Source organism: Lactuca sativa, chromosome 2 (assembly GCF_002870075.4).
Source record: "Lactuca sativa cultivar Salinas chromosome 2, Lsat_Salinas_v11, whole genome shotgun sequence".
Lineage (NCBI taxonomy): Eukaryota > Viridiplantae > Streptophyta > Magnoliopsida > Asterales > Asteraceae > Lactuca > Lactuca sativa.
Window position 1 is genome coordinate 188,019,012 of NC_056624.2, and position 72,089 is coordinate 188,091,100.

The window sequence follows — 72,089 nt, forward strand, 5'->3', positions numbered from 1 at the left end:
AAGTTATGAACCGGATCTCTGAAATGGAGACAATGTTTGAGAGTTGCGAGTGTGGCAACCGAAAGAAGACCGCTCTTGCAATTCCTCTGTTAAAATCTGGAGTACTGAGCTGGTGGAAGCTACTAGCTGATACAATGCCCAAAGGAGAAGCTAGCAAAATGTCTTGGGAAGACTTTTTGGTGCAACTAAAAATGAAGTACTGCTCTGAGCAGGATCTTCTGGAGATCAACAATGAGTTCCAGAACTTGAAGAAGGGAATGATGAGTGTCACTGAGTATGCTGCGAGTTTCACAGAGAAAATGAAGCTTGTTCCTTATTTGGTTCCAACTGAACTCTCCAAGGTCAACAAGTTGGCTAATGGATTGTCAGCAGACTTTGGTCCGATGGACAAGCAAGCGACCACTTTGAAATCTGCCATCTGGGCAGCAAGGAATGTTGAGACCCAGATAAGGGAAAAGGGTTTAGAGAGAGCCGAAGTTGGCGAAAAGAGGAAGCTTGAAGGATCCTCGAGATTTGATAAGATAGGGAAATTCTCAAAGCCCAACCTGGATAACCAAAAGTATGGAGCCAAGTGGTGCGAAAAGTGCAAGAAGAAGCACTTCAGAAGATGCGATGGAGACGTGACCTGCTATAAGTTTGGTAAGACCAGTCTCTATTCCAGAGATTGTACATTCAACAATAGGAAGTGTTACAAATGTGGAGATGGTGGGCATATTTTGAAGAATTGCCCAAAAAAGAACGAAGTTGCAAGGCAAAATGTGCCGCCAAAGCCAAAGGCAAGAGCATTCCAAATGATCCTTGACGAAGCAGATAACAACGCAAGGAATCAGGAGTGAAGACTTGATATATGAAGATCAAGATAGGACGTAGCCATAACGTCATGTAGTGTAGCCTGATAGAGGCATAGTATAGGTTGAACTTGAACGTCTATGTAATCATTTCAAGAAATAATATAAAGCTTTGTTATATTATCTAATGTGTGAAATGATTATGTGAAATTCTTGTATGGTAACTTGGGAAAACTGCGAGATAATACTTGGGACAAGTATGAGTAGGTGTGAATGGTAGTAGAGGCCTATACTACCGGAAGCACAAGACTCGCACTTGGATCAGGGAAAGTCACAAGGTTACCAAGAAGCTAGTAATTGATTCCGTTTTGTTCAAGTATGTCGTTACCATCGCTTTGGTAATGACTAAGAAGATGATTGTTTTTCCAACCCTAGTGGTTATATCAGCCGAGTACGACTAAGACGAGTATGTTACGTGGTTCAGGGAACCAGGATAGATGTAACATCCGACTTAAGCCAGAAGATTGAAGTGAAAGATAATCGAAGCGATCAATAGACGTATCGCGATCACTGTTAATGTAAGAAGTTTGTAGCTAGAAATGCTACATGCTAAAATGTGATTATATCACATTAGAACATGAAAGAAGGTATATTCCATTTTGGAATTTGACTCTAAAAGACTTGAGTCTAAGAGTTGCATCATACGATGAGAGGTCGTTAGAACGTGACCCATCGGTTTGTTATGATAAATGAAGGAAAGAACTTATTGTAAGTATTTTAAGAAGAATAAGGAATCTTCAATAAGGATTGATTTTGTAATTTGAAGGTTACGATTGAAAGTCCAACGCGAGATGGAGAGAGGGTGCAAGATTGAGCGCCACCTGCAGTCAAGAAGTTGAAGAGTTAGATACTCATTCAAAGGAACATAGAAGTTACGGTTATTAATGTCACACCCCAAATCCAAAAATGGTGGAATACGTTCTGGGGTGGAGGACGTCTTGTGCAGTATCATAACAATTGCATAATAGTAAAAACAAGTGACAACAACCACTGCATATATATAGTAATTTAATTACAAACGTGTTCTGTAAAGTTTATAGACACCAACAGTATAACAAAATAAAAGATGGGTCATGTATGTGCTCCATCTTCTCCAAAAGCTGCACCTGTACCTGTCTATCTTTGACCTGAGGATACAAGTTATTTTGAAAACGAGTATCAGCATAAAGCTGGTGGGTTCATAAGAATTTAGTGTTGTTGTTGTATAAAAAGTGTTTACAACCTTATAGTATAAAATCTGAAATTTATGTTTATAAGTAGTAGAAATCCCTAGAAAATCCTATATTTTCCAGAAAAGTACAATGTAAGTTATATCCTTTGAGTTGTGTGTAGGTATTATCATTGAAAACCTTCAGTTGTAAAAGTATGGTAATAAATCCCATGTGATTAACATAGATGAAGATAAGTTATGCCTATTGGCAATAGTAGTGGTGCAAACTTCCATTAGTAATAGATACTTACTTACTTCGGGATGTTAGCTTAGACTTTAGTCTTAGTGTATTAATTTAAATAAAGGTGTAAACCTCATGTAACCAGGCTGGATGATAATAGAGACCCCAACGACCTTCCTGGTCATGCGTAGTGTAGTGATGTAGTGCCACCCCTGGGCCTAGTCGGCTCGGACTGTAGTTAACAGTCGGGATGTAATAGTGTCTGCCCCATATAGATCTATACGTGTAGTGTTGCCTTCCTTCCGGAAAGTCGTGGTCACATGGTGTAAGCGCGGTAAAGTGTCTCATAGAGGGATAGTGTGTTATACTCTGAATTAGTGTATTCTCTTGTATTATAGTATAGTAGTCTTTTTGTATTGTTCATGGAGTGTTCTCTTATACGTGTATTAACTTGTAATAATAGCAGTTATAGTGAGTTTAGTAGTAGTAGAGGTAACGAGCAATAGTCTTAACTATACCTATTATAGTTAACTAGAGTGTAAGATTTCATGTCTTTGAATAGCAAAGATAGCGGGTAAGATGAAGACTTTCATATCTATCACAAATATATATGATATATAACTAAGAAATCAACCAGAGTCGGACGGACAACAAATACGCTAAGACCACATCAAACAAGAACAGGAAATAAGGCGAGCTATCGGTCCTAAGTCCTTCAAGTCTTACTTATATAAATATATTAATGTAGATATATTTTAAAAGAAAAGAAAAGTAGTTTAAACATAGTTTTGAAAATAGTTTAACAATAGTTTAAATCTTAAAAATGTATTTGCTCGTCAACTAAAACAATTTTATTGGTAAGCAGTTAAAAGTGTAGAAAATCCATTTTTGATGATAATTGGTAAATCACTTATGATTTGATAATAAAAACTTGTAGAATTTTACTTGTATCTCCCCCCCCCCTAAAACATGTAAAAACATTTAAAAAGGTTTATTAAGGGGTATGAACTCACAGTTTATTGTAGGGTTCGAGTATGCGATTCGTATGAGTGTCGAGTGTCAACGGATGCACTGAACGTACGTAGCCCCGATTAATTATATGGTGACACACATATAAGTTAGAGCTAAGGTGTTTCATGACTAAACATGATGGGAAATCTCTCCTAAGGGCTTGGGATCACTAAGACTAAGTGTCCCATGTTCTATACCCAAATGGTCTATGCAAGTTTAAGGCCAAATATGAGTATTAGGGTGTGTGTATGGCCATAAAGGTGAGTTTGCGGCTGGGTATGCGGCCAGACTTGTGAGTGAGGTTGCACACTAGAGTGTGCGGCCGTACAGGGTGTGTGTGCGACCATACACAGGGGTGTGCGGTCGTACACTCCTTGCTTGAAACCCATGTGACGATTTTGTGGCCTTACTCTCACTTTGGAGGGCATTATGAGTGTGTGCGGCCACCTGATGAAGGTGTGCGGCCGCACTCCTTCATAGGATGAAGATCATGAAGAACATTATGAGTTTGAGGCTTGGATTCAAGTGTTTTACCTATATGACAAGCTAAATGATGGTGTTCTTCACGTTTTGGGAGCCTTGTACGTGTTCTTGGGTGGTTTTCTAGAGAGAGAAAGTATAGAGAGAGAAAGGATGCAGCCAAAAGTGAATGGAAGGGGGTCCTCCACTTTATATAGGGTTGAGTGTCAGGCTGGAGGGGTTTGCGGCCAGGTGTGCAGCTGGCTTGGCCGCAAACACTAGTGTGCGGCCGCACACACCTCTGTGTGTGTGTGTGTGGATTTTGTGATGAAACACCCTTCCTAATCCTTCCTAAGGTCCATATCTATGATATATTAAGCCTAAAACACTAGTGCGGGCTCCATATACTATTAAAAGATGCTAAATTCAAGTGAATTATAGATATATGGATCGATTTCTCAATGCAAAAGTGCCAGTTGTCACAATTAACTAGAATGAGAAGATAATGAATGGAGTCATTATACAAGTCTTGTTTTGTAGATGATTCTGGGACGTAATCATCCTAAGGGGGAGATAATTGTAACGCCCGCAGATTCGGGCTAGTCAATTTAGAGACAATAAGCGTCAAAAATGACTTTTTGATAGAGGATTATTTAGAATAAATAATCTTAACTAGGTTTCACATGGTTTCTGTACATATAAAGAACGTCAAAATCCGAGTTATAACGAATAAGTTATGACCTGTCGAAGTTTCGTGACAAAACCGGCACGACATCGAGAATCATAAAAAGTGAGTTTATGATAAAGTACTTTTTAGCCTTAGTGACCTACAAGAAAGTTGTAGAATACTTCTCCACCCACGCGTGGATATAAATAACGTCGAAAACGGAGCCCGTATGCAAAAGTTATGGCCTTCCGAAGATTCAGCTGTCTGAGAGCATGACACGTGGCAGAAACCCTAGTCGCCTTAAGTCACGACGTGAACATAAATTTCACGATGTGAAATGTGTCAGGGACACTAATTGAGGCTAGAAAACATGTGCTAAGCCTACGGGAGTGATATGTTAAGATTCCACGACGTGGACATCAATTTCACGACGTGAAATGTCATCCGGACACCTTTCGAAGCTAGAACGCAGATGGCAAGCCTACGAAGTGATTCAACACTAGATTCATGATGTGAACATTAATTACACGACGTGAAATGGCCCATAACAGCCTATAAATAGATATTTCAGCCCTTTCATTCCTTACACCATTTCTTTTCTCTATCTCTCTCTCGTTTCCGAAGGCCGTTTCCGCATCCCGAGCCCGGTGATCACGAACCGCCGACCGTTTCTAGTTAGATTCTGTCAACTCACGCTATTAAGGTGAGTGCATATTATTTTCATCTTACACATAGATATGAAGTATTTTATATAAATTACGCGCTATGTGTGCATATTATGTGTATACTTGCTAGCTACGATGGATGAACCATTTTATACATGTTTTAATTGATTTAAACTATATATGTATTTTATATGTACAAATATGTTGGGTAAAACATGGGTAGATGAATTAGATGATGTGTGATGATAATTAGGTGATGATAAATAGGCGATGAGAGATAGGTGATGATAATTAGGTGATGATAATTAGCTGATGATAGATAGGTGATGATAAATAAGTGATGTGAGATGAGAGGAGATACCATAACCTTGACCGGCGATGTAGTCATCTACCAGAGTATAGATGGAAACCACTGACTATTCTAAACAGTCATGTGGAAACACTAGCAGGCTCATAACCTGTAGGTGATGAATATGAGTTCAGGCGATGTTGTAACTACGTATTCATGCGATGATACTCTAACCCCTTACTATGAATTACGAGTTCAGGCAATGTTGTAACTACGTATTCATGCGATGATACTCTAACCCCTTACTATGAATTACGATTTCATGCGATGTTGTAACTACGTATTCATGTGATGATACCATAACCCTTGTTGGGCATGTATTGAGGGAGTAATCCCTGAATCAATATTGTCTATGCGATGTAGGCGATGATCCTTAGGAAAATTCCGAAGGAACAAACATATAAGGAAATGCGATGTAAGGAGATGAGAGGTAAATACGATGTAGGAGATGAACCTTAGGATAAATCCTTGGGAAAGGTACTTAGGAATAAAGAAGATAATGGGGATGGGTAATTGAGTTAATTGTTTGATGATTAAACATAATAATTATTTTATTGTGGGTTAAAAACCCTATGTACTCACCAGGTTTCCCAACCTGACCCACTCAAGCTTATTTGTATCACAGGTGTCGATACGAAGCTACTTTACACTATGAGAATTAAAGAAGATGTAGATCACTAGTGTAAATAAATGTAAGGTCTGTTTATGCTTATGTTTCAGTATTGACGATGACATCCCAAGGTTTTAAAATGAATAAAAATACATTTCTTCATAAATGATTGGCTAATATATTTATCATGTTTTTCTAGGAACAAATTCCGCAATATATTTCTTTAAAAATATACTCGGATGTTTATAAAGCATAAACAAAATAGGTCTTTTATGGCCGTGAAAAGAGACAAGTCTTGAACGAGCTCCATCTTCTCAAAACCTGGCATCGGTACCTGTCTACTGATGACCTGAGAATACAAGTTATTTTGAAAGAGTTGATCAACTTTAAAGCTGGTGAGTTCATAAGCATTTAGTGTCAATGTTTGTATAAGTTTGATGAAAACGTTTGTCAATGTTCAATGTAAATGTTTGTAGTAAATGTTTGTAACTCCTAGAAAATCCTATATTTTCTACTAAACGGAGTCTTTTACCAAGGCATCAAATGTTCTGTATGTTTGTTTCTTGTAAGTTGTAAGAGTGTGTATTTTCCCAAGTGTGACTATCATTAACCAAAAATATAGTTTTACATTACCTTTTATGTGAGAAGATCACAAAGTGAATGCAATGGGGAAATGATAAAGTATTGTAGTGTTGTATTATAGTAACTACTGTTGTACCAACTACCTTAAACTAATTGTTATTTAAGGTATAATGTGATATGATTTCACCATACTATCAACTATTAACACGACGATGAAAGACGTCGGAAGAAATGACATTTGGCACCCGTAGACTTGCTAGTCCCACTGTAGCGAATAGCAAGGTGTAGGATAGTCAATCCAGTATAGATCTATACACAAATTCACGCTCTCCCTCCAGGAGAGTCTTGATACAAAACGAGCCATGGTAGGTGATGCCATGCCCCGAAACAATGGTTCACATTTATGTTATAGTATACTTGTATATGCATTGTATGTACTAGTGTAATACATGTTCTCTCTGTCTAGTATGTAGTGTGTTCTCTTTGTTTCTCATCATAGTATGTTCTCTTAGTTTCTCATAATAGTATGTTCTCTTAGTTTCCCATAATAGTATGTTTGTATTGACTCATAACTGAACTGATTCTTGTATGTTTTGTTGTACTAGAAATAATGAGTAGTGTCTTCCTAAACTATACCTATTATAGTTTACTAGTAATTTTTGTAGTTTGAAGAAATGAAGGTATGCCTTTGCTACCCGAAGGTACTGAACTGATTGATAGTACTTTTATATCTACATATGTATACATAATATATAACTAATATTTAGACGACATTCGGAAAAATAACTGATACCCTAAGGCCACATCCAAACGAGGAAAAGGAAATAAATTGATTTATCAGTCCTAAGTCCTTTAAACATTACTTATATAACTATACATATATATACATGCATATGACAATATATAAGTTTAAAGAAGTTTTGTAAAACCTTTGAAGAGTTTAATAATAAATAATGATGACTTGAAGTCAATTTATAGAATGATTTAAAAGCAGTCTGGCATATAAGAACAAGTTTGATAAGGATTTCAGTACGAAAAAGAGTTTGATAAATATTTTGAAGTAGTTTGTTTGATAAAACAGCTAAAAGTATAGCAAATCCATTCGTTTGATAGTTATTAATAGTTATTAATCACATGTGATTGATATAATAACTATAATGTTTCAACTTGTATTCCCCCCCCCCCCCAATAAAATCATTTAAAGGTAGATTAAGGGGTATGAACTCACCTGTAGTGAGTGATACGGAAGTATGTTTGGAAATAGGATGTAAAGTGTCAGGTGAAACATTGAGCACACAAAGATCCTAATAAACATATAATGACATGTATGTGTATTTGATTAGTGTATAAACAACTAATTATAAGGGATAACACCCTAATAGACTAGGAAACTCTTAGATTGAAGGGATACAATCACATATGATTGCATAACTAGGGTGTATGGCCACCCTAAAGAGTTTACGGTCCAAATGGCATGACCAAGTGAGTTTACGGTCCAAGTGTTCACGGTCCTTGGAGTTTACGGTCCAAGTGTTCACAGTGTAATGACCTTACTATTGGATAAGGTGTCTAAGTCCATAACTAGTTCTGGTATGTACTTTACCCGACCCGGCATGGTCCATTTGGGTTGCATGGCATCATGCAATTGAATAAACTAAATGAGAGAAATAACACTTATGGTTTATTAATATATTATAAGTTCTAATATATTAATAATATTATTTAATTAGTTTTGATCAAGAATTAATTTAGAATTAATTAAGTGATCAAAAGATAACTAATTAGATATATGGGTAGATTATGTAAATCTTCCATATCTTATATAGTGGGTAAGAGGCTCCATGGATTGTCAAGTTGGGTTCCACCCATAGGATGCTCCATGGAGTTAACCCATGGATCAAGAAATGAAGAGTCATGTTACATTAGGGTTTACCTAATGCAACACACTATATAAGCAATGTGTTTCTCCCCAAAATTGGCTACACTAACTAGAAGAAGAGGGCTTGACCGATTTTGCAAGTGTTAGAGTGTTCTCTCAAGTTTGTTCATTGCATTTGGTGTTGTGTGAAGCATTTAAGGCATTACACTTGAGGTGCTAGGCTCACAAGGTTTTAAGGAACACTTTCAACAACAAGGTATGTAGTTCTATCTTCCATTTAAGTTAAAAATTGTTCCCCATGTATGCTAGATAGGAACATAACCTTGGAAATCAACTTTGCATGATAATTAGAGAAACATAGATCCAAAGTTGTTAGGGTTGCATGTACACTTAGAAAGTGTTAGAATGCTCAAAACCCATCAGTGGTATCAAAGCCTAGGCTTGTTTGTTGATTTTTTGTGCAAACTGTTGAAAAAAATCGTTTTTCTATTTTCTGCTCGTATGAACTCGCCGAGTCCATGGGGGGACTCGACGAGTCCATGAACAAATGCAAGCTACTCATCGAGTATGTTCTTGCACTCGACGAGTAGAGGCTGCAGTTTTCAAAATTTTGACTTTTGTTGCTGGAAATGGACTAGAAACATTACTCTAAATTGTTTAGTACTTGAAAACATGTTTTAGATGGTGTAATGTTTATGCTAATCCATTTACAATGACAATTATCAAAATTACAAGTTTTAAGTGTGATTTTTGATTCTTGAAAGTGTTCATATTCATGTTCTTGTTCTTATGTTGTTTAGATGATCATAAGAATTGTTTGTAACTTATGTGGTAGATTAATTCATGATCATTATGTGTTTTAATGGAGTCCATAACTTGTCCTCAAGTTATGGAAAACCAAAAGTCACTTTGTTAAAAACCATTAAAAGAACACATGAGTTATAAAAAATGAAGAGTCTTCATTTTTAATACTCTATTAACTCATAAGTTACAAGAAATGAAAAGTTTTGAAAGTTTACAAAACTTGCCCTCAAGTTTTGGAACAAGTAAAGTCTTGATTAAAACTTTAGTTCCAACCCTTAGAAATTTAAAAGTTAAAATTCAACCCTTATACTTTATAATATTATATATATATATATATATATATATATATATATATATATAAGATCAAGTCGTCTTACCGCTAGTACGCCTCATTCACGAAGCCGGTCTATAAGGGGGTATAAGGTTGTTGCCTATAAAATGGCAACGTAATGGGTGTCCACTCTCACCCACCGCTTCCTTGATCGGTGGAGGGTCGTTAGCCAAATGGGTAGGACAAGGACTGATAAATTCTCATTAAAAGTATGATGAATATATTAAAGTAACTAAATGCTTTTATTAAATTCCCAATCTTAGTTACTTTAGGAAAAATATGAATAAGGTGCTAATCCATGAAATTACACTTTACACTTTGTTTAAGTCGTTATTGGAGCGTGTGTGGTTAACCGGCACACTAACTTGAACTTAACAAGGTAGGTAAAGGGTGACTTAATGTTTATCATAGTATCGATGGAGCGTGTGTGGTTAACCGACACATCGATTGAGGGGGTAATACTTTAAGGGTACCAAGTGATTTGCATGGTTACTTCACACCTCGTTTTGTGATCCTCGACATCCCAGTCACAAAACTTGGAGGGCACACTCGAGATTGAAACATGCCATTGAAAAGTTCAATGAATCTCAAAGAATCTAGGAATTTCTAAGAACCAATTAAAAACCTAATATCAATATTTCGTTTTTCATGGTGAAAATTGGTGAATCGTCATTCACCTACCTTTCAAATATGTTATTACTTAGATTACGGCATACCTCTTCTAAGTATAATATATTGTGATTGGGTCCTAGCCTTAATACTACATTTGGGTGTTTTATTAAGGACTATCTCAATTTCTAAACTAAACTTTTTTTCTTCTTTTCAGATGTCTGCAAACACTACTGCTTCTGGCTCTAATCCTAATGGCTCCTTTTCTCTAATGAACTTGTGTGGAAAAGTCACTTTTGATGGGTCCAACTTTAATGAATGGATCAGAAACATCCGAATGATTACCCGCTACGAGGACAAAGAATATGTTCTCGATAAGGAGCTTAAGGAGATTGATGAGACAATTGCTACTCCTTAAGAGATCACTGACTTTAGGGTAAATGAAAGGGATGCCACCAAGGTGGCATGCATCATGATGGCTACTATGACAGCCGATCTCCAAAAGTCCTATGAGGACTTCTACCCTTTTGAAATGCACCAAAATTTGATGGAAAGATACCATCAAAGTGCAAGACAAGAGAGGTATGAAATCATCTCCTTCATGATAACAACCCGAATGAAGGATGGTGAACCCATCACGGGCCACATGCAGAAAATGCAAAGATTTGTGGACTGGTTGTTGAAGCTCAATGTGAACTTCCCCGAGGAGCTTGCAATAGATATCATTTTGCACTCCTTACCATCGTGTTATGATCAATTCTGCATGACATATCACATGAACAAGGAAGAGGTCACTCTCAGCAAACTTCAAGGACTCTTAAAGACCACAAAAAGTGGTTTTAAGGGTAAGGCGGTTGTTACTACTCCTACTCCTACCAACTCCGCCCCTGTCTTGGCAATCGGGAAAGGACGAGGGAAGAAGAGAAAGAGTTCTTTGAAGGGTACCAAGGCTAGGACCCTTGATGGCTCTTCTTCAAGTGAAACCAAGAAAGGTTTCATCACTCCTTCTTCTGACCCAAAAGAGGCTGAATGCTTCTATTGTCATGAAAAGGCACATTGGAAGCGGAACTGCCCAAAGTACCAGCAAGAGGTGAAGGATGGGAAAGTTAAACCCAACCATGCAGGTATTTACACTATCTTATCTAATAACTCACCCCATTCTAAATCATGGGTCCTTGATACCGGTTGTGGTATTCATATATGTTTTGATTTGTAGGGACTAAGAAGAAGTGAGAATGTGGAGCAAGGAAGAATAAACTTGATCATGGGAAATAGGAAAGCTTCACCTGTCACCAAGATTGGAGTTTATACTTTATCGCTAAGTAGTGGGTTTAGTTTAGATTTGAATAAATGTTGTTATTTGCTAGAAATGGCAAGAAACATTATTTCCTTTCATGCATTGTATAAACAATGTTTCACCTTTTCATTTGATAATGAAGTTGGTTCGATTAATGCTTTCTTTAATAATGTTATTTATTTTAAAGCAATACCTTGTGATGGCGTGTATGAAACTGTATATGTGGTTGATAACTTAGGAAATAATGTATTGTGTATTGATTCTGTTAATGATAATAACTGGGATAAAGCATCATTATGTCATTGTCGTCTTGGACATATAAGCAAGAAACGCATAGGCCAACTCCAAAAGGATGGATTCTTGGAGTCATTTGACCTAAAATCAGATGATAGTTGCGAATCATGCTTACTTGGAAAAATGAAAAAGTCAACCTTCACAGGTTCTTGTGAGAGGGGTGAAGGTTTGTTGGATCTTATACACACGGATGTGTGTGGGTCCTTCAAACATGCCACAAGGGATGCTAATCGTTATTATTTGACTTTTACTGATGATTACAGTAGATATGGATATGTCTACTTAATCAAGCATAAGTCAAAGACTTTTAAAAGGTTTAAGGAATTTAAACAGGAAGTCGAGAATCAATTGGGCAGGAACATTAAGATGCTACGATCCGATCGAGGTGGTGATTATCTTAGTTCAGTGTTCCTCGACTATCTTAGGGAATGTGAGATTGTCTCACAATTGAAACCTCCCAGAACACCACGGTTAAATGGTGTGGCTGAGAGGCGTAATCGAACCTTGTTGGATATGGTTTGTTCCATGATGAGTCGAGCTTCGCTACCAATCTCATTCTGGGGGTATGCCTTAGAGACTGCCGCCCATATCCTTAATCTAGTCCCTACAAAGAAAGTTGCCTAAACTCCTCACGAGATGTGGACTGGTAAAGTACCCAAACTAGACCACATCAAGATTTGGGGTTGTGAGGCTTTCGTGAGACGTGCGACTCATGATAATCTTGAACCCTGAAGCGAGAGTTGTACTTTCATCGGCTACCCACAGAAATCCTTTGGTTACCTCTTCTACAGACCCAGTGATAGTGTGGTCTTTGTAGCAAGAAGAGGAGTCTTTGGTGAGAGAGAATTTATAATCCCAGGAGATAGTGGGAGGCAAATTGACCTTGAAGAACTTCAAGAGTCAAGTGGTGGAGGAACGTCAAACCCTAGCCCTCAACTTAAGGAGGAAACTGTTGTTGAATCAATTGACGAGGCTGTACCTCTGAGGCGATCCACGAGAGTTAGGAATGCACCTGAGCATTACTATGGGTTCCATATTACTACGGAAGGTGATACACTTATTAGTGATGAGACACTAGTAGGTCTGGATGAACCTAACAGTTACGCGGAAGCCATGGCAGGCCTCGAGTCTGCTAAATGGAAAGAGGCAATGGACAGCGAGATACGATCCATGTATGACAATCAAGTTTGGAACTTGGTTGAGAGTGTACCAAGTCATAAGACTATAGGGTGCAAATGGATCTTCAAGAAGAAGACTGACATGGATGGTAATGTACACACTTATAAGGCACGACTGGTTACAAAGGGCTTCTCTCAAACTCCAGGATTGGATTATGATGAGACCTTTTCTCCAGTAGCCAAGATTATGTCTATTAGGGCTATGTTAGCCATAGCTGCATTTCATGACTATGAAATATGCCAAATGGATGTCAAAACCGCTTTCCTAATGGAAAGTTGACTGAAGATGTTTACATGAGTTAGCCAGAAGGTTTTGTCAGCAACGAGTACCCTAATAGATTGTGTAAGCTTGAGAAATCCATTTGTGGATTAAAGAAAGCACCTTGTAGATGGAATCTTTGCTTTGATGAGAAAGTCAATGAATTTCGCTTTTCTAGGAGTGAAGATGAATCTTGTGTGTATGTCAAGGCTAGTGGGAGTATAGTTAGGTTTTTGGTATTGTAAGTGGATGACATACTACTCATAGGAAATGACATCCCAACTCTGCAGGAAGTCAAGTCCTAGCTTGGGAAGTGTTTCTCTATGAAGGACCTAGGGGAAGCTGCCTATATTCTAGGGATAAGGATTTTGAGAAACCAGAGTAAAAGACTAATTGGACTTAGTCAAAGTACCAACTTGGACAAGGTACTGAAGAGATTCAGCATGCAGAACTCCAAGAAAGGAGAGTTAACTATCCAGAGTAATGCCAGATTGAGTAAAGCTCAGAGCCCAAGTACTGAGGCTGAGATAGCAGAAATGAGTCAAGTACCTTATATTTTGGCTGTAGGATCGATCATGTATGCTACGACGTGTACTCGACCTGATGTAGCCTTTTCCTTGAGCATGGTTAGCAGGTATCAGGAGAACCGTGGCAAGGCACACTGGACTATGGTAAAGAATATCCTCAAGTACCTACGGAGGACTAAGTACTGGGTCCTTACCCTCGGCGGGAGTGATGACTTGAGAGTTGTAGGGTATAGTGATGCTAGCTTCCAGAATGATAGGGATAATTTCCGCTCTCAGTCGGGTTGGGTCTTTACTCTAAACGGAGGAGCAATCACTTGCAAGAGTTCCGAGCAGGAGATAGTGGCTGATTCCACTTGTGAATCAGAGTATATAGCAGCAAGCGAAGTAGCAAAGGAGGCAATATGGCTGAAGAACTTGATTGGAGACCTTGGAGTTGTACCGGATATAAAGGAGCCTATGGAAATTTTCTGTGATAGTGAAAGTGATGTTGCCTTAGCTAAGGAACCAAGGGATCACGGGAGAACCAGACACATCGACAGAAAATATCATTTTATCAGACATCGCATAGAAGAAGGAATCCTCGTTGCAAAGAGGGTATCATCAGATGAGAACCCAACAGATCCCCTCACGAAGGGACTGAGTAGGGCTAAGCATCTTCAGCATGCTCGGAGCATAGGGCTAAAGGATGATATAAGCTTTAGTAGTTAGATAAATTATGAAATTTGTAAAGTGTAAATGACATTTCATGATAAATAATAGTTGGTTGTTTATTTATGAGTAAAGTGTTACTATCTTTTGTAAATCATTTACTATAATTTCTTTTGCATGTTTTGACTTCCAGAATATTATGTTATGTTTCTACATATTATTCAAATCTCCACAGTCAGTCATATGTTGGAAGTAGATATGAATTAAGACTGTCATGAAGTTGGTTGTAGGTGTCAAGGTTAAGGACAACACTTCATGAGTACTCATAAGTTCTGAGTACTGGAATCAACCCACACTCACTGGAATCACTTCATGGAATTTATCTCGAGTGATTGTGAGATGGTAATATCACATAAGTCTTTAAACCTAGAGATATGATTTGTTACTTATGAGTTGGTTATGCATTGATTGTACGTAAACGCATTGGTAACTCGATGTTATAAAACGTGCTTTTGTGTATAATTCAATGAGTAGTAGAACAAACATATGAGTCGAAGTTTATATGTGCTTTCTTGGATTAGAAGCTGATATCTGGGCTCCTCGATGATTTTGTTTTGACCTATGTACCGGGCCCGGTCAGAACTAAATTGATGTGTTCAATTAAGTTCTTTGTCAAACAAATCGGAAATCGGGAAACAAACTGCTAGACAATAAGTAAGACATTGTTCCATGTATTTGTCCGGCTGATATCTAGAACAGAGGATTATGTGATCACTTATCTTAAATGGCGTATCAATATTTTCTCAATTCTGAGAAAACTTGAACGAGCTACGATTGTTGATCGGTTCTTGAAGTATTACCGGTATAGTTATTAGACTTATCCAAGTGGGAGACTGTTGGATAAGGTGTCTAAGTCCACAACTAGTTCTGGTATGTACTTGAACTGACCCGGCATGATCCATTTGGGTTGCATGGCATCATGCAATTGAATAAACTAAATGAGAGAAATAACACTTATGGTTTATTAATATATTATAAGTTCTAATATATTAATAATATTATTTAATTAGTTTTGATCAAGAATTAATTTAAAATTAATTAAGTGATCAAAAGATAACTAATTAGATATATTGGTAGATTATGTAAATCTTCCATATCTTATATAGTGGGCTAAGAGGCTCCATGGATTGTCAAGTTGGGTTCCACCCATAGGATGCTCCATGGATGCTCCATGGAGTTAACCCATGGATCAAGAAATGAAGAGTCATGTTACATTAGGGTTTACCTAATGCAACACACTATATAAGTAATGTGTTTCTCCCCAAAATTGGCTACACTAACTAGAAGAAGAGGGCTTGGCCGATTTTGCAAGTGTTAGAGTGTTCTCTCAAGTTTGTTCATTGCATTTGGTGTTGTGTGAAGCATTTGAGGCATCACACTTGAGGTGCTAGGCTCAGAAGGTTTTAAGGAATACTTTCAATAACAAGGTATGTAGTTCTATCTTCCATTTAAGTTAAAATTTGTTCCCCATGTATGCTAGATAGGAACATAACCTTGGAAATCAACTTTGCATGATAATTAGACAAACATTGATCCAAGGTTATTAGGGTTGCATGTACACTTAGGAAGTGTTAGAATGCTCAAAACCCATCACTTATGGTCATGGAGTTCACGGTCTTAAGGAGATTCAACCGCAAACTCATCAAATCTTGCACAAATGATGGTTTTCAAGGGCTTCATTCAAAGGCATCGGATTCTAAGGACCATGCTTAGTCTTAGGAAGGATAAATGCTATAAGAACACCCTTTATTAGCGTTTACGGCCTATAAAGATGCACTAGACCGTAAAAACCTTTTGTTCTTGAGTTTCTTGATGTTTTCTAGGTGTTTTAACAAGTGATCCAAGTATATAACAAGCTAAGGATAGTGTACTTACTTATTAGAAGCTTGTAAGGGTGATTAGGATCCAAAAACACTAGTGTGTGTTCTTTGTGAAATGAAGAACACTTGAAGATATATCAAAATGAAGAGATTTCATGGATGAGATCATGTATAATCACTAGATATAGAAGGATATCCACCAATCAAGGGAAGAAATACTTACAATCTTGAAGATCTAAGAGAAAATTCAGATGTTACTTGAGAGAGTTTCAAGATTTTTGGCTTGTAAAGGAAAGAAATAATCAAAATGATCATGAATTATGTATATAGAGGGAGTTTACGGTCACCATGACCGTAAACTCTAACTTTCCTGACCGTAAACTCCTTTTGAGGAGGTTCACGGTTTGCTAGATGGTTTGGAACTTTAACTGACAAATCCAAACACTGATTCCTTTGATGCACTAGGCTCAAAATACTCAAACAGACTCTAAACAGTGCTAAAAGTTAGCAGAAACGAGTCTGACTTTGATTAAAATGAATGTTTGTACAAGATAGAAATTTCGGGTTGTCACATCATCCTCCTGTTTGAGAGAATTTCATCCCAAAATTAGAATTTAAGCAATTAAGTTAATACAAATAACCAAGAGAAAAGATGAGGATATTTCAGTCTCATTTGATCCTCGCGCTCCCAAGTGAATTCAGGTCCTCGCTTGGCGTCCCAGCGAACCTTCACTATCGGGATACGGCTTTGCTTCGTTTGCTTGACCTATCGATCCATGATCTCTACAGGTTCTTCCACGAAGCTGAGGCTCTCGTTGATCTCGATCTTGTCGAGTAGGATTACAAGAGTCTCGTCGGACAGACACTTTTTCAAGTTCAAGACGTGCAAAGTAGAATGTACGTTACTGAGTTAACGAGGTAGGTTGAGTTTGTAAGCTACATGGTTGATTCTAGCGAGAATCTCGAAAGGCCCTACGTATCTTGGATTGAGCTTCCCACGCTTTCTGAAGCGTACCAATACCTTCCAGGATGAGACTTTCAAAAGGATGCGGTCTCCCACCTGGAATTCCGGTTTCCTTCGTTTGTCTGCATAGCTTTTCTATCGGTCTCTAGAGGCTTTCAATCGTTCACGAATCTGAACGATCTTCTCTGTCATTTCCTGAATGATCTCAGGACATGTGAGAGTGCTTTAAGGAACTTGTCCTTTAGCTAACTGTGTGTCACCCACCTCAGCCCAGCATAGAGGGGATCTTCACTTTCGACTATAAAGGGCTTCAAATAGAGTAGCCTTTATGCTCGTGTGATAACTGTTGTTGTAGGAAAACTCGACAATGGGGAAATGAGTATCCTATGCCTTCCCAGAGTCGATCACATAGGCTTGCAACATATCCTCCAAGGTTTGAATAGTCCTCCCACTTTGTCCGTCGGTTTGCGGATGGTAGGCTGAACATGTACTCATGTCCAGCCTCGTTCCAAGGGAAGTTTGTAGCAACTGCCAGAACCTCAAAGTGAATCTACTATCTCTATCAGAGATAATGGATATGGGACCACCATGCAGTCGTACAATCTCCCAAATGTATGTTCTTGTGAGCTTCTCCATCTTGTCAGTATCTTTGATGGGCAGGAAGTGTGCGGACTTGGTTAACCTGTCAACGATCACCCAAATGGTATCGAGACCACCCGTTGTCTTGGACAACTTAGTTATGAAGTCCAGTGTGATCCGCTCCCACTTCCATTCAGGTATCTCCATCTGTTGAAGTAAACCTGATGGTTTCTGGTATTCGACCTTAACCTTGGCGCAAGTAAGCCATTTACTCACGAAGGTAGCAATCTTTGGTTTCATGTTAGGCCACCAGTATAACTTTTTAAGATCCAGATACATCTTATCCAAACCTGGGTGAACGAAATATCGAGTGTTGTGCGCTTCGGTCATGACCAAATCTCTGAAGCCACCGTGTTTCGGTGTCCAGATCCGATCCATGAAATATAAGGCTCTGCCACCCTTGACTTCCAAGTTCTTATCCATCCCTTTCAGGGATTCACTCGCCACATTTTCAGGTTTCAAAGCGTCAAGCTGAGCCTCCTTAATTTATGTGGAAAAGTGTGAATGGATAGTCATAGTCAATGATTTGACTCTACGACCAGAGTATTCTTTCTGACTTAGGGCATCAGCTACTACGTTGGCCTTGCCGGGATGATAACAAATTTTGCATTCGTGATCACTAAGTAGCTCGACCCACCGTCGTTGTCTCATGTTGAGCTCCTTCTGGTTGAATATATGTTGTAAGCTTTTGTGGTATGTAAAGATAGTGCTCTTCGTACCGCATAGGTAGTGTCTCCAGATCTTCAGAGCAAACACAACTTCTCCTAACTCAAGATCATGTGGGGTGTAGTTGACCTCGTGTGTCTTCAGCTGCCTTGAGGCATTGGCGATGACCTTACCTCATTACATCAGAACACAATCGAGCCCTTAATTTGATGAATCGCAATAGACCACAAAGTCTTCTATTCCTTCAGGGAGGGATAGTATTGGTGCGGTGCATAAGGCTCGTTTCAGTGTTTGGAATGATTTCTCTTGCTTTTCTTCCCAGTCAAAGACCACACCCTTCTGGGTCAAATTCGTAAGAGGTTTCGCAATTCGAGAGAAGTTCCAAATGAACCTATGATAGTAGCCAGCGAGGCCTAGAAATTGTCGAATTTATGTAGGCGTCTTCGGTGCTGACTAGTTCTCAATGGCTTTGATTTTGGAAGGGTCCACATGAATTCCCTTTTCACTAACAACGTGACCTAGGAATTCGACTCTTCGAATCCAAAACTTGCATTTTAAGAACTTCGCGTAGAGCTTCTCTGATCGTAACATTTCCAAGATCTGACGTAGATGCTTACTACGAGAGTAGATAAGTATGTCATCTATGAAGACAATGACAAACTGATCCAAGTAAGGACGACATACCCTATTCATTAAGTCACTCCTCTAATGGTTCACAAACACCAAGAGCAAGAGGATGAAGAGGAGAAGAGAAGGAGGCTGCCCAAAACGTGTGAAAACCCTAGAGGAACTCTTTTCCACGTTTTTGGGGCTTAAGGGTGCTATCTATACATGTAGGCTATTAGGGTTTTAAACTAGGAAACCCTAATCTGACTGCTTAAGCCCTAAGCAGCCCATGGATTCCTTTGGTACATCCCTTGGACGATTTCTAATGGGCTTCCCCATAGAATTCGTTCAACTTATATATCATTAAGTAATCCATAGCCCAAATGCAATTATCTTATAATTACAGTTCCAGTCCCTTAAGTTTAGTTAATCTCTTTTAGTCACAAAATTAATTATCAATTAATTCTTGACTAATATTAATTAAACAATATGATTTCTCCTTTAATATATTATTCTCATAATATATTAATAAATCATAATTAATCCTTTCTCTCCATAATTCATCCTATCAAGTTGCTTTGGTGAAGGCAACCCAAAAGGACCATGCACCATCGGGTCAAGTACATACCAAAATAGTTATGGACTTAGACACTAATCCAACAGTCTCCCACTTGGATAAGTCTAATAACTATTTTGCATATGACTTCAGATCCTGATCTACAATCGTAGCTTTCTAAAGTCGTTGTCAACTCTGATCTTATCAGATACGCGTGTCCTTTAGATAAGGGGTCATATATTCCTCCATTCTAGATATCTTATAGATATAAGACATGAATTCTAATCATTCTCTCTATACTATTTCCCGACTTCCGATTTATGACGACTGATTAATTGAACAAATCAAATTAGCCCTAGCCCGGCCGAGCATTTACGTTTGTCATCAATAAATCATCGAGGGGCCCAAAGATATCGCTTTTATCCTACTTTGGATAAAAGGAACGGATAAACTTTGATTCAATGCTCGCTTGCACTCACTCACCGAATCACACACAACAATATGTTTTATAACACCAAGTTACTGGTGCGTTTACATATTATCAATGTGCAACCGATTTGCAAGATACAACTCACACATCTCAGTTTCAAGAATATAAGATGTTATCGTCTCACCAATCACTCGTGATACAATTCATGAAGTGATCCAAGTGAGCGTGGGTTTGATCCAATGCTCAAATCATATTCATAAGCACTCATGAACGTTGCAGCAAACATTTGCTTATGTCTAATGCTCTTTAGACAATCCACACACCAATTCACGACAGTCTTCATTCATATCTACTTCCAACATATGAACAACTGTGGCCCGTTCGAATAATTCGATTATTCTTAATAAACTCAATTATTCTGGAAGTCAAAACATGCAAATGTAAAACACAAGAATTATACTAATCCCATATGGCCTCAATCCTTTGAGTATAAACAAAACACCTATTATTTATCACCATATCGATTACTCATTATTTGTTGTTTCAGGTAATCAACTTCTTACTTGAATTATTATAACACTTGTCCCATGCTCTTAGCATGCACACAATGTTTACCTATGGTTCTTACTTTGTGAAATTGATCAAATGAACACATTTCCAATCATACTCATTTCACAACTCCTAATCCTTTTTCACAAGTGAAAGAATATCAAATTCTTGCCACTTATAGAATATGCTAGATTCTAACATTTTATGCAATGATCCTTTCGTAATGTCATAGCACAAAAGTCACAATAACTATTGCCAATGAAATTACAAAATCCTCTATTGGAGATTGTTACAAGACAATTCCTTAGATGTGATGTCTCTCACTCAAAGTACATTCCTTTGAACATCCTTTCCCATAAAAGTTTCTAATCTAGACATCGATTCTCAATATCCAACTCCCAATATGGAAACCTTTCCATACTTACCATATGACAACTCATTCTCACTAGAATCCTATCTATTCATAATAATGTCGATATGGTCCATCCAATATCATGCTTCTAACTACTCACAAGCGACTAATCATCGACGAACTTTGGATTGTCCTTTGATATTTGTTTAATTATCTTAGTCAAAACCGATTCTTGTCCTTTTTCCCTCTAAAGGCGCTAGACATTTGGAAAATTTTAGAATGGTTAAATATTATAGCATTTGCAGTCGATCCTTTACCCGAATCGTATAGGACACGATGCATAATGTCTTACATAAAGATCTGATATTTTATCAATCTTTTGCCGTAATATTTTATGTGTCACATTCTCACAATTCGATTTATGAAGAGGGATGCCATAATCATAATCGAAATTTGAGAACGCACTAGGTATATTTGACTAAATTTATTAACATTCCACAACCTAAGCCTTTAGATTTGAAATGAAGCATAATATTCTCTCCCTTAATTATAGTAAAACAACTTTACAACCCTTACGACTTTGCAAGGTATAACTCTTGTTTTTCTATAATTAATATTGCTAACTTGCAATACCTGCCTTAATAATCATACAATCATAACATTTATGCTCCCACTATGATGATTATTATAAACATAACACTTATGCTCCCACTAGCTTTGACATGTATTCAGAAACAACTTAACTTTCAGAAAAACAATACCTATTGAATTTCTTAAGTCCATGTTTCTAATAACTAATGCTTTGATAATCCTTTATCTAAGCTTATACACCTTTTCCTTAGATAGCTCATGTGTGTGTCTAAACAATTCAGACTAATTGCCAAACCTCACAATTCAAATCATGGAAAGGGATACCGTAACCATAATCGAATTCGAGAATCCAATTTTCACAATCACTATCTTCTTAAAATCTTTCTTAGTTAAAGCATTTCCTCACAGTCATTTTCATGAAGGAGAGAATCTCATGACACTTAGATTTTGATGGTGTATGTGTTCCTATCCATGTGAATTTGTCGAAACTAAAGTTTGCAACAAATTCAAACTCATATGGACCGAACTTTCTCAATCTTGATTTCTTGCCTTATGGTAGCACCAGTGCCCACCATGTCTTCCAAGTAGTTAAGCGGCTCACCCTTTCCTATCAATGTACTTTCCATTGATCAAGGTGCCTGCCTTTTATGCGTTCAAATGAGAACTCATAGAACTCACATGCATAATTAACTCAATTGGAACGGCACAGAAACAAAATAGTGTCAACACGATAGGTTGTAAACCTCAACTCGTGTACTAGTGATGATCAATAAGGTTTATTTTGATTTGTTCTTGAAACCTTTCAAGACCATTAAGACTCCCACTGACTCCTTGACATATAAGATTCTCTTGTCAATAAACATTTCTTGACAAACAAATATTCAAGAGTTAGTGTAGTTTTTATCAAAACACTTCATAAATTGGTCCTAGTTGGTCTTTGTCTTATCCAAGACATCACAACTTTCCACATTTGATGAATTTTATAAACCTTCCTAATACTTGTCACTCAATGTCACAATCTTAACTCTAAGACTTGTTTTGGAATGAAGTATGATTGACTTTCTGATTTAACCATTTCTTCAATTCTTGATTCCTCTTCTTAGACATACAATTGCACTAAGACTCACTTAGAGGATTAATTGAGATATGGTTCTTAGTCATTAAGACATATCATAAAACATAATAAAAAGTACTCTCTCTTCTTCTTAGAATAGAGAAACTTTTATCCTTCTGCCTACTTGATTCTTCTTATTCGTTCTGCTAGTGATTGAAACCTTTTTAATCAATTCAGAATTACACTTAATCTTGTAAGTATAATCATATTCACTAAACTTTTAGTAAATCATAACGAATTTCTTTTTTTACTCTTATGGTGGACTTAATCAACACACAACTTTGTGTACTCGATCTCTTAGTCCTTCACTTGACACTTGGTTAATGAATTAGTCTAATTTCCAAATATGAAATTTCTCATTCATCGTGCAACCAAGTTGCATGATTCCAAGTTTATGTCCAATTGAAACTTGGGTGATGAGAAACTCTCCCTATTTGGTAAATTCTCGACATTTCCACAAATAACATAATTGAGAATCAAATCCATTATTGCTAATAATAGAAACATTCAAACATCAATTTTTTTTATACACGCCATTGCAAGGATAAATAATATAAAATCAAAATTTATTTTTATTGCGGAAAAATTTGTCCTTACAATGCAATTCATTGAAAAAATATGCTAATACATATTTCTTAGCACTCTTATTCTAACTCCAAGTAGTAGCTCAAAATTTAATCTTCAAGCAATGCGATCGAAATCCATTTCTTCATGATTAGATTCAACTCACTTCTTCCCTTAAACTTCCTTTCTTTTCTTCGATCCTACAAAACATCAATTGTAATCTTATCACATCATGTATTAAGAATCTAGAATAGGAGCTTAAAAGAGTTAGTTAATGGATTTTACCTAAAGCAGAGCCATACGTTTTGATTCTCCCATCTCTTAGATCTCTTAGGTAAATAGGGCAGCTTCGTCTCCTATGCCCCTTCTCTTGGCAATAAAAGCAAATTAACTCTTTTGGAACAGCACATGGAACTACTTCAGGCATTGCCTTTCTCTTATGATCAAACTCTTCAATCATGGCATGTCTTTCGTTGCCATTGCCTATATCCATGGAGGTCTGGAAGCCAGATTCACCAATCAACTTTACTTTTCCAGTGCGCCAAGCCATTGCTGATTCAGTAGCAATAAGCATATAGGTGAGATCGATGAGGGTCACATCGTGGTTCATCATACAGTACTCTCTCACGAACTCACTATATGATTTAGGAAGCGACTGAAGAACCCAGTCAACAGCCATCTCCTCACAAACAACGGATCCCAACATTCTTAACCTATCAATGTGTGACTTCATCCCTAGGACGTGTGCACACACCGACTTTCCTTCTTTATGTTTACTTGCCAAAAGGGCTTGAGTGAGTTTGAACTTTTCAAGCCTTCGAACTTGTGGGTTAGGGAGAATAATTGGAGGAGGTGGAGGAAGTGAAGCATGATCTCTTGTTCCTCGATCGAATCGTGGAATATCATCTTCATGTGGGATGCTTGTTCCACGGGATTTGGGAAGACCATAGTTGTCGTACTCTGACATCTACAAAATGGGAGAAAATAAATTCAAGTTAGTTGATCGATTGAGTCCTTAATAAATCACCCGAATGAGATATTAAGGCTAGGACCCAACACAATATTCCACAACTCGGGAGAGGGATGCCGTAACCCAAATTGCAGAACATTTGAAGGTAAGTGAATGACGATTCACTAATTTTCCACCATGAAAAACGAAAAACCGATTAAGTTTTAAACGCTATGAAAACTCCTAGATCCTTTGAGATTCATTGAACTTTTCAATGGCATGTTTAAATCTCGATATGCCCCTCTAGTTTGTGACTGGGATACCGAGGATCACAAAGCGGGTGTAAATAACCATGCAAACTTACTTGGTGCCCCCACATGTTACAGTCACCTATTCGATGTGCCGGTTAACCACACACACTCCACCGAACTATGAAAAATATTGAGTCACCCTTTGCTACCTTTGCTTAGAACCATTTAGTGTGCCGGTAAACCACACACACTCCACTAATGTCTTTGCAAGGGTACAAAGTGTAATTACATGGAATTGCATCAATTCACTTTTGCCTAAAGTAACTCAGATTGGGAATTTGTAAAACATTTAGTTACTTTTGTACTTCATTATACTTATAATGGAAGGTTCTTGTCCTATCCTACCCGTTCGGCTAACGACCCTCCACTAGTCAAGAGTGCGGTGGGTAAGAGTGTATACCCATTCAATCGCGCCATTTTATAGGCAATTTCCTTAAACACCTCTTATAGACCAGCTTCGTGAATGAGGCCTACTAACGGTAAGACTGACTTTTACTCATACATATATATAATGTTAGACTTTTAATGTTATATATAGTTTTGGGTGTACTTTGCACTTTTGAAATACTAGTTGGTTTAATTTAAAGATTATACATTTAACTTAATTAAATGTAAACCAAAAACTATATGGATTTATTAAATCTCTTTTAATTATACACCTTGATTAATTAATAAAACCATAAGGGTGTGATTTGAACTTTTCAAAATAATATTAAGGTTTTAGAATTTAACATTCCTTAATTAAACTTTTAATCAACTTTTAAATTCCAAAACTTAAGGGCAAGTTTGAAACTTTTCAAAACATTAGGGTTTCAACTATTTAAATTTCAAAACAAAAACTTTTGAGTTCAAATTTAAACTATAAAACCTAAGGGAGAAAATTGAAACTTTTTCATAACACAAGGATCAAATAACAAATAATATAAATTAAACATTTAATTTTATCATTATCTATATTTGACCTAATTTCAATTTCTTGCAAAATAAGTTACCCAATTAATACAAATAATCAAACTTTAATCAAATAAGGAAGCTATTATCTAATCAATTGGTAATTATCTTTTGTTTAAACAAGGATACACTCAAAATATGATTAAAATTCGAATTTTAATGACCCATAACAGTTAAGGCAAGTATCTTTGAGTAAAACAACAAGAAATCCCGAAACTACCTCTTTCTGACGCTCGAACTCGCCGAGTTCCTCTATGGACTCGCCGAGTAGGAGCCAACTCGCCGAGTCCACATTGGAACTCGCCAAGTTTAGCATGCAGGGAGGCCAAAAATCGATTTTGCAGCTTGAACAAACATATAAGGCATCAATACAATAGAAACCAATCAAGGCTCTGATACCACTGATGGGTTTTGGCCATAAGAACATCCTATGTGCTCACACAAACCTTAATGCTTGGATCTAGGTTTCTCTATTGTACATGCAATTCATCCAAGACTTTAAACCCTAGTTCTAGCATATGATAATCAATATTAACATAAGAATGGGTTTAAGATATTACCTTGATTGTTATGTAGCAATAACATTCTCGAATCCTCCTTGTGATGACTTTAGAAAGCTTAGAGTCACAAATGTCACTCCTCTAATGGTTCACAAACACCAAGAGCAAGAGGATGAAGAGGAGAAGAGAAGGAGGCTGCCCAAAACGTGTGAAAACCCTAGAGGAACTCTTTTCCACGTTTTTGGGGCTTAAGGGTGCTATTTATACATGTAGGCTATTAGGGTTTTAAACTAGGAAACCCTAATCTGACTGCTTAAGCCCTAAGCAGCCCATGGATTCCTTTGGTACATCCCTTAGACGATTTCTAATGGGCTTCCCCATAGAATTCGTTCAACTTATATATCATTAAGTAATCCATAGCCCAAATGCAATTATCTTATAATTAAAGTTCCAGTCCCTTAAGTTTAATTAATCTCTTTTAGTCACAAAATTAATTATCAATTAATTCTTGACTAATATTAATTAAACAATATGATTTCTCCTTTAATATATTATTCTCATAATATATTAATAAATCATAATTAATCCTTTCTTTCCATAATTCATCCTATCAAGTTGCTTTGGTGAAGGCAACCCAAAAGGACCATGCACCATCGGGTCAAGTACATACCAAAATAGTTATGAACTTAGACACTAATCCAACAGAAGCTTGGTCTTATAAAGCCCTTGCTGAGCAATTCATTAAGTTGACTGGACAGTTCTTGCATCTCTGCAGGTGCTAGACGATAAGGCGATTTGGCTACTGGGGTAGCCCCTAGAACTAAGTCGATTCTGAACTCGACTTGACATTACGGAGGTAATCCTTGTAGTTCTTCTGGAAAGATGTCGGGAAAATTGTGTACTACTGGAATGTTCTTAATGACCTTCATCTCTTGGATCACATCGACAACATGAGCAAGGAATGCGCGACATTCCTTTTGCAAGTATTTATGGGCTTGAATACTCAAGATGATACGAAGGTTCGTTTCGGGTTTGTCGCCATAGACTACTAGAGTTTCGCCAGACGGCAGATTAAGTCTAATAGCCTTTTCGTAACACATGATGTCAGCACGATGTAGACTCAACCAATCCATGCTGATAATGACGTCGAAACTTTTAATTGAGACTGGCATGACGTTGATTGCAAATGAATGACTATCTAGAGTTAGAGTACATCCTATGTATATACTACTAGTGCTCTCAGTCTTTCCGTTAGCCATTTCTACAATGAACAGTTCTTTAAGTGCTCGTGATTTTTGCTTACTTAAATGAGCAAATATATGGTTCACGAAACTCCTCTCTGCTCCACTATCAAATAGAATGCATGCATAAGAGTTATCGAGGAGAAACATACCAGTGACCACTGTGGGGTCGGCAATGGCTTCCTCGTGGCCTATAGCCAAAACTCTTCCTACTCCACCAGCATTCCCTGCCTTCGGGCAGTTCCTTTTGTAGTGGCCCGCCTCGCCACAACCGTAGCAAGCCTGGCCCATACCAGCGTTGAGGACTTGGTTGATTGGCCTCGTCAAAGCTTTGCAGAAACGGACAGTGTGTCCCTTCCTGTTGCAGTTAGAACACTGCATTTCCCGGCAGGCTCCTGTGTGTTGGAAGTTGCATTTGTTGCACTTAGGCAAACTTCTAGTGTACTGCTTTACCGGAGCAGCAATGACAGGTGCTATCACATCATGAACTGCCACGACCTGTTGCTTTTTGGAAGCTTTCTACTTTTTCTTGTCATCCCAGAATTTTCGCTTGTTGGCAGCGACTTTGGAGGGTTCCGAGATGGCTAGGGTTGTTGTTGTTGACGACGGGGTACGGATCCCATGGTCAATGAGCCGTTGTGCCAGTCGCTTGGCACTATCGAAGGTAGCGGGGTTTGAAGCTAAAACATTCCCCTGAAATGTAGGCACTAACCCCCCAGATATAGCTCTCCACCTTCTTGGCTTTAGAAGGGACCATTCCCGTACATAGCGCTACCAGATCGCTGAATCTGGCAGTGTAAGAGACTATGTTAGAGCCCTTCATAGTTAGGCTCCAGAGCTCTTGCTCTAGCTTTTGAACTTCGCCCCTTGGGCGGTAGTCTTCAATAATGAGCTCCTTCAGAGCTTCCCAGCCTATAGCATTTGCCACTATAAGGGATAGTGACTTGACATGACTATTCCACCACATCAAATCTCGGTTCGCGAAGGTGCAGGCGGCACGCTTGACCTTGCTCCCTTCCGGACAGGAACATATCTCAAAGATCGATTCCGTCTTCTCGAACCATTGCGGGAGGGAAATGATTCCGCCAGTTCCATTAAAGGACCTGGGTTTACAGCTGGTGAAATCCTTGTATGAGCATTCCCTAACGCGTGCTGGAGCTTCGACAACAGTGGGAGGCACATAAGTCCCACTCCCACTAGTACCGGTATTTTTGAATTATGCTAAGGCTTCAGTAACAGCCGCATTCACAGCAGCTTGGATAGCGGCGGGGTTGTATTGAGGAGGAGGAGTTGGAGTTTGATTCGGAGTTATCGGAGTGGTGCGTCTCACGGATCGACGCGGAGGCATATTGTAGCTATAAGATCACAAAGATGAAGACATTGATAAGAATTTAATAGAGAGAGTGATGAGAATGACTCATGGACTAACTCTCCATAGCCCCACAACACAATTGATTAGTATGATTGAATGTAGATCTAGAACTAGAAGGATAGAAGTACTTGGATAAAAATTTCCATAATATTAGATATTTGTCAATAATACTGGTATTACAGATGTAATAAGTTCGGGAAAAATGACCTAGAAGTAGGTCTTACATCAAACCAAGATGGGAAAATTTTGACAGAACTACGACCTAATCAAGACTTAACAGATCCAAAGTCTTCACAAAGATAGGAAATTAAACTAGAGTTTTTACATAAACTAAGTTATATCCAAAAGAGAAAGTTGAGTAGGCTCTATCTACGACGAGAACCACTAGAATGAGTCCTTGACTCTGACAGACGACGCTCCATGTCCCTCATGTGCCTTTCATATGCTGCATGTCGAGCTCGAAGTTCCCTGACTTCAGCTTGGGTTGCAGCAAGATCTCTCTGCAGAGCCTCATTGGCTCTCTTATTCCTATTCAAAGCCTCTTCTAGATGGCGAATGTGGATCGTGTTAACGCCTGAGTTGGCGTCAGTTTCCATGACTCGGTCGATGGTTGCCCGACCTTGCTCGACATTCCGAGCAATCCTACGGACCATGATGGGCAGGACTCAATCAGATGAGCCACCCTCGCTCAAATTATAGAAGCTTCGATCTCCGTTGAAGGGTAAGGGCTGACCCTGCTCATCACTCTAACGGTTCAAGTTTGTCGCCCACAAGGGTGTGGGACCTTGAAATGCTGGTCGGTGGTTAAGGTTTGGGATTGGAGCCTCTTGTGGTAGGTTCTTGACTTCTGGTTCGGAATCAGAATCGTCCAAAAATCCTTCTGCGAGGTGATCATCCAAAGGGATTGGATGATCCTCTGTTGGCTCTGCTTCGAGCCATCCAGCATTGCCTTCGTTTGGGGAGTATGGGTTGTCGTGGGGATGGAATCCAACCATGATATCTACGCGAGAAAAGGGATAAAGAAATGATTAATAGACGTACAAATTAGATAATTATAAAATGATCTTTATCAGTTACTTCAATTCTTGCACGGTGCATACCAGTTACATGTAATCAAAACAGGATAGACCTTCGAATAAGTGACCCTAACTCCAAATCCACAACCAAACAAGGAACAGGAAGTAAAGCAAAGATCACAGATTCTAAGGTGTTTGTTTTTTTAAAAAATCCTCTTCAAACCACTTACTACTGTGCGGCGCAGCACACGCGCAACACTTCCCCTCTCGCAGCAGTTTGTTTTTTGGAAGACTTCACACTACAAAACCTCTGCGCGTGTGCTGCGTGGCGCAGCACTTGACTTGCTTCTTCTAACCTCTTCAGCTTTCATTTTTTCCAAGTGTTTTTTAGAATTTTGGTATAACTTTTTTTTTTTTGTAAACTTTGATTTTCTTAAATTTTTATTTATGGATTTGATACAATTTCTTCTTATAGTTTCCACAAATTTTTTTAACTTGATTTTTTTTTTAAAAAAAAAAACTTTGATTTTTTTAATTTCTTTACCATTTCTATTAATAATATTTTCAGTTTCAATTGCATCTTTTTTAACGTATTAATTTTTTTACGAACTTTGTAGACATCATTTGCAATATTTTCTTAATTTTTTTTTATTATTCTCTCTTTTTATGTTTTTTAAAATTAGTTTTTCTTTCTAGAATAAAACCAATAGCTTCTTTTATATTTTTTAAGTTTTTTTTAAGTTTTATATTTTTGTTTTTTACATGTTCTTTTTAGTATTCTTTCAATGTTTTAAGACTAGAATTATTAAATTTTGGTGTTGAGAATTATTTTTAGATTATAAAGTTAGTTTATTTAAATTTGAGTTTACTGCAGCAGTCTGCAGATGTTAAAAAACAAACATACTTCTTATTATAGGCTGCAGCCGTTTGTTCCACCTCTTCTGCTACAGAGGATTGCAGAGGTGGTCCGCAGACTTCATTAATTTTCGCTTCGAAAAAACAAACAACACCTAAGTCTATGACATCCTAGTCACATATAACCTTAGCGTATCCACTTATCAACTATTAACCTACTAATAGAGACCTTTAGTTCTCATATAAGTAATTATAGTAGCACAAAATACTCATATAGTATTTTAGGTTTATGTTCTGTTATAACGTTTTCATTGTAGTAGTGTTGGTAAGTTTTTAGACTTGTTGACACATCACAACCATTCTCGGGCATATGCTAATCACTTCTCGGACCAACATAGTTGATCATGCTATGTCACGCCCAGAACTGACCATACATCCCCAAGCCTACTTGTGATGTTCAACAGTCGTAATACTTTTGTTCTGTCCTCGTGACACTGATTTTAGTATGAATGCAGGTAGGTATACTTGGTTAAATATTTTAGTATTTAAAGTATAAACTCTTGATCAGATTATTTTAATCCCGTTTTGTTTATAGTTTGTATATCTTTTATGGGTTGATATACTCGATTCACTATAAACAATGATCTGATACCAATCTGTCACACCCCAAAACCGGAACGGCGGAAACGTTCGGGGGCGGAGGACGTCATGTACAGTATCACAACAAAGTATAGTAGTAAACAAGCAACAACATCATCCATTGCATTAATAATATACTTTAATACAAGTGTGTTCTGTGAAGTTTATAAGACACCAAAAATGTAAATCAAAATAAGAGATGAGTCAAAAACGAGCTCCATCTTCTCAAAACCTGGCATCGGTACCTATCTACTGATGACCTGAGAATACAAGTTATTTTGAAAGAGTTGATCAGCTTTAAAGTTGGTGAGTTCATAAGCATTTTAGAGTCATTCTTTGTATAAAAATGTTTGTAAGTGTTTGATGTATAAGTTTGTAAATGTTCGTATTAAATGTTTGTACCTCCTCGGAAATCCTATATTTTCTACTAAACGTAGCCTTCTACCGAGGCATCAAATGTTCTGTATGTTTGTTTCTTGTAAGTTGTAAGAGTGTGTATTTTCCCAAGTGTGACTATCATTAACCAAAAATATAGTTTCTACATTACCGTTTATGTGAGAAGGTCACAATGTGAATGTAATGGGGAAATAATAATAGTATTGTAGTGTTGTATTATAGTAACTACTGACGTACTAACTACCTTAAACCAATTGTTATTTAAGGTATAATGTGATATGATTTCACCATACTATCGACAAATAACACGAGGATGAAAGACATCGGAAGAAATGACATTTGGCACCCGTAGGCTTGCAAGTCCCACTGTAGCGAACAACAAGGTGTAGGATAGTCAATCCAGTATAGATCTATACACAAATTCACGCTCTCCCTCCAGGAGACTCTGGCTACAAAACGAGCCATGGCAGTGATTCCATACCCATAAATAATGGTTCACATTTATGTTATAGTATTATTGTATATGTATTGTATGTACTAGTGTAATGCATGTTCTATTTGTCTAGTATGTAGTGTGTTCTCTTGTATAGTATAGTGTATTGTATGTATTGTTTCTCGTTATAGTATTCTCTATCTGTTTCTCGTTATAGTATTCTCTATTTGTTTCTCGTTATAGTATGTATTGACTCATGTATGAACTGACTCTTTGTCTGTTTCATTGTACTAGAAATAATGAGTAGTGACTTCCTAAACTATACCTATTATAGTTTACTAGTAGAGTTGTTTGTATAGCTGAGTGTATTGAACTGAGATAAAAGCTTTTAAGTCTATACATATATACATAATATATAACTAAGGATCAAACGACACTCGAACAAACAACAGGGTAGTCTAAGTCCACAACCAAACAAGGAACAGGAAATAAAGTGTGTTATCAGTCCTAAGTCCTTCCAGCCTTACTTATATAACTATACATGCATTAGACATGGTTTTGACAATCTATAAGTTTAAAAGAGGTAAAGGAAAAGGTTTTTCATGTAAGAATAAGTTTGATAAATAGTTTAGCATGTAAAAGAGTTTGAAAAACATTTTGAAGTAGTTTGTTTGATAAAACAGCTAAAAATATAGCAAATCCATTGTTTGATAGTTATTAATCACATGTGATTGATATAATAACTATTATGTTTCAACTTGTATCCCCCCCCCCCCCCCCATAAAAGCATTTAAAATCATTTAAAAGGTAGATTAAGGGGTATGAACTCACCTGTAGTGAGTGATACGGAAGTATGTTTGGAAATAGGATGTAGAGTGTCAGGTGAAACCTTGAGCACACAAAGATCCTAATAAACATATAATGACATGTACATGTATTTAATTAGTGTATAAACAACTAATTATAAGGGATAACACCCGAATAGACTAGGAAACTCTTAGATTGAGGGGATACAATCACATATGATTGCATAACTAGGGTATATGGCCACCTTATAGAGTTTACGGTCCAAATGGAATGACCTAGGGAGTTCACGGTCTAATGACCTTACGGTCATGGATTTCACGGTCTAAGGAGTTACAACCGTAAACTCATCAAATCTTGCACAATGATGGTTTTCAAGGGCTTCAGTCAAAGGCATCAGATTCTAGGGACCATGCTTAACCTTAGGAAGGGTTTAAGGTCTCTAATGAACCTTTCATTAAAGTTTACGGTCTAAGGAGATACACTTAGACCATAAACACCTTGTTCTTGGCTAAAATGATGTTTTCAAGGTGATTAACTAGTGATTCAAGCATATATCAAGCTAAGGGTAGTGTACTTACTTATTAGAAGCTTGTAAGGGTGATTAGGATTCAAGAACACTAGTGTGTGTTCTTGGTGAAATGAAGAACACTTGAAGATCTATCAAAATGAATAGATTTCATGCATGAAATCATGCATAATCACTAGATAAACAGATATAACAACAAATCAATGGAAAGAATTCTTACATTTTTGGAAGATCAAGATGAAGATCTTATGATACTTGAGAGAGAATATTCAGGATTCTAGGCTTGTAAAGGAAAGAAATTATCAAAATGATCATGTATTATACCTATATAGGAAGTTTACGGTCACCATGACCGTAAGCTCTAAGATTCATGACCGTAAACTCCTTTTAAGGAGGTTTACGGTTTGCTAGATGGTTTGGAAGCTTAACTGATAAATCCAAACACTGATTCCTTTGATGCACAAGCCTCATAATGCTCAAACAGACTCTAAACAGTGTTAAAAGTTAGCAGAAACGAGTCTGAATTAGATTGAAGTGAATGGTTTGTACAAGATAGAAATTTCAGGTTCTCACACAATCGGTCACACTCCAAAACCGGAACGACGGAAACGTTTGGGGGCGGAGGACGCCATGTACAGTATCACAACAACGCATAGTAGTAAACAAGCAACAACATCATCCATTGCATTAATAATATAATTTAATACAAGTGTGTTTTGTGAAGTTTATAAGACACCAAAAATGTAAATCAAAATAAGAGATGAGTCTTGAATGAGCTCCATCTTCTCAAAACCTAGCATCGGTACCTGTCTACTGATGACTTGAGAATACAAGTTATTTTGAAAGAGTTGATCAGCTTTAAAGTTGGTGAGTTCATAAGCATTTAGTGTCAATGTTTGTATAAGTTTGATAAAAACGTTTGTAAATGTTCAATGTAAATGTTTGTAACTCCTAGAAAATCCTATATTTTCTACTAAATGTAGCCTTTTACCAAGGCATCAAATGTTTTTTATGTTTGTTTCTTGTAAGAGTGTGTATTTTCCCAAGTATGACTATCATTAACCAAAAATATAGTTTTACATTACCTTTTATGTGAGAAGATCACAAAGTGAATGCAATGAGGAAATAATAAAGTACTGTAGTGTCGTATTATAGTTAGGGGTGAGCAAAAACCGAACCGACTAATGAAAAACCGACAAAACCGCAATAAACCGAAACCGATGCAAAAACCAATGGTGCGGATTTAATTTTTGCAAAAACCGAAGGTCAACGGTGCGGTGCGGTTCCTATCCTAAAAACCGGTCCACCAAAACCGAACCGCACCGCAAGCGTGTATAGTAATAAATCAATCAATGTATATTATATACATGCTATTTAAAATAGTTATAAACGATAATATATTTATTATATGTTTATTTTGTGTTTGTATAAGACTCTATGGGGTGCAAAACAAATGTTCTATTGTTAGTCAAACGTACTAATCGATTACATGTAATAAGCTTGTAACAAATTAAGTCAAAATCAACCAACCTTCAATTATTAATTAGTTTGTGAGAGTGGTTACAAGTTGTATTTAAAGCGACTTACACTTTTTGATTATGTAATTTTGTTTTGAGCTGAAAATGAATGTATTAAAAAACAGCACAATACAAGCTTATATGCACATGGTTTTCAGTTCTTACAGTTTTAAAAAACCGCACCAAAAAACATTAAAAAAAAAGCTGCACCAAATTCTTAACACAGTTTAAAAACCGAAACCACACCGATATAAACCGAAACCGCATTTAAAAACCGAAAAACCAAACCATTGCAAAACCGCACCCAACGGTTTTAAGAATGCAAAAACCGCACCATGCGGTTTACGGTTCGCTTTGGTCTGAGAACCGCACCAAACTTCACCATGCTCACCCCTAATTATAGTAACTACTGTTGTACCAACTACCTTAAACCAATTGTTATTTAAGGTATAATGTGATATGATTGCACCATACTATCGACTAATAACATGACGATGAAATACGTCGGAAGAAATGACATTTGGCACCCGTAGACTTGCAAGTCCCACTATAGCGAACAAGGTGTAGGATGGTCAATCCATTATAGATCTACACACAAATTCACGCTCTCCCTCCAGGAGACTCTCTGGATACAAAACGAGCCATGGAGGTGATGCCATGCCTCGACAATGGTTCACATTTATGTTATAGCATACTTGTATATGCATTGTATGTACTAGTGTAATGCATGTTCTCTCTGTCTAGTATGTAGTGTGTTCTCTTTGTTTCTCATCATAGTATGTTCTCTTAGTTTCTCATAATAGTATGTTTGTATTGACTCATAACTGAACTGATTGATAGTACTTTTATATCTACATATGTATACATAGTATATAACTAATATTTAGACGACATTCGGACAAATAACCGATACCCTAAGGCCACATCCAAACGAGGAAAATGAAATAAAGCGAGTTATCAGTCCTAAGTCCTTTAAACATTACTTATATAAATATACATATATAGACATGCATTTGACAATATATAAGTTTAAAGAAGTTTTGTAAAACCTTTGAAGAGTTTAATAATAAATAATGATGACTGGAAATCAATTTATATAATGATTTAAAAGCAGTCTAGCATATAAGAACAAGTCTGATAAGGAGTTTAGTACGGAAAAGAGTTTGATAAATATTTTGAAGTAGTTTGTTTGATAAAACAGCTAAAAGTATAGCAAATCCGTTTGTTTGATAGTTATTAATCACATGTGATTGATATGATAAATATAATGTTTCAACTTGTATTCCCCCTCATAAAATCATTTAAAGGTAGATTAAGGGGTATGAACTCACCTGTAGTGAGTGATACGGAAGTATGTTTGGAAATAGGATGTAGAGTGTCAGGTGAAACCTTGAGCACACAAAGATCCTAATAACCGTATAATGACATGTATGTGTATTTGATTAGTGTATAAAAAACTAATTATAAGGGATAACACCCTGATAGACTAGGAAACTCTTAGATTGAAGGGATACAATCAAATATGATTGCATAACTAGGGTGTATGGCCACCCTAAAGAGTTTACGGTCCAAATGGCATGACCAAGTGAGTTTACGGTCCAAGTGTTCACGGTCCTTGGAGTTTACGGTCCAAGTGTTCATAGTCTAATGATGGTTTTCAAGGGATTCATTCAAAGGCATCGGATTCTAGGGACCATGCTTAGTCTTAGGAAGGGTAAAGGTTATAAGAACACCCTTTATAAGGGTTTACGGTCTATGAAGATGCACTAGACCGTAAACACCTTTTGTTCTTGAGTTTCTTGATGTTTTCTAGGTGTTTTAACAAGTGATCCAAGTATATAACAAGCTAAGGATATTGTACTTACTTATTAGAAGCTTGTAAGGGTGATTAGGATCCAAAAACACTAGTGTGTGTTATTGGTGTTCTTGGTTAAATGAAGAACACTTGAAGATCTATCAAAATGAAGGGATTTCATGGATGAAATCATGTATAATCACTAGATATAGAAGGATATCCACCAATCAAGGGAAGAAATACTTACAATCTTGAAGATCTAAGAGAAAAGTCGGATGATACTTGAGAGAGTTTTCGAGATTTTTGGCTTGTAAATGAAAGAAATGATCAAAATGATCATGAATTATGTTTCTAGAGGGTGTTTACGGGCACCATGACCGTAAACTCCTTTTGAGGAGGTTCACAGTTTTCTAGATGGTTTGGAACTTTAACTGACAAATCCAAACACTGATTCCATTGATGCACTAGTCTCAGAATACTCAAGCAAACTCTAAACAGTGCTAAAAGTTAGAAGAAACGAGTCTGACTTTGATTGAAATGAATGGTTTGTACAAGATAGAAATTTCGGGTTGTAACAAAATCATTATCCAAATTAATCATATGAGATTAAATACATCTAATCACATGTGATTAAGTAATTGAAAATTTTATTAAATCTAAAACTCAAAAGATAATTTTGTCCATATAAATCCTATGCGATTAGATACATTTAATCATACATGATTATATACATGAGAATAATTATTCAATCAAGAACACGAAAATATATTTTTTTATATATAAATCATATGTGTTTAAATACATATAATCACATGTGATTAAATACATGAGACTAAATATTGAGTCGAAAATGTGGAAATGAATATTGTTCATATAAATCATATGTGATTAAATACATATGATCACATGTGATTGAATACACGATACCAACTATTGAATGGAAAAAGAGTAATAAATATTTTCCACATAAATCATATGTGATTAAATACATATAATCACATGTAATTATACATATCTAATCATAAAAGATTTATGTGGACAAAATTCATTCTCGCATTCTCGATTCAATAGTTTTTTTTTGTATAATCACATGTGATTATATGTATTTAATCACATATGATTTATATGAACAAAAACGAATCTTAATCACATGTGATTAAAAACATAAAAAAAATTGTTGAAGAGAAAATGTGAAAATGAATCTTGTCAATATAAATCATATGTGATTAGATACATCATGCATATAATCACATGTGATTAATAGTAAGAGAACAACTAACGAATCAACAACGCGAAAATGCATGTTGTTCACCTAAATCATATGTGATTAAAACATATAATTAGATGTGATTATATATGTCTAATCACATGTTATTTATGTGGATAATATACATTTTTCTGTTATTATCGTGTAGTTACTCATATGTGATTACAGGTATCTAATCACATATGATTTATTTAGACAAAAATGAATGGTATCCATATAAATCATATGTATACATATAATCACATGTGATTATATGAATCTAATCACATATGATTTATGTGGACACAATTCATTTTCGCTTTGCCGATTCAGTAGTTTTTTTCATGTATTTTATCACATGTGATTATATGTATAATCGTATGTGATTAAGTAGATGAACACAACTATTGAATCGAGAAGGCAAAAATGAATCTTGTTTACCTCAAATCATATGTGATTATATACATATTATCACATGTGATTAAATACACAAAAGCAATTATTAATCGAAACCGCAAAAATAAATATTGTCTACATAAATCATATCTGATTAAAATACATATAATCACATGTGATTATATGTATCCAATCATATATGATTTATGTGGATACAATTCATTGTTACATTTTCGATTAAGTAATTGTTCTTTGTCAACTGAAATCATATGTGATTAAATACATATAATCACATGTAATTATATATATCTAATCAAATATGATTTATATTGACAATAAATAATGATGTCTAAATAAATCATATGTGATTAGATACATATAATCACATATAATTATATACACGAGAACAACTATTGAATCGAGAACATAAAGATAAATATTGTCCACATATATCATATGTGATTAAATGCATATAATCACATGTGATTATTTGTATCTAATCACATAGAATTTATGTGGAAAATATTTATTTTCGCGTTCTCGATTAAGTTGTTGTTCTTGTGTGCTTAATTACATGAGATTATATGTATCTAATTAGATATGATTTATATGGACAATATTCATTTTCACATTCTTGTTTAACAGTTGTTCTTGTACATTTAGTCACATATGATTTCTATACACAAGATTCATTTTCGCTTTTTTGATTAAATAGTTTTTCTTTTTCCACATTAATCATATGTGATTAATACATACAATCACATATGATTAAATACATAAGAAAAAATATTGACTCATGAATATTATCAATATAAATCATATGTGATTTGATACATATAATCACAAGTTCTTAAGTACATGAGTACAACTATTGAATTAAGAAAGAAATAATGAATCTTGTCCACATAAATCATATATGATTAAATACATATAATCACATGTGATTAAATATATTAGAACAATTATTGAATCGACGCAAGAATAAATATTTTCCATACGAATCATATGTGATTAAATATATATATATATATATATATATATATATATATATGTATATAATCACATGTGATTAAGTACACAAGAACAACTATTGAATTAACACATGAAAACAAATATTGTCCATATAAATCATATGTGATTAAATACATATATATATATATATATATATATATATATATATATATATATATATATAATCACATGTGATTAAGTACACAAGAACAACTATTGAATTAACACATGAAAACAAATATTGTCCATATAAATCATATGTGATTAAATACATATAATCACATGTATTTCACTTGTATTTAATCACATGTGATTATATGTATTAAATAACATATAAATCATATATGATTTGATACATATAATCACATGTGACTCGATACATATAGTCACATGTGATTATAAACAAGAGAAAATCTAATGAATCAAAAACACAATAACAAATCTTTGTAGGTGCGAGTGGGGGTGGAGGCGAGGTGGTGGTGGTGTGTGGTGATGGGTGGGTGATAGTGACGGGTGGTGGTTTTGGTGGGTGGTGGGTGGGTGTGGTTGGTGGAGGTAATTCATTTTTGCTTTGTGATTATATGAATCTAATCACATATGATTAAATACATATAATCACATGTGATTATATACATATAATCACATGTGATTAATTACACAAAAGCAATTATTCAGTCGAAACCGCAAAAATAAATATTGTATACATATATCATATCTAATTAAATACATATTATCACATGTGATTATATGTATCCAGTCATATATTATTTATGTGGATGAGATTCATTGTCACATTCTCGATTCAATAACTGTTCTTTGTCCACTGTAATCATATGTAATTAAATACATATAGTCATATGTGATTATATGTATCTAATCACATATGATTTATACGGACAAAAAATAATGATGTCTATATAAATCATATGTGATTAGATACATATAATCACATATGATTATATATACAAGAACAACCATTGAATCGAGAACACAAAGATAAATATTGTCCACATATATCGTATGTGATTAAATGCATATAATCACATATGATATATGTGATTAAATACATATAATCATATGTAGTTATATATATTTAATCACATATGATTTATGTGGACAATATTCATTTTTGCATTCTCAATTCACTAGTTTTTCATGTGTATTTAATCACATGTGATTATATGTATTTAATAACATATAAATCATATATGATTCGATACGTAAAACCACATGTGACTCGATACATATAATCACATGTGATTATATACAAGAGAAAACCTAATGAATCAAAAACACAATAACAAATCTTTATAGATGGGGGTCGGGTGACGGCGGCGGGTGGTGGAGGCGGGGTGGTGGTGATTGGTGGTGATGGTGTGTGGTGATTGGGTTGTGATGGTGGTGGCGGGTGGTGGTGGGTAGTGGGTAGTGACAGGTAGTGGTGGGTGGGTAGTGATGGTGGTGGGTGGTTATGGTGGTGGCGAGTAGTGGTTGGTGGTGGTTGGCAGTGATGGGTGGTAGGTGGTCGTGGTTAGTGATGGTTGGTGGTGGTGGGTAGTGATGGGTGGTGGGTCGTGGGTGGGGGTTGGTGGCAGGTCGTGGGTAGTGATGGGTGGTGGTGGTGGTGGGTGGTGGTGATGGGTGGTGGGTGGTGGGTGGTAGTGATGGGTAGTGATGGGTGGTGGTGGCGGGTAGTGGTTGTGGTAGGTGGGTGGTGATGGTTGGTGGTGGGTAGCGGTGGGTGGTGGTGGTGGCGAGTGATGGTGATTCGTATTGGTGGCGGGTGGTGGTGATGGGTGGTAGGTAAGGGTTATGGCTGGTGTGGCAGGCGGTAGAGGTGGATGGTTGTGGTTGGGTGGTGATGGTGGTGGGTGGTGATGATGGTGGCGAGTGGTGGTTGGTGGTGGTGGTAGTGGGTGGTAGTTAGTGATGGGTGGTGGGTGGTGGTTAGTGATGGGTGTGGTAGTGGGTGGTGGTGGTGGTTGGTGGTTGGTAGTGGTGGGAAGTGACGGGTGGTAGGTGGTGGGTGGTGGTGATGGGTGGTAGGTAAAGGTGGGTGGTTGTGGTTGGGTGGTGATGGTGGTGGGTGGTGATGGTGGTGGGTGGTGATGGTGGTGGCGGGTGGTGGTTGGTGGTGGTGGTGGTGGTGGGTGGTGGGTAGTGATGGGTGGTGAGTGGTAGTTGGTGGTGGTGGTTAGTGATGGGTGGTGGGGGACTGGGTTGATGGTGGGTAGTGATGAGTGGTAGGTAGGGGTTGTGGGTGGTGGTGGCAGGCGGTGGTGGCAGGTGGTGGTGGTTGGGTGGTGATGGTGGTGGGTGGTGATGCTAATGGCGGGTGGTGGTTGCTGGTGGCGGGTAGTGGTTGGTGGTGGTCGTCGTGGTGGGTGGTGGGTGGTAGTAGTTGGTGGTGGTGGTGGGTGGTGTTGGTTGGATGGTGAGTAGTGTTAGTTAGTGAGTTTTTTAACTGTTTGTAACTATTTTTTTGATTTATATGAATATTATTTTATAATTTTAATTAAAAATTTGTGTTTTTCAAATTTGTTCTCAAATGTTTCTCGCGATAAGAAATGTTCTCGATTGAACACTCCCCTATATATATATATATATATATATATATATATATATATATATATATATATATTAGATTGTTTTGTTTTTACTAACTATTATGTGTCAAAATGTACAGATCTGAACCAATGGATGGAATTAATCAATGAACATGATTTGAGGGTGTATGATATTACAGCGGGATAACATGTACCATATAATCACACAAATTTTAAGAAAAGGGTATTTTGGACAATTAACTACATTTATAAAAGAAAATTTTTGGATTTTTAGTGATGATTAATTCTCCTAATTTTAAAAATCTGAATTTTTTTCATTAATTCAATCTTAATTATAACATAATTTGTATACATAACCGATTTTATTTTGTCAAAATATTTTTTTGTTAGAATGATGTTCTTTCATAATTATTTCATTATATACTTATAAAGCTTGCATTTTTTCTTGAACCACATTCATTTGAAACTCCCATGACTTTTCAATTTCCTTCTAATAATTATTATAAGTTGGTTAATAAGGTTAAATAAATATCAAACCTAAAGTATAATCATATATAAACTAAATTTCAATATTAAAAAATATATTTTCTTATACTTATAAAGTTTGTTTTTAACTTTTAACATATCATGCTTAATTTATCAGGCCTAATATGTTATATGTAAACCATTATCATTTTAAAGGTACAACTTTTGATCAATTGTATAAAATATTTAAATTGTTAATTTAAATATAACCTTACATGATCAACTTAAATATAAAATTTAGTTCAACTTAAACAACCCAAAAAATATTTTGTAAATAGTTAAAAGTGATAAATTGTAGTGTCTTTCTAATAATGATTATAAATTGGTTAATAAGGTTAAATAAGTATCAAACCTAAAGTGTCATAAAAAATAAACTAAATTTCAATATTTAAATAATATTTTTACTTTTACTTATAAAGTTATGTCTTTAAATTTTAACATCTTATACTTAATTTATTAGATTTAATATGTTGTTGTATGTAAACCATTATTAATTTAAAGCTACAACTTTTGAACTGTATGGACAAAATACTTAAATTGTTAATTTAAATATAACATTAAAGGATCAACTTCGATATAAATTTCAGTTTCACTTAAAAAAACCCAAATAATATTTTGTGAATAGTGAAAGGTGATAAATTGAAGTGCTAAATACAAAATCTAAATTGTAATATCAATTCACTAAAATATTTCCTAAAGATATTTTTATAATCATTAAAAGTTTTGAAATAAGTAGCTTAAAATAACTTACAATAACAATAGTAAAAAATAACTATATATAAATGATTATATTGTTACATTTAAAATAAAAAAAAATATTGTTTGATGTTTTAAATAATTACATTGATAGAAATTAAAACGTTAAACAAATAAATTTTAAAAATGATTTAATAATAACAACAACTATAAATAATATTAAACCATATATTATATTTAATTTTATTCATGAATAACCCGCAGGTAGAGGTCATTCAAAAGATTGAGATTATGCAGTTTTAATAGATGTATATATTATCATATAATTCAAAATTATCAATATACTATATCAACTTAGTATACGGATTATTATATCAAATTTAACAACGACATTATTGTTATATTTAAAAAAACATATATTTATAAAGATTTCAACTATATAGATGCTTCTGTGCAACGCGCGGGCATTCGCCTAGTTTTATTATATTAGAATATTATTGAAGAATAACAACATTCTTAAATCTGAGGTTGAAAAATAACAACATTCTATTTTATTCTTATACATCCGAAATTAAATAGAAATTTATACATATTCTTACGGATTAAAAGTCTTATATTTTAATAAGATTATTTTGTTTTTACTAACTATTGTGTGTCAAAATGTACAGATCTGAACCAACGGATTGAATTAATCAATGGACATTATTTGAGGGTGTATGATATTACAGTGGGATAACATGTACCATATAATCACACAAATTTTAACAAAAGGGTATTTTGGACAATTAACTACATTTATAAAAGGAAATTTTTGGATTTTTAGGGATGACTAATTCTCCTAATTTTAAAAATCTGAATTTTTTTAATTAATTCAATCTTACCGATTTTATTTTGTCAAAATATTTTTTTGTTAGAATGATGTTCTTTCAGAATTTTATTATATTAGAATATTATTGAAGAATAACAACATTCTTAAATCTGAGGTTGAAAAATAACAACATTCTAATTTATTCTTATACATCCGAAATTAAATACAAATTTATACATATTCTTACAGATTAAAAGTCTTATATTTTAATATAATTATATATATTCTAAAAGAATATCAACAAAAATGAATACAATTCTTAAAAAATAACGACATTTTAAAATTGTGAGTATGATCAAACTTTATTCATTCTTCAAGTTATTCCTTTTAGGTCTTCAACGTCTTCTTTCAGCCATTCCTATCACAAATACAACAAAAATTAATAATGGCTAAAACCATGTTAGTTGCAATTAACTATCACTTAATATATTCTGTTAGAATACATATAATATGACAGAATACATAGAATACATTATGGCAGAATACATAGATTTTATTATGTCATAATACATTCTGACAGTATACATAAAATACTTTCAAATGTATTGTATTTACTGCTAATATAATTTTAGATTCCAAATATACAATAACAAGGGACAATAGAAATTGGAATTCAAAATCACAAATTGAACCAAAATAATACACAGACAAATTAATTACCCTTTTAAACAATTACATAAAACATGTGTTGCTAGTAATTCTGACAGAATGCATATCACAAGGTAAAATTCTTTAGATTCTCTTTCAGACATTTCAACAAACATTTGTTAGGCATTATCATCAAACAAGTCAAAAACCATATTTGATTTACTTGCAATAGTTTACCTATAAACATAATTTCGAACAACATATTTGATTTAGAATGCATACCACAAGGTTCAAAAGTATTGTATTTACTTGCAATATTTTACCTATAAACATAATTTCTAGCAACATATTTGATTTAGAAGCAGAATTCCAACAATAGTATGTCTACAAACTCAATTCCAGTAGGCGCATCAGGAAGCAGTAGGCGCATCAGGATAGATGAATACTAGTGCCAGAAACCATTTTCAATAACTAACATAATAGAAGTAGAAGAGTAGAAGAAAAGCATAAGTAAAATTTTGAAATTGATTAGCAAGTTGCAATTCTGAAAAAATAATTAGAGCAATAAAATATGATCATAAAACAATTTATTTGCAATGTTGGTTGGGTCAGACAATTCATCAAACACTTGGCGTGCGAAACTAAAAGTGAGAACATAACCTATGAATTCTATAAATTAAAAAATGCAAAAATATATAAAAAGCTAGTATAACCTGATTTCAACTAATTTGATTTAAGAGGAGATCAATAATTGATTCATGGAAGGGAATAATAACGATTTATACTTTTTTTTGTTTCCTGTAGAATCAACAGAAAAAGCAATTATTTTTATTCTTTTATGTTACTCACGAATCCATAAACCAAACTGATTTATTTTGTTCTAACATTATTCAATTCAAATGTGCGATGCTTACCTTCATAGCAGAGAGAGTTGATGCAGATGATGGTGGCGGTCATTGAGAAACATCAAGAAGATAAATTAACCATCTCCTTTCTTCTTGATTTTCTAAATAGGGTTCGATGATCATTACCTCAAACGATCATGACTGTTGAAACATGGTCGCAAGATGAAGATCTCCAGCTTTGATTTCAAGTTAGTGATGGTGGGCTGGTAAAGGAGACTAGGTTTTTGAGGTCGATCGTTTGAAGATAATGGGGAGAATACTAGGTTTTAGGAAGTTAATGAATTGCTATAATTAAATATGTAAAGATTACCATAATACCCTTAAATGATTTATTATTTTCTCAATTCTTATTGGTGCATACATGCACACAATAGTTGCTAGAAACATTTAAACATAGCTCTCTCTCTCTCTCTCTCTCTCTCTCTTTCTCTCTCTCTCTCTCTCTCTCTATATATATATATATATATATATATATATATATATATATATATATATATATATATATATATATAGTCAAGATCAAATAAGAAGGAAATTTTTGATAGGAAGGTAAGAAGTTTTTTTTCTACATATTTTTTCCGCGAACAAACTAAATGAATCATTACATGATTCATTTGTAAGATGATTCACAAGAAAAAATTCTCAAAAAAACATCTCGATGATTCATTTATACTTTGATTTTGTTGTTATTCACTAAAATTGTCATAAAAGTGAATTTTTTTCTTAATTTACTTAAAAATGAATCATAAAGATGTTTTTTTGGGAATTTTTTCTTGTGAATCATCTTACAAATGAATCATCTAGTGATTCATTTATTTTATTCATCAAAAAATATGTAGAAAAAAAATTTCTTACCTTCCTACCAAAAAAAATTTCTTACCGGATCTATATATATATATATATATATATATATATATATATATATATATATATATATACTTAGGTTATTTTGTTTTTATTAAGTATTGTGTGTTAGAATGCACAAATCTGGACCACCGGATGAATAGAATCAATGATCATGATCCGAGGGTCTATAATATTATAATAGGGTAGCATATATCATATAATCACACAAATTTCAGTAAAAGGGTATTTTGGTCAATTAACATATTTTAAAAAATGAAATTTCCGGATTTTAAGGGATCATTAACACTCCTAATTTTAAAAATCTGAATTTTATAAATTAATTCTAATTAATTCTAAACATAATTTGTAAATAACTGATTTTATTCCGTCAGAATTGATTTTTGTTTGAATGACGTTCTTTCAGAGTTTTATTCTAGTAGAATATTAATGAAGAATAACAGAATTAATGAAGTCCTAGTTGAAGAATAACAATATTTTAATATTTTCATATATATTCGAACTTAAATACAAATTCATACATAATCTTATATACTAATAGCCTTATACATTTTAATATATTTATACATATTCTAAAAGAATATCATAAAAAATCAGCATTCTTGAATATACAGTTAATGAATAAATACGAGTGTAATTCTTAAAAAATAAGAACATTCTTAAACTGTGAGTGTCATCAATCTTTGGCTCATTCTTCAAGTCATTCTTATCAGATCTTCAAGCCATTCTTCCGACCATTCCTATCACAAATGCAACAAAAACTAATAATGGTTAAAAACATGTTGCTTGCAATTCCTATTAATTTATACATTCTGGCAGAATACACATAATACATTCCGGTAGAATATATAGAACATAATCTTGCATAATACATAGAATACAATGTCACATAATACATAGAATAAAATCTGCTAGTTATAACTTTACATGTCACTATAAAGAATTAAAAGCATGTGATTTTCCATTTGCAATCGTATTTCTCTATATATAAACATTCTAAAGCATAGAATGTATAAATGCATTCTGTCAGAATTACTAGAATGTTACTTGCAATTCCTAGCACTTTATATATTCTGGAAGAATACATAGAATATGATAGAATACATAGAATACATTATGACAGAATACATAAAATTTGCTACTAAGTCAAGATTATAAAATTGTGAACAGTGGAACATATTAAGTTTAATATTTTTCAAATATTAGACAGTTAGATTTTGATATTTTCCACATATTGCTTATTTAATCAGGTGATTCCAAATGCTTTTGAGAAGAGTTTTCTCATTCATACAATGTTTAAGTTCTAAACTGTCTCAAATTTATGAAAATATCTTATAAACTGTTAATCAAATCTTCACCCTAAATTGATTAAAAAAATCAAATACCAATAGCAAAGATTGATGCTACTCAGGTAATTAACAAATAAAGGAGTTAATAACAACAACAAAAAAACATATCAAAAGGTTTAATGAAGAAAATAAAAGAAATACTCTTTCAGGCAATTAACAAATAAACATACCACATGTTAGAACCAAGTAACACAAATAACCAAATTAGAATTATTTTTGTGTTCTTCAAGAATTTGAACATCAAATTCTCTTTAAGGCATTTCTACAAACACCTGGCGTGCAACATAGAAATCAAATTTTCTTTCAGTCCATTTCTACAACAAAGCTGTCAAATGTGAAAAAGTAAATGTGGGAACAGAAAAAGAAAAACAATTCAAACAAAAATTACAATCGGTAAATGCTTAGTTTAAAAATTCTACAAAAAGAAAAAGAAAAAAATCATACCGCTAAGAATTAAAAGTGCTGATTAGCTTTTGAAATAGAACAAAATCCATGGCTCCCGGTTGATTGATTGATACGAAGAACAAAATTTGTGCTTTTGTGTGTTTCCCTTGTGTTGGCGGTGGTGTGTGAATACGATGAGGAACGTGAAAGGAAGATCCAGATGAAACGTGAACCTGATGGCCTTCTTCGAGATTGATTGTAATTGTGTTACAAATTTTACACTAAAACTCTGGTAATCAGTAGAAATCGTTTCACATAGTAGTAATAAATCACAAGTGATTCATTTGATAAAAACGAGTAAAGTGAAATTTTTGATGTAGAAGACAAGTTTGTAAACAAAACATATATATGTATATGGTTATATATATGTATAAGTTTTAAAAGATGATTTGGTATGTTTCGTAATTGTTGTTCATATTCTTACGTTTTTATTAGAAACTTTGCATGAAATAATCCTTAAGTTTGATACTAAAGACCTTTTTGTACTTATCACTTTTGTAAAAATGGTAATTAAACATATTTAAATGATTGTGTTTTAACTTCCTTAATGTATAAACATTGCTTAAAAATGTTAGAAGGTGTTAATAAATCTATAAACCACCTTTGACAGTTTTACCCTTTACTGTCCCTGTTTTTAGAAAACTCATAGAAAAATCATCGTAAGTCAAAAACTGAATCCGTCACCTCTGAGAGTTTATAAAATGAGTCTACTTTGTTCCCAATTTTTATTATGATTTTTAGTGGTCTCAAACTAGTGTGAAAATGAACATCTTCACAGACTGGTCCGAAATCACTTCTGAAATGACAGGCAGTTTTATAAAAATCGCCATAAATTGTAGAAAAATCGTATGAACGCGTGCGAGTAGTCCTTAGAAAGGTATAAACTTGAACTATTTGCATATTGTACAGTTTTGAAATATATTAAGTTTAAAATGGTCAAAACAGTCTGTGAACAGGACTCAACTTTTCTATAGAAAGCTGTCATTTAAATTTAAGTTATGTTTAGTGTTCTAACTTGTATTCCCCCCCCTTAAAACTTGAAGAAAACATGAAAATATATGGGTATGAACTCACCTTATGTGAATACTTGAAGAATGGAAGGTTGAAGATGAACTTTTGGTTGTTGGTTTGATGCTCCAAAACAGCCACTCTTTTGGCTATGTTGCTGTCACGAAAATTTCACAGCAAAAGAGCAAGAAAAAGGGTAGTTTACTCACTGTTTTGAATCAATAATTTTGAGTATCATAACAAGTAACTTCCAGGGGTATTTTGTGGTAAAAATATCAAGCAAAAGGAAGGTGTAGATGGGTGAAATGGTGGTTGAAACACAAAAGGGACAGCAACCCTTTTGTTCATGGTTTTGATGGCTTTGGAAGGAAGTTCTTGTTCTTGAAAATGAGATGAAGGTTGAGAGTAATTCCCTGGAGTATTGGCTGGTCAAATGAGGGTAAAATGAAGAGTAAATTTCGTGGATATGAAGGAGGAAAGAGTGGAAGAGGATAAGGGGGCAAAACCTAGACTAGCTTGTGATGGGATGTGAGTTTAAGTGATGTGATCTTGTCTAGCCACTTGCTTGGGTGGTTGCTTAGAGATAGAGTTAGTTAACTAACTAACTACTAGTTATTTAGTTAGTTAGGAGTTCTAGTTAAGGAGAGGGAAGGTCTTAATCTCGAAAATTAGAAGAGGGATTAAGAAGCATTCTTAGTAAAATGTCTTAAGTGATTAAGCACTTATTAATTAAGTTGACACTTATCTCCACCAATTCTCTTATCTTAATTGATTTAGACATCATAAAACTTACATGAAATCACTTTAATTCATGACCCATAACTAGTCCTTCACTAGATAATAATACATATATACAAATACATACATGTATACTTAGTATAAAATAACAATGTAGTTTTTGTGTATTTGAACTTTAATGTTTATGTTTTATTCTTTTTATTCAAAAACACTTAAATACATTCTAATTATACCTTATAATAATTCATTTTATATTTTAATTTATTTAAATATAAAATTTATTGACCAATGTATAATTTCGTGACATTTAACCGGTTAACCATATCGTTAAACACGTTTTGTCACTTTGGTTCGTATATTTGTCGAATTTAGATCCTACACAACTATTAAGCACACGTTTTACATAGAACCTAACTTAATTATCAACTAGATACATGTTGATACAAAAATTAAATTTGTTGCGTTCAAATGATGTTATATGCTAATTTCACAAACCGGTGATGGTTCGTAGCCATACATCATAACGAAATTTATCAATAGCTACTTGCTTTATCTTTCACAGTAACTTATTTAAATAAAAGAGGTTAAATTCCTTCAACCATTCTTGATGAAATACTCATATTGCTTAATAATCAAAACATAGCATCGTACGATCGTTCCTATTTTTACCAATTGTTACATATATATATATATATATATATATATATATATATATATATATATATATATATATATATATATATATATATATAAGATAATTTCATCGTGTATTTTTGTTGCGAGTAGCTAACACCTCTATATTTTTCATCGTGTATTTTTGTTGTGAGTAGTTAACACTTCTATATTTTTCATCGCGTATTTTTTTGCGAGTAGTTAACACCTTTATATTTTTCATCACGTATTTTTGTTGCGAGTAGTTAACACTTCTATATTTTTCATCACGTATTTTTTTGCGAGTAGTTAACACTTTTATATTATCATCAAAGTCTTATAAAAACCACTATATTATTATTTTGTACGTTAAAACTCTTATATCTTTTAAAATGTATCATTTAAGGCATTGAACTCGGTAAATTCTAGATAGCCAAAAATGATAGGTAATCGATTCTCAACGTTTTGATTGTTACAATTCATTCGATTAAATTTTTTTTAAAAAATACGAGGGTTTAAATGCACTAAAAAGAATAATATAAGAGCTTTTTTAATCCTCTCATGAAAATAGATTAGGTTTTTCTAAGGTTAGAAAACATTATATAAGAATTTCAAAAAATATAAAAGTTTTAATTCACTAAAAAATAATATAGGGTTTCTTTAAACATCTGTATTTTTTTTTTTTAAGATTTTCCTTGTTTTTCATCATGAATTTTTGTTGCGAGTAGTTAACACCTCCGTATTTAACATAGATGACTTCTAATCGTTGACTCTATTATAATATATTATATAAATATCATGTTACAACACTATACTTTGCCACTTTTGAAATTTTTACACCAAATTTTCGACAGTATACTCTACCTCTTTTGAAATTGTGCCACCAATTATTTGTCAATTTTTGCCGTTTCGTCCCTCGCCGCCCTTGTCATCCAATCACCGGCTCCTTCATCCAATCACCGACTCCTTCCACCGCCCTCTATTGCTTTCATCTACCTTTGCTTCACCGAAAAGTCTCTGCTCTCGATTTCTATCTCACTCTCTTACTTCTCTGTAAATCGATTTGAAACAACGCGGTTCCAAATCTTTGAGGCAAGGTCAGAACAGCTTACCATCAACATTGATTTTCTGTATGTTCTCTTTCTTCTATCCTCTTTGTCTTCCTTTTTTTTTTTTCTTCTGTACGGAAAGCAGAAAAAGAAGGTCATCAACGTGCTTGACCGGACCTGAAGTCACTTCGATTTCTTGGATTAACATACCATAAAACTTGTGAAATTACTTTGTTACTCATAAAGAAGTGGAGTTTGTTTCTCATTCATCGAACACTTGACTGTTCTTTAATCAGATTTACTTTGAACTTTTATGTGTCAACTAACAAGTTACAAAATTACTTATATACCATTACTGTTGTATGGAATTCATTGTCAAATGACTTTTGTTTGACTTGAGTAGACCAACATCTGTTTCTCAAGGCCATGGCAGAAACTGGTCAAATCAAGCTTTTTGGTGAAGAGCCACCTTTGACTGAAACTGCTCTTTATAGAGCTAGGAAGCGTTTATATAAAGAAGGAAGGTATAGAATCACGAATTCCATTCCATTCTTTTGTGGTTCCATTCCAACCTTGAATGATGCAGGCTGTAGGCTGAACGTGGCAGACTACAAAAAGAAGGTCCATTAGTATACAATTGAGAATGGGTTAATTAAAGCATGTAAAAAAGACACGTCACGTGAAGCTGTTGAAAAAACATGGTTTTCCTTTTTTTAAGGAAAAGAAAAAAAGCGAATAAGACGCGTGGTGGGGATATAGGTACATCCTTCTATTGCACCGCCATTTCCTCTTCCAGATTCAATTGCATGTAAGCATCTGAAAATGGCGTTAGGGATTCGGAAGAAGTTGAATTAGGGTTTTCAGTTTCTTTCACGCGTTAGCATATGCTTATCAAAGTATCAACGCGCGGCGCATCAGGTTTTCCGCTCATCCCCACTCAGTTATCGGATATCAGTAAGTAATTCATACGTTCGGTTTTATCTGTCTTGTCTTCGTATCTGGTTATGTCCAAAACATTGAAGGAGATGCTCGTTGGTATCGCCGTCGTATATGGAAACCTTGATTGCTTAGCTTGAGATCAGTACTCACTCACCTAATATGAGTTTTGGTGAATCATAATATCAAATTTGTTTCTATTGCATGTTCTGATGTGGTTACACTTTCTGACTTCTCTTAATTTGAAGTTTGAGAGAACCATGATTGTTGTTTCTAGATGTCCTGAATTGTGGCTTGCTTCAGGATCAGGTAATTCTTATTTTGAGTTATACTAGATGTTACTATGACATTCCAAGTATAGAATACACTTTATTTTGACATTTAGAGACACGCAACTATCATATCTTATATGTAGTGTCCTAATATTTGGAAAATAGCAATTACAATAGCCTCAGTTATATATATGCCAAGAGCATAAGTAAGAAGTCCCAAAATGATTAATAATCTACCTAGTCAACTAAAATACAACTAGAAATATCAAAAGGGTACTATTAAATTCTCAACACACAAAAGATATGTCTCTACTTGCCTGATAAAATACATGCCCAAAAGAAACAAGTGTTAAACTTAAAGCCTAGAAAGAAGAAGATATCATTATACTTACCTAAGCAATGTAAATCATATCTAATATAATTAAGTAAACCACAATGTAAATATACCTCTCTAAAGTGATGGATTGAAATCAAATGTAAGATTTAGGCTTTGGGGTCTAAACCAAAGTTGTAGATTTTAATTTCCATCATGTAGATTCTAGATAGAGTTGGGTAAAGAGTCATTGCTAATGTTTTTATGATGTAAAAGGAAGGAGGGTTTGTCACGGGTGGCGTACTTTTTGAGCTTCCATCACGTGCTTTAATTTCTGTACTTCACTAGTTGATGTCGGTGGTTTCCTTCACTTGTTTACAACGAAGCCCTTGAGGTTGAAATATGTAAGGGTTAAGCTCTCATAGATTTTGAGAACACGTTTTGTACAAATGGAATTATTTTTGTAGTGTGTGTTCTATGAAATGCTCATGAAACTGTTCCAATATCTATATTATGTAAATTGATTAACGCATTAGGTGTTTAGCTTACGGTTTCCCGGGATTTGAAAGAAGGATGTTCTAGTATGAAGGGCAAGTGTTTAACCTAGGTCAAGGTGTTGATCAAAGGCAGACCGGAGATAACAATGAATATTAGAATACGATGAACAATGTTAGTGATCAATGGCGGATCCAGAACCAAGAATTAAAGAAGTCCACTTTGTATAAAATTTTAATTAATTAATAAATTTTAATTTTCAAGGGTTTTTTATTTTTAAGTTAAGTGGGTGCCAAAAATCTTTAGTGGTGTCCAAACATACATCTTTTCAAAAAGAAAAAAAGAAAAACTTGTTTGCCTATAATAGAAGGTGGCACATACTTTTAAGTGGGTTCCATGCACCCCGCTAAAATGGACTGCATCCGCCACTGATAGTGATTAAAACTTGATATGATCAGAATAGATGTAATTCTAGTTTGTAATAAATCTAATTAATGATTTGGAATTATTGTAATTAATAGTGGTATGGTATATTGATGAATGTAATATTGGTAATTGAGGTATTTAACTAGCTATCTATGTCAAATTCAGGGTGTTACACTTGCACAAAGGCAATCCCCTTCAATCTAGTAAATTGAATACTAGAGTTTATGTTAACAAAATATATGTCAAGCTTGTTCTCAAGAACAAGTCAAAATTTTAATGTTAGACATCAGTGATTTGTATATAACATAAAGCAATTTAAAAAAAAAAAAAATAGAAGTCAATTCGTTATAAAAATCGAACAAACATCAAACAAAATGAGGCCGTCTATGTTTTCTTCGTTTCGATATACAATTTGGAATTGTGTTTGTGTCTTCTTTGATTCGATTTCTATCTATGTGATTTGTCTAAGATTTTCACTTTGGTCTTCTTTTTTATTTTTCATTCTTTACAGGAGCAAAATGACTGAAAACTCTTTGTATTTTTCATGTAGTTACAAAATTAACACTATGCAAAAAATAAAAATAAAAATAAATCCAGTAACATGAAGCATGGGCTTGTCCCTTATCTAGTTCATGTGGTACTTTTTCTCAAGGAGACAAGACAATGACTAGGTTGTTACTTGGTACTTGGTAGATTCTACTAGGATTGTCCTAGGAATGGAGATTTAGCCGCCTTTGGCCCATATTTGACCCACTAGCCCATTATGCTTTATGTCTCGTTTTCTTCATCTTCAAGGCAAGGCTTTAAGGACAATATTTGTATGGGAGGATATTTGAGGCATAATTTATTGGTATGCACGTGCATTACTCAAAACAATATTTGTAGTCTTGTTTAATTAAAAAAAATCTTGTTTCTAGTCCTTTTTTCCCTAAGAAGAGTGGATATATTGTTTTTTTTTAATTTTTTTAATTTTTTTAATTTTTTTTTAAAACACTGAATCTGCCATTCTTTTCAAGTGCCAGTTTTATAAGTGAATTTCCATATATTTTTTGTAGTGTGAAATTATTTGAGATGAGATATTTCTTTGCATATAGATATTTTTTGTTTTACTTCCTAAACATTGCATATTGTTTTGGGAGGTCTACATAAGGATGGGCCCATTGGGTCCAAAACTAGGTGATTCTAATGTTCCTTGACCAAACCTTAGGTTTTGTGTTTTTATTCTTAATATATTACTCAACTTTATGATCAATTTGAAGCTTTTACTCTTGTGGTCTAATAAACTGTGTTGGCAGGTAAAACTTTCCCATGGTTGCATTAGTAATTGATTTATATCTGTTATGATAGTTTTGTTTGTTTTGGAAGCAACAATTCATCACCAAATGGGTTATAGCTTATCAATTATTCTGCAGATGTATTCCTATTGCTTATGTTTTCCAATTGGCTCCACAGCAAGGCATGTATGTTGTAACAATCTCCTCTTTTGTTTAACAATCCAGCTAACTTGGCACCGGATCAATTTGGGTATAACAAGTAAATGCAAGAAATAGCAACATACTTCCATTTATTGTACATTATAGCATCCTACTTCTATTTCTCCCGATTAACAGCATTGCACTTCCAAAAAAAATATATCAAGGCATTGTACTTTCAAATTTTTATAGCATATTGTATTTTCAATTTTTTCTTATTAGGACGTTATACTTTGAAATTCCTAACCAAAATTTAACAGTAAAAAGTGACATGAATGTATGTTGCTACTTCTTTTGCATTTGGTAGTAAATCAATCTAGGTTATAACAAAATACTAAACCCAGAAAAGGAAAAAAGGGTAGAATGCATGAAATATCAAACCTATGTCTGTTTATTTGTGTATTGCATTATCCTACATTCCTTTCTACCAACTACATCATTGTACTTCCACTTTTTGTTCTTATCAAGGCATTGTACTTTAAAAATCATGCTCAATTTTAGAATAGGAGTTTAGTTTAAAACATCTACCCAGTGAAAAGTGTAGAATGCTGTATTAGGATGAAATGAAAGTAGGTTGCTATTTCTTGCATTTAAGTTTAACCCACAGAATAGAACCGCAATATGAATTGATCCCAGACATGTGTTGGGATTCATCCTCCCTTTGTTCATGTCCAGCTTCTTGTCGTTTAAAAACTATCCAGAAATTCTCTGCTGCTGCTGCTGCTGCTTAATTCATGTAAGGAGACTGTTATATTTTGTACATCTAGTTGCAGTAAATTCTACAAGAAGAGAGCAGTTTAATCCTAGACACAAATATCCTAGTATTCATCAGATTTTATCTATCTACTGTACAAAATAATCAACATGTCACTGTATTTATAATAGGGAAAAAGTCAGAAAAACCCCCAACAAACTATACCTATTGTCCCAGATTAATCAGGAAACCTTTTTTTTTGTCCCAGTTAGGTCTATGGCTGTTTCAGAGTCAATTTTTTGTGTTCCATTTTGGCAAAAAACTTTTGCACAGCTAAAATCCCTGATCAAAGAAAAAATTAAATCCTAGCTTCCTTTTATCCATATTTACATCTTTTTTCTTTAGGTGTACAAAAAAAATCACATAAGGACCTAATTGGAACAAAAAAAGTTGTGACTAATCTGAAACAGTGGGCATAGTTTGTTGGAGTTTTTCAACTTTTACCCTTTATAATAATATATGTCATGAGGTAATATGAGACAGGTTTTAGCAACAGGTGATGGATGGAAGATGGTATGTTATATGGTTCATACAAACAAGCACATACTCGCATACACTGGAAACTCATTACACAGTATAGAGGGGTAAAATTTACAAGGCTGTTTGCTGTTTAACTTCAGTTTTAAGGTAGTTGTGTGGGTAGGGGACAAAAACAGAAATACAACCAGGAATAAAGAGTTCACTGCATTATTAGCCACAGCAAAGATAGAAGGTGACAACCATCACTGCTTGAAAAACAAATCAACTTTCTCCTTCATAGTATATATATATTATATATATATAACACATCGCAAAATGATGGGAGAGATATTTTGCCTTTTCAAAAACAACCAACCATCACCAGGTGACCTGAAAGTCTGTATACGGAGGTGTTGCTGCTGCTTCTGCTGCAGCATCACCAGAATCCTCGTCCATCTCATTTTCATTCATCCTTGCTGCTTCAATCTATATCCAACCACTCAAAACAGAAACAAATCAACAAATAAAATTTTATTTATTACTTTGGAAGCTAAAGTTGGCGAATTGAGATCCTTTTCTTCTGTTTACTGTTACCTCCTTCATTATAATGCTGTTCTCTTTTTTCAGCTGTGTTTCCTGTAAGTAGAGAGTAGAACAATTCAAAATTCAACAACCAGAAAAAGCCTCAAGAATCAATATCCAAGGAGTGAATGGGCTGGGCTATACCTTCTCTTGCAGGTCCTTGACAACTCCCATCATTAGCTGTGTCTGAACCAAGCCATATACAAGTCAACATATATATATATATATATATATATATATATATATATATATATATATATATATGATATGTGCTAAAAAGAAATCTTTTTTTTTTTCAACTGGTAAGGTAAGTAAGCTAACCTTCCTGATTCTGACTAGGCGGAGAAAGTTACTCAAATGTCGTTCCAGCTGATTGAAACCAGCTATATCTAGATGTTTGATATTGTTCTCTTCCAGATGGCTGCATACATACCATACCATTGAAAACCAATAAACTCAAAGTCACATACCAGTTACACTTGTGTAGGTAGTAAGTAGAATTAGTATGTGGTAAAAGCTTTTTACTATGATATTACCGTTGGACTATATGTGTCAGCTCATCAACAGTACACGCATCCCCATATTCTGAAGCAAGCTTCTGCAGTAGTAACAAGTCTCACAAAAGATGGAATATAAGATTCACTGTCATATCAAGCTAACCAGAAAATATATCTGATGCTGGATATGCATACCTCTTGTAGGGTCATGCGGGTAATTTCTTCTGTCTTCTTGTAGCTTTGATAGCTGCTCAGAATCTTGCTCATGCTGTTTTACAACAAAATAAAACAAAACAAAATCAAACCCTAACTCACTGGTAAAAAGAAAACAACATGCAAATCGAAGGCAGAGCATAAATTTGTATGGAAAACACACTCTTCCTTAAATAAGCCTAATTTGTTTACAGTATTTCCTAGTCCCTACCCAAGTAAAATTATTTATAATATATTCTTCCTTGAGACATTGGTATGTATGTCAGAGCTGCACCTCCAACATCTGTTAATTTTGTGTCCCTTAATTAATCAACAATGCATATGTATGTATGAACCTATTAACTGGTTAGATGACTTTTTTGGGTTGATGATTACAGCTGACAAGAGTAAAAATAGTATTTTAAGTTGGTTGGAGTAAGAGTAGTGAATGTTTAACCAAAACATAGTAATTAGTAAATAACAAACCAGATAAACTAATGCATAACAAACCAAATAAATAAAATTACCAAAATGCCCTCAGATCATATAGCTAAAATTAATGAGCCTGCATTTCCTGTTTTACCCTTTCTCTTGTATGTAAAACTTTAAGCCTAACTTAGCGATACCCCACCCCCTTAGAACCACCTTGTCAACAGCCTTCCATTATTAAAACCAACCTCCATCGATTCCTCATTTCCCTATCGCAGCATTATGACAAAACTTATGACCATCATGAGATAACGACCTTTTCAAACACCACCCTTCCATCAGTATTTTCAAGAAGCAACTTCAACGGATACGTAAGTGCCCTTTTAACAATTTTAGCTCCCACCTTCTGCTCCTTATTGTTAAGAGTGTCTTTAATGACATCAACTATAGCAACAAGGCACAATAAAGCACACCCAACTTGAATAACTGCCATCTTAACAAGGTTTTTGCTTTAGCAACTGGTTTCTTAACTCGTCCTTGTGAGCTTCTACAACCAATGATGGTGGTTATATCTAAAATCAATACCACTTTAGTCACGAGCCCTAAGACTTCAGTTCCAGCATTCTCAAGGGTTAACCCTCCATCGTCCTTTCTCACATTACGATTCCTCGGCAAGAATAGCAATATTAATAATATCATCAAGATATCAACTTTTTTGTTCCATTGTATCCTTAATAGATTGGATTGATGGGGCATATGATCAATTCCTTGTATTACAATTACAATTCCTCTGGCATAAAATCTTTAAGACCGAGGGTTGTAGCTATTTGAACCATATGACCACTATTAGCAATGCCTTTATCTTGACTTTGATTTTGTGACCCCATTTGCAACATCTTATGAGCAATAGGTTGAAACACAAGATGATCCAACAAAGCACTTCCGAAAGGTGCCACACGTCCGCATTTGTCCATAAGAGAGTGGTTACCTAAATATTGCTCTAATGCTAGAGAAAGCAATTGTTGTTGCTCTTGCATCTCCTGTTTTGTTATTGTTTAGACAATTGTTCATCTTATATTGATAGTTGTGGTAAACTCAACAATTGAGGTTCTTGAGTGAGCCTAGGAACAAACAACTTTTTAGGAACCCAATGGACCTAAAGATTTATCAAAAACTTGACCATGTAAATTTGTCATCTTAGGTTGATTTTGTAGTGGCAATCTTTGATGAACTCTAAGGATGCTTGAATAGGGTCTACATGCCCCTACTGTGAACTTGGAAGTTTGACCAATTTGAACCACAAAGTATGATATGAACTTAGAATTTGGAACACTTAATTGTTGAATAATTGAGATCTTGAAGAAAATCATATTTAGAGCTGTGAACTTGGAAGTTTGACCAATTTGAACCACAAAGTATGATATGAACTTAGAATTTGGAACACTTAATTGTTGAATAATGAGATCTTGAAGAAAATCATATTTAGAGCCGATAAAAGCCGCTTCCCTTCTGGACCAAAGAGAATAAGGAACTTAGAATTTGGAACACTTAATTGTTGAATATGATATGAACTTAGAATTTGGAACACTTAATTGTTGAATAATTGAGATCTTGAAGAAAATCATATTTAGAGCTGTGAACTTGGAAGTTTGACCAATTTGAACCACAAAGTATGATATGAACTTAGAATTTGGAACACTTAATTGTTGAATAATGAGATCTTGAAGAAAATCATATTTAGAGCCGATAAAAGTCGCTTCCCTTCTGGACCAAAGAGAATAAGGATTAGACATTGATCTTTGCCTTTCTAGTTGTATCATTTTGGCCAATGGGTACAAGTTATTCCCATTATTAGAAGGAACTAATGATACAAAGTTCCTAAAATACCTCAACATACCTTTAGAAATACCAAAGAACCACCACCCAAGTTATTAGAGATCAGTGACTCAGTAATCTTATTCCTAACCTTCATAGCCACCCCTTGAAGTCACGTGGCGATGGCAGTCTGGCCGCAGATGTATCATAACATCTCCAAGTAGAATACATGGCGAGTCTTGAGATGCATTTGCAAGACGTAGACGTACTAACATTTCTACCCCTAAGTATCCACCCTCAAACCAACCGATGTCACTCGTAAAAGGACTTGAGGATCCTTGTACAAGAGAACCATGTCTTCAGGAGATGGCCATGGATGTCGGTACGAGTATTTGTGGTTCTATTTCTAATAGTTCATTTAGTTGCATTTTAATAACAAGATTATTACCATTCTATTTAGACCCGTCTTTGGAGTAAATATGGTAATTCTTGTTGCTAACATCACCTTTTTGAAGAAGATGGGGGTTCCCACCGAAAGATATGCCATCTTTTCTAGAACCTAAAATTTGATAATCATATTTAGCATGAAAATCGAATTTTAATTCAGAAGTTGATAAGTTAAGACTATGGGATTTTCTTGTCAACAAGCATTTCAAACAAAAGTTATTATTGTCGCCTAAAGAGTGATTACCTATAAGTAGCCAACACCTGTAAGTAGCCAACAGATAAACCATCGGTGGCTGAATGGAAAACCCACCCTCTCATCTACAGGTGTGGGTTTGAATCGAACATCTACTGGGGTGATTCATTTGTGAAAAGTTATGAAATTGCTTTGGCAGCGGGCCTTCCTTTGTTACCATTGATACAATAATGTTAGGCTTTGATTTCTCCATTTTAGTTACCAAGTCCAGCACAACACACACTTGGTCCGGATTTTGAAAGAAAGTTTTTTCTTAATAATTTGGGACGGAGGTAGTAATATCTTTACAAAGCCCATTTATGTAATGACCTACCTCTTTCGAATTTGATGCCTCTTTGAGTGGAGTTGGCATTTCATTTAAACTTTGTAACTTTGTTATGCCCTACATTGCTTATATATTACTTCGACTTTTAAGATTTATACGCTAGCAAAATACCCCTTATTGGTCCCAAGGGGCATGTTTAGCATCTTATTCCATCCTTTCTGGTTCGTAGTTGATTTAATTGTTCCTCTGCCCCATCATTGAAATCTCGACAGTAGTGGTGGTGGTAGTGGCAAGGCAACATCAGTGGGGATTTGTAGTTGTTGCCTTGGCATGCTTTCTTTAAAATAGTGGAACAAATCCTCTTTCCAGGTAAAATGAAGCTTCTTATTCTTTGTACATTTTCTCCAGAGGAATTAGGTTGCTTAGTTGTAGGTAATTTTGCTATTGAAGAACTTATTTCTTTCAAACCTTCTTCTACTACCTCTACCCTTTGAGCCAAAGTTCGTAGGGTCATTACTCTTATACCAATTGCTACGACTTATACTAAATTGGAGCCAAAGTTCGTAGGGTCATTACTCTTATACCAATCCCAGTGGAAAGATGTAGGTAAGATGTAGAAAGTTGTCGCTTCATCTAAGGGTGAAGAGTATAATGGTGTATTTGAGATGTAGAAAGTTGTACCTTCATCCAAGGGTAGAGAAACTACATCCATAGATAGATTTATGTCACATAGAACGTGAGCCCACAATGGTTAAAGTAAATACTAGCAGTAGAGAAGCAAAAAATGGAGACGAGACGTTAAAATAGAAAGCAAAAACTAGCACTAAAGACGAATCAAAAGAGGGGACAAGAGTAAGAGGGCAAATATTACACAAAAAAACACAAACCAGTAGGAAGAAACAAGAAAAAACACAAACCAGTAGGAAGAAACAAGAACCTACACTAGTCTTGCACTGCTTTGCCACCATGGTTCTAAACTTCAACGTCATCATATATAATGTTATGTCCGTTATAAGAACCAATTATTTCATGTCTTAACCTTACGTTATTTTCCCACTTTCTTCAAGCATCCTCTTCTTGCATCATCAATTTCGTCTTTACCCTATCAATTGCCTTCTTAGCTTATTTTCGATTATTGATGCCATTCCCAACGGATTTATGATTGTTATGTTCCATATCATGTCTAATAATGTTCTTAACACATGTCAATCGCAATCCTCATTTTCACGAATTTGATCTTTATTTCATGATCCGCAAATCGGGTGAGGATCGGCCAATATTCTGATCCATACAACATATTTTGCGCCTATGTTCTTTAAAAATTATCCCTTTACTTGGGAGCTAGGCATTGTTGTGTTGAATTATGGTGACCACCTTTTGCTCTAACATCCTGCCTTAATGTGGTTGGTAATATCCTCTTCGACACCTCCTTTCTTATGAATTGTAGACCCAAAGTACTTGAAACTCTCCTTTGGGTGTAGAACTTGCTCGCCGATATAAACTTTCTCTTTCATAATTTCGTTCCCATTGAAATTACACTATAGATATTTCATCTTAACTATGGCGACTCTGTAACCCCTTTTCTTCCAAATTCACCCTCTAGGTTAGCTATGAACTTAGTCTTAGGCTCAACTTTCAAAACATCGTCGTAGGCAAAAAAGCATACACAATGGCACCTTATCCTAAATCTCATGAGATATCTCGTCCATAGTCAAAGCGGAGATGTATAAACTAAGGCCTTACATCAAGCTTCCACCGAGATATCTCCTTGTTTATATGTGTTGTGTTTAGGCAAAGTATAAATATGACTACCCCCTATTCATTTGTACTCATTTCATCTTTAAGGCCACTAAGAACATTCTTATCTATCCGAAGTCATAAAAGTCTTCTCTTGTATATACTTAGCTTTCATTCAACTTTGCATGTGTTTTACAAGCCCCTTCCAACCCTTCCTAAGGCTTAAATGTTTGTTGATAACAGGATCATCAAAGTGTTTGCATGGGATTTACAGAGTAACCATTTAAGTTGTTTACTCGAGAAAATGTTGGGATCTCTATGGCGACAAAGTCCCATGATATGCAAACTTGGGAATTAATTCAAGAATAGGTTGAAGACTGTCCCAAGAGCTCGATGTGTAGCAAAAATTTGTTGAGAAAGAGCTACGTGACATCCATGAAGAGATTTATACAATGAAGTTGGATATTTCTAGCAATAGTAACAACTATAGCTTCACAACCCTAAACTTGAAGGTTCCTAAATCGTGGGTGTTTAATGTTAAAAGAAAGCAAAAATGGTAGAGAACTTTCTATATAGACTCGAGAAGTACTTCAAGGCCATGTGTGTCATCAACAATGCCACAAAGATTTGCAATGCTCCTATCTTCTTGCAGAAATATGCTCAATGATAATGGTGAAAGAAGCACATTGACCTTGGGAAAGGCACATGTGTAATCAACAAACAAAGCATCTTATTGCAAGTTGGACAACTATACAAGTGGTCATGTAGATGGAGACAAAGAAAAAGGACCTCATGTCCATGTTAGGTTGTATTAGACACCTTTCACCCACACAAATTATTAAAGAAATGAAGGATCTAGATGAACGTCGAAGAAGACATGAACACGTACCATAATCATCTAACTTGGTCGTGGAAAGATGCTAACTCAAAATGAAAAACCAAGCAAAGACGCTGCAAGAACAAGAAGAAGCAAGTTTGTCAGGAAGGAAGACCAAAACGAAGGCAAGGCAAAGACCTCTTTGACACCTAAAACATACAAGTTACAACCAAAGTCTAACTAGGAGTCTAGGACGTTGCAAAATCAAATGGGGTATTACGGCTTAAAGTGCATGGTTAAATCCAAGGTAGCTCATAACACTTGGAATTATATAGACATACCTCTTAGTCTCCATGTACATTCTAAAATGTGTCGCTCAGTTTATTAATGGTTAGTTTGTTATTTATTCTTAATTTGTGTAAGTCGAAGTTAAAAAGGTAAGCCCTCTTCATATTGTATTCACTTCATCTTTGAGATTGATAAGAGCATCCTTACAATCTCTTAGCATTTGAAATCCTCTCTTGTATGCTTAGCTTTGATTATATATTGCAAGTGCTTTACAAGTCCTTTTGACCCTTTCTAACACTTACTAGTTTGCATGATTGCAAGATAGGCAAGTGCTTTACAAGTCCTTTCGACCCTTTCTAACACTTACTAGTCCGTATGATTGCAAGATATGCAAGTGCCACACATGTTAGAAACTTAACCCCTTTACAACTCACAGTGCAGTAAGAGGTCCCGGTTCTAATATCATTCTCACCAATTTTGAACCCTAAAAACCAACTAACTTAAGCAATTCGTCTTAATCTTGGATCTAATTATCTCATAACACCATCAAATTGGATCAATTTGACGATCATGGTTTCAAGCAGTAGCAAAAGAATATGCTATTAATGTTTCTCGCATTCAATGTGGCATATGTTCTCACAATGCCATATACAAAAGCTAATAAAAAAAGAAACACTTGTAACAACCCGTGAAGGCCTTAAGGCTAAACTCAGTGCTATGTTAGATCTATTATTCAATGTTGACTAAAAAATCAAGAAGGCTAAAGAACTATACACTCTAGTATAAGTACTTTACTATAGATGCTACAAGGAGTTTATCATTCTAATATTGAATTCCTACAAATTGATCGATTCACATTTTTGTTATGGAAAAAATCTATGAAATGAAACACATTTCAAGCATGTTCACACAACACAACATGAAAATGAATGAATTTATCCAAATGGCATTGATAATCGACTTCCATCATAGTGAGAAGATCGTAAGAAAAAATGAAACATCGCGAACGTACTCAAAGCAATGATATCTAGTGATATACGTAGTCGAAGGCAATTTATATGGTTTGATAATGATATCTAAACATACTCTAGAGCAAATGGACTTTCAAAAATGAAATCGAGAATTGATGGCACACTTGAAAAGTCCTAGATGCATAAGTAGCCAAAGGTTTTACACGAAATAAGAGTTAGCTATTTTGACACATACACCCTTGCAGCTGTATAATAGTTGTTAATTTTGATTGTCTGACCTCCCTTAACAATCCCATGGTGTCAAGAGTGCCTTCTTGAATGGGAAATTAAAAGATGTAAATATTAAAAAACCTAAAGGATGCGTGAAACAATATCATAGAAATTTAATCAAGTCATTATAACTGAAGGATGTAAATGTAATAAATCAAACCAATATATATATATATATATATATATATATATATATATATATATATATATATATATATATATATATATATATATTCGATTTGTTAATAATAATGGAATTTCCATATGCTACTACCACCCTTTATACTACCCTTTGCTTCATTGTATTTTGAAAAACATTTTGCCAACTCATAATGTAATGTTGATGGAAAAATTGCTTCAAGGATATAAAACACTCGCTTTGAAGCAAAATGCCACATTTTAAAAAAAAATTAATGATCATATTTGAACCTAGAGCCGACAAACCATTGTAAATCAAGTAGTTATGGTAACCTAACGAGTGTTTTATGTTCCTACTAAACAAGATTTAACCACAAATCATTAAATTGTTGGAAGATATTATCATACAACAAGCCAACAATAAGTATGATAAGAATGATGTAAAGGGGAGGTAAAGGGGAAGTAAGATGCAGGAGGGCCTTTATTCGAGGATAAGGAGACTGCTTCTATTGGTGACCTCTAATATATGAAAAGACGTAAGAACATCCAACACAAGAAAAGATGTGAGCAAATACTATATGATCTTCTACATGTAACACTCCAACGCACCATGAAGAATAGACAATGGTGAGTAACTAAAAAACAAGTATATATAAGAAATATGGTTGAGTAAAGAGAAAAAGTGAAAGTATATACTATCAATTTAAACTATATAAAATGAGCGGTCAACATAAACAGTTAAGAGGAAGCTAGTACCTAAACTAATCATATATTACTCTATCCTAAGTTTAAGCTTCCACATCATCTATCGAAGGTTATGTCCTTAGAAAGATCCAAATCCTTCAAGTCTAACATTTCCTCATATTCTTGCTTCCTTGTTGCCAACTTCTCCTTCTTGAACCGTTGACCATGATCGTCTTTACTATCCTAGTTGTCTTCTATGATCATGTCTAAATCATTGCAACCCTCATTCCCTTGATTTCTTGTTGATTGATGCTACTCCTAACTAGTTTCTAATTGTTGTGTTCGTCGCCTAGTCTAAAAATATATTCATCATCATTTTGGTGACCTCCGTCTTTCTTTTCGTGTTTTTCTTGATGGGCCAACAACCAAATCCATACAACAAAGTTGGATTATGGAATTTTTCATTTGTTTCAACAGGACTTTCTTGTTAAACAAAAACTCATGCGGTTGCTCTCCACTTTGACTATCCCTCATTTATATGGTGGCTAACATGACTAAAGCCATCCTTAAGTAGTTACATACGTGTTCTCTATTTTCTTCAACACTCTATTCCATCACTTTTATGGAATCCCCTTTGTTGTATCACGATAGTCCATGCATGGTGAAAATCATATGTACAGTCGTCGAGAAAGAGGTTGATAGTCGAGATACCATTAAATCGGTTAGTGATACCATGGTGGCTTAACGTATCATAGCAACAAAATCTATCTTTGCTTGTGGGGTATTGTTGGATTAGTGTTGGTTAATTTGATAATATAATTATTGTAGTACTTGAGCAAAATACAAAATTCATGTTACTTATAAGAACCTAATCGACTCAATCAACATTCAACAACCTATTAAGATAATTATTTATTAGGAGATGATTATATGTTTAGATAATCATCCATATACTTGCCTAATGAGGTAATTATTCATATACTTATCTAGTGAGATAATTATATGATCGAGAGTACGACCGAAATAAGCGACTTGTTTTTATCTATAACTAGAGATGTGAGGAATCCTATCATATCATCAAAAACTAAAAGCATTTTTTCTTTTTATAATTGTATTGATGCTTTTCTGGTTTTCATATCCAATAACAATATCAAGAGACTGGGTTTTCTACTTTGTTTTTTATTTAAAAAACACGTAAATTTTTGTTTTTCCGATCTTTTTGCACATTTGATTCGCTTAAAAGCTTTTCCCATCGTATGTTTACATGCTATTTACAAGTTTGATGTCAATAAAATATTGTAACAGACTCCACCAGCAATTTTCAAGCATTGTTGAAGCCTTAGTTTCTCATACAAGGTTCCGGTTGTGCACAAGATTCAATATTAACACCATGAAAGGACGATGGATTTGTTTTGTGTTCTACAAACAGGATAAGACCAACTTGCACAAGCACAACTTGAAGTATTCTAAAATTTGCTTTATTTTTAAAGTTTTGAATAGCATGTTGGAGGTCATCCATAACAAAAGAACCCTGGTCCTACAAAATAAATAAAAAAAGCCACACATCACTGTCCCATGCCATGCATAAATCTCATTTGTCGAGGTTGACCATTTAGAATGATATGATTTTCCAATTGACTTGCTCAACACCTACAATGTTTGCACCAAAACAGCTTCTTTTTTGGCATGTTGCAACAAGTAGGACACCAAATATCAAAATATCTTTAGATAGAATACGGATTTTCAAATTTATACATAGAAAGAGTTTGATCATCCACAAAAACACATCTAGTATGTCATTACTAAGCATGCTTTATTTAAGTTCCAATCACGTATATAAATAAGATTGCACGCCCACGTATAATCCAGTTAAATTTTACTTATATAGCGTGATAATTCACAAGATATACAGTAAAATCTCAAGCACACAAAAAAGCTATATTCACACCTACCAAACGTGGACATGACCAAAGCTCCAAGGCAAAGTACTGCCTGAATATTCCTGTCATATCAAATCATGGTTTTTGCAAATTTTATGTTGTGGACCAATAACAGTGTGCTAAAACCAAGGTATTATTTTATGTCTGTGTCTGTCAACTCCTAGTTCAATTTTAGTCGTGAAGTGATTTTGCAGGTGGGTCCATACATTCTTAAAGAAGTAAACCAAGATACTATATAAAAGTAGCAAACCACCAATAAGATTAAGATAGGCTATTTAAGTAAAAGATTCTGATTCACCGTAACTATATGGTGAGAGTGGGACTCCACATAAGATCACGTATATATTTATATTTGAGACTGCAACTCTATATACCGGGAAAACATCTTTCGAATGGACTACACAACAACTGTGTTTAGAAGCTTAATTCATCAGCAAAAATTATTACCGGTTAAGTTTCCAAAGTATAATGACATACATATCTTTAGTTACTTTGCAGTCGTTATATTAATGGATTAAAATTTGATGAAGAAAGCAAACAAACGATATTTTTAAAGATAACCCTGAACGATAGTGGCCTTATGGAAAATAGAATGTAAGTCAGCATATCCGGCCAGTTAAGTAGAAAAGAGCCAAGCCAAGCCAAGCCAAGCCACAAGCGATGGATCAGATACAGATATACGGTAAGATTGTGTAGAATCGGGTGATCATATATAAAGATTGTTGATCCAGCCGATGCAATTGGTAAGAGCATAATATATGAATCCACCAATTACTTAAATGCATCTCAATACATAGTTGAGTATTATTGTATACATGAGGCAGGCAAAATTTTGGCCCAAATCATAATGATCCTCTTTAAAAAATTAGAAATAGATACAGTAGAGATATAATTGAACTTCTTCGTGCCCTAAAATGATTGAAAATGATATTGAAGCGAGTATTGTCTGACTTCATTCATAATCATCACTGAAGATCCAGGTCTCCGTAAAATATGAAAACGGAAGGTCAATTTTTTACAAAAAAACCGGCGATCAGATGACGAATCTAACAAACACGGTACGAAGGAGACGTGTGTATATGATTTTCCATTTCTCATACTCAGACAGGAGAATTAATCGCGCGTACCTTTCACCGGTCGAAAACTCATAGAGCCTGCCTCTGCCGGAAAAGATGAAAAGAGCGACGTCGACGTCGCAAAGCACGGCCAACTCATGAGATTTCTTCATCAATCCATTCCGTCGTTTGGAGAAGGAGACTTGACGGCTGCTTTTGTCTTCGATCCGCTTCAATTCGACCTTTCCTCTTCCCATACCGAGAGTTGCTTTGAGTTTTAGGCGATAACGAGTGCGGCTGTTTACCTTATCGCATGTCTTCCAGAACGCCAGTAATCGCATGAGTTCACCGAGACGAACGCGGTGTTTAGGGTTTTTGTAAGTGAAGGAAGTGTATGGTGGAGACGGTTCGATGGCATAGTATTAGTAACATGACTGGTCACACCGGTTGGCTTATGAGCCAGCATGTGTCGACATGGTGCGACGTGTACTTTAAGATCCCGGCTCACTCACACAGATATTTGCCGTTTGGGTTGGCGGTGTGCAGAAGGATTTTAACTCTACAGTCTTTTTGGGATATTTATCTTGGAATTGGGCATTTCTCAAAATATCTTTGGGTTATTTACATATTCACCCCCGCCCCAACCCGCATTGGATCCCCCTTTTGGGCTTGAGTGAGACTCATCTTCCTTGGAAGTCTGTAGAATGTAGCTAAAGTATAAATACTCCAAGACTTTTATTAAATTGGTATTTTGGCGTCATATGCTCATATTCCTAAATTCTAATAGTTATCTTTTTTTTTCTTTAAATGGAAATAAAATTACAACCTAATTTGTCAAAACTTGAAATGAGATTTTGAAATACATTTAACAAATATAAACAATTAAATCATAAAGCCCATACACTTCAATAATATTTCAACCTTTAATTTTTTTTTAGTAGACTAGTATTCTAAAATGATGGAGGCTAATAATTGATGGTTTATATACATGGTGTTGGTGTCGGGTTTTTTTAGGTGTTATTTGTTTTAAATAAATTGATTGTTTGTTTTTATGTTACTTAACATTTTTAGCTATCTAGCTTATAAAATTCATGTTCAAAAGCCATTTTATGTCAACCTATGCAATTTTAAAATGTCGACAAGAAAATACATAGCAATATCGTAACTTCATACAAGAAATAGCATTGTTATAATTTATTTGTTTATTATACCGTTGTAATTTTATTTTATTTCTGGTACAATATTGTAATATTTTTTTATGTAAACATTGTTCATCAAAAATTATATATTTGTAACTTTAAATTTTTAGTTTCTGTTGTAATGTTAATTTTTCAATAAAATATATATTTGGATGATTCTTATAATTAAATCGATTTATCAAAAGAAAATAGTATATATATATATATATATATATATATATATATATATATATATATATATATATATATATATATATATATATATATATATATATATATATATATATATAAAAGAATTAAAAGTGCGTGTTATTTTTTTTTTCAGAGCACATTTTTTAAACCTACAACAATAATCATTTTTTAACTTGTACAATATGCATTGAAGATTGTATATTTATGTTTGATTTGAAATTAGTATCTATGAGAATGTTCTTTTTTAAACGTGTTGCTTTTTAGGTTAGAAGTGGTATGTAAATATTTAGAAATGTCTCATGTTTGTTCTGAAAAGATGATGTGCATATCATTTTAAGGTATATGGTCTTTTGAAAAACAAACGATTTACGAAGTATAACATATGTGCATTGTCTGCATAACGCATAAAAAAGTGATTAAGAAGCTATTTTTGGAAGAAAAAAAAAAACAAAAAAACAAACAAACAACACCTTAGAAATTCATTTTGAGCTTTTCTCTATATAGACAAAGATACATTTTCAATGAAGATCATTTGTTTTTTAGAAGATATCAGGCAAAACGTATACCATCTTTTTCTAGAAGATATGGAATTATCATTTCTAAAGTGTCTACAAACTCAAAAGAATATAAAAACAAATAAAAAAAATCATTGGCTTCTTTTCCCTGGTTTTATTTTATTTTGTAATCAAATTTAATATTTTAGGTGATTAATTTTATGAAGTTTACTTTAATGACGTTTACAGTTAAAGCAAAAAACCTATTATTTTGTTAGAAGTTTATATAAATATGACCAAGAAAAGTAACGATCAAAGACATGCATGTTTTTTTCTTTGTTCTATCTGAACAAAATATTATATACATAAATATCATTTATTATATGAATTTTGTCCATGGTAAATAGTCATTTCATTTTTTGTTTAGAAATTATAATGAATACCAAATTATTGATTATTTTGAAAATGTTATTTTACCCTTATTGTGATCATGTTTAATTATATTTTATTTTATTGAAAGATGTATGTCTGATTTATTTGACTAAAAAATAAATATTTGTAATTATTTATCGAAATAACCAAGTTTTCGTTGATGATGATGAGGAAGAGATTCAACCACATACTAGTGCAATCATCGTGAATATGTCTCAGTTACCTAATCAAATTGTTTTGCCGGATCAAATTGCTAAAGGGTTAATGTAAAATATAGAATGAATATTTCTAAAAAAAATTTTTTATGGAAGTTGTATAAATAAAAAAAAAATTAAGTATTATAATAAATTGGTTTACTAGAAATATTATTTTAAACTTTTTTTTAAATCAATTATTTTTATAATCTTTTAATCATTTCAAAATTTACAAAGGAACATGTAACATGCTTGGTCCTCACAACACCACCATATTGTTGCATATAGGTCTAATAGATGGTATTTGTTTTTAGGAAAACTGTTGGAAGAATTAGAGTTTATGTTGGAGATCCGGATACCCCTTGGATCATATAGGTATGATAGATGATATTTGTTTCCGAACTGATATTTTTACCCTATGTATGGGTTGCAACAAATTCAGTCTAGGATAATCCAAGAGGACACTTACGAATCTAGACACAGAAATCGTAAGCCAAATTGCTAGAAGGATTCTCTGTTTGTTTGAAGAAAAAGATAGT

The 72,089-nt window shown here is 34.5% G+C and overlaps 2 protein-coding genes and 1 long non-coding RNA gene across 5 annotated transcripts; 2 read left to right on the plus strand and 1 right to left on the minus strand.

The window, feature by feature from the left end:
• The first annotated feature begins 383 nt into the window (after positions 1 to 383).
• Positions 384 to 40,665, plus strand: LOC128132438 (uncharacterized). The gene is made up of 3 exons (XM_052769012.1): positions 384 to 639; positions 39,731 to 39,835; positions 40,595 to 40,665. Exons 1-3 carry the CDS (start codon positions 384 to 386, stop codon positions 40,663 to 40,665), a joined length of 432 nt encoding a protein of 143 aa, XP_052624972.1.
• A 10,497-nt stretch (positions 40,666 to 51,162) lies between these two features.
• On the plus strand, positions 51,163 to 57,013 carry LOC111888934 (uncharacterized). 3 transcript variants are annotated; one of them, XR_006188372.2, is made up of 3 exons: positions 51,163 to 52,056; positions 52,119 to 56,182; positions 56,697 to 57,013. It is a non-coding gene; the product is annotated as an uncharacterized LOC111888934 (long non-coding RNA). The 3 variants fall into 3 exon arrangements; XR_002849368.3 differs by having other exon boundaries at positions 51,163 to 51,613; positions 51,936 to 52,056; positions 52,119 to 57,013; XR_002849366.3 differs by having other exon boundaries at positions 52,119 to 57,013.
• On the minus strand, positions 56,719 to 69,595 carry LOC111888924 (truncated transcription factor CAULIFLOWER A). Its single transcript, XM_023885065.3, has 7 exons — positions 69,112 to 69,595; positions 57,934 to 58,006; positions 57,778 to 57,839; positions 57,563 to 57,662; positions 57,386 to 57,427; positions 57,254 to 57,295; positions 56,719 to 57,145 (listed from the first exon to the last, which is right to left on the minus strand). The coding sequence occupies exons 1-7, from the start codon at positions 69,378 to 69,380 to the stop codon at positions 57,038 to 57,040; spliced, it is 696 nt and encodes a 231-aa protein (XP_023740833.1). The 5' UTR covers positions 69,381 to 69,595; the 3' UTR covers positions 56,719 to 57,037.
• Between the last annotated feature and the right edge of the window lie 2,494 nt (positions 69,596 to 72,089).

What these genes read in the sequence shown, in the direction of transcription:
- LOC111888924 (XM_023885065.3), bottom strand. Translation starts at nt 69,380, where the DNA reads ATGCGATTACTGGCGTTCTGGAAGACATGCGATAAGGTAAACAGCCGC. An exon ending in CTGACACATATAGTCCAACG is followed by an intron (nt 57,663 to 57,777) that starts GTAATATCATAG and finishes GTATGTATGCAG; the next exon opens with CCATCTGGAAGAGAACAATA. An exon ending in ACAGCATTATAATGAAGGAG is followed by an intron (nt 57,146 to 57,253) that starts GTAACAGTAAAC and finishes GGTTGGATATAG; the next exon opens with ATTGAAGCAGCAAGGATGAA.
- LOC128132438 (XM_052769012.1), top strand. Translation starts at nt 384, where the DNA reads ATGGACAAGCAAGCGACCACTTTGAAATCTGCCATCTGGGCAGCAAGG. An exon ending in CGTGACCTGCTATAAGTTTG is followed by an intron (nt 640 to 39,730) that starts GTAAGACCAGTC and finishes AAATCTTTGTAG; the next exon opens with GTGCGAGTGGGGGTGGAGGC. An exon ending in GGTGGGTGTGGTTGGTGGAG is followed by an intron (nt 39,836 to 40,594) that starts GTAATTCATTTT and finishes AAATCTTTATAG; the next exon opens with ATGGGGGTCGGGTGACGGCG.